Source organism: Dryobates pubescens, chromosome 19 (genome assembly GCF_014839835.1).
Source record: "Dryobates pubescens isolate bDryPub1 chromosome 19, bDryPub1.pri, whole genome shotgun sequence".
Lineage (NCBI taxonomy): Eukaryota > Metazoa > Chordata > Aves > Piciformes > Picidae > Dryobates > Dryobates pubescens.
The window spans coordinates 1,245,606-1,315,810 of record NC_071630.1 but is presented as its reverse complement, the minus strand read 5'-3'; the positions used below and the strand labels follow the sequence as shown (position 1 = coordinate 1,315,810).

At 50.4% G+C, this 70,205-nt stretch overlaps 3 protein-coding genes across 3 annotated transcripts; all 3 read left to right on the top strand.

The window, feature by feature from the left end:
* The first annotated feature begins 4,189 nt into the window (after positions 1 to 4,189).
* Positions 4,190 to 5,610, top strand: LOC128898182 (uncharacterized). Its single transcript, XM_054170275.1, has 5 exons — positions 4,190 to 4,336; positions 4,518 to 4,638; positions 4,850 to 5,037; positions 5,213 to 5,371; positions 5,485 to 5,610. The coding sequence occupies exons 1-5, from the start codon at positions 4,190 to 4,192 to the stop codon at positions 5,608 to 5,610; spliced, it is 741 nt and encodes a 246-aa protein (XP_054026250.1).
* Positions 5,611 to 15,643: 10,033 nt separating this feature from the next.
* On the top strand, positions 15,644 to 45,966 carry LOC104301215 (C-factor). The gene is made up of 6 exons (XM_054170250.1): positions 15,644 to 15,838; positions 44,451 to 44,502; positions 44,714 to 44,901; positions 45,152 to 45,310; positions 45,423 to 45,542; positions 45,778 to 45,966. Exons 1-6 carry the CDS (start codon positions 15,692 to 15,694, stop codon positions 45,889 to 45,891), a joined length of 780 nt encoding a protein of 259 aa, XP_054026225.1. The 5' UTR covers positions 15,644 to 15,691; the 3' UTR covers positions 45,892 to 45,966.
* Positions 45,967 to 59,882: 13,916 nt separating this feature from the next.
* On the top strand, positions 59,883 to 62,124 carry LOC104297149 (C-factor). Its single transcript, XM_054170097.1, has 6 exons — positions 59,883 to 60,105; positions 60,330 to 60,381; positions 60,599 to 60,786; positions 61,364 to 61,522; positions 61,631 to 61,750; positions 61,987 to 62,124. Exons 1-6 carry the CDS (start codon positions 59,959 to 59,961, stop codon positions 62,098 to 62,100), a joined length of 780 nt encoding a protein of 259 aa, XP_054026072.1. The 5' UTR covers positions 59,883 to 59,958; the 3' UTR covers positions 62,101 to 62,124.
* The last annotated feature ends 8,081 nt before the right edge of the window (positions 62,125 to 70,205 follow it).

Genomic DNA, 70,205 nt, shown 5'->3' with positions numbered 1-70,205 from the left:
CTGTTTAGGCCACACCTTGAGTCCTGTGCCCAGTTCTGGGCTCCTCAATTTAAGAAGGACATTGGGACACTTGAACATGTCCAGAGAAGGGCAATGAGGCTGGGGGGAGGCCTCAAGCGCAAGCCCTGTGAGGAAAGGCTGAAGGAGCTGGGGTTGCTTAGCCTGGAGAAGAGAAGGCTCAGGGGAGATCTTCTTGCTGTCTACAACTACCTGAATGGAGGTTGTAGCTGGGTGGGAGTTGGTCTCCTCTCAAGCAACCAGCACCAGAACAAGAGGACACAGTCTCAAACTGTGCCAGGGGCAGTTTAAGCTCCAGGGTGAGGAGAAAGTTCTTCCCAGAAAGTGCCATTGGAATGTGCTGCCCAGGGAGGTGGTGGAGTCACTGTCCCTGGAGGTGTTCAAAAAAGGATCAGATGTGGCACTTGGAGCCATGGTTTACTTGTTAGGAGGTGTTAGTTATCGGGTAATAAGTTGGACTTGATGATCTCTGAGGTCATTTTGAACCTGGATGATTCTGTGATTCTGTGAACACCCAGGGCTGCCTTTCCCCCTGCCCAGGGTTCTGCTCAGCCTGGGATGCCTGAGGGGCTGGGGGGTCATTAGGATCAGCTGCCCTTGGCCCTCATTTGGGTGATGGTTGGACACAGGCAGGACAGGTGGTCACATGGCACTAGGGCATCATGTGGAGAGTGGCTGTCAGGCTCAGCTGAGGCCTGCCTGTCCTGTCACCCTTTCCTGTCCAGCCAGTCTTTCCTGTCCTACTCTGTCCTTACACAATTGCAGCATGGAGGGGGTGGAAGGGACCTCTGGAGTGCACCCACTCCAATCCCCCCTGCTACAGCAGGGCACCCACAGCAGCTTGCCCAGGAGCACAATGCCCAGGGGTGGTTAGAAAGCTCTCCAGAGAAAGAGATTCCACAATCTCTTTGGGCAGCCTGCTCCAGGCCTCCAGCACCTGTAGAGAGGTGTAGATAAGGAAGGGGCCACAGGGGTTTCAGCCTTGGTGAAGGGCAGCTCTGACTTGAATGAGGAATGTAAACAACTCCAGGGAAGGACATCCTTAAATAACAAAGGGAGAAGGAGGGGGACTCCCAGCATGAGAAAGGGGGAGAGAGAGAGGCGCCTGGGCAACAAGCTAAGCCAATTACTTAAGGGCAAAGGGGCTCATCACAAAAAGGAAAATATATAATCCATGATGTGTGTTAATAAGGCTAATGCCTGATGGCAGTTGCAGATGCTGAACCATCCTAGTGTTGCTCTATTGGTCTCTGCTGCCGGCGTTCCACAAGCACCCTCACTCCAAACAAGTTTCTCCACCTGCTCCGGTGTCACCTCTTGGGTTCCAGTTTGTACCGGATGCCCCTTGTCCTGTCCCTGGGCACCACTGAGCAGAGTCTAGCCTTAGCCTCTTGTTCCCCACAGGTCTTTTATCTCTTGCTGAGCACTGATCAGTTCCCCTCTAGGGCTGCTCTTCTCCAGGATCTCAGACCCAGGGCTCTCAGCCTTGGCTCCTCACAGAGCTACTCCTGGCCCCTCAGCAGCTTTGCAGCCTCCCCTGGACTCCCTCCAGAAGTTCCCTGTCTCTTCTGAACTGGAGACACCAGAACTGGACCCAGGATTTCAGATATGGAGTCACCAGGACAGAGGAAAGGGATAGGAGAACCTCCCTTGGCCACTGCTTATTGCAACCATTACCACAGTTTCCATTGCAGCTTTTGGTCTCTGAGTAAAGCTCACACCAGCATGTAAGTATTATGGAATTATCATAAAGTATATTAAGTAATAGGTAATTACAATAATCTGTTATAAGTTGTAGTTAATAATAATAATTTATAATTGTGGAGTAATAGTAAAGAAATTATAGACTAATATAGTATAAGCAATAATGGATAAGTAATAAAATAACATGATAAGTAGTAGTACATAAGTAATAGAATACTGTAGGTTAGAATTTTATAATGTAAGATGATTGTAATTAATAAGAATAGGTAATAAAAATAGACAATAGTGATAGTGATTGAAGTAATATTAATATAATTAAGGATTATAGCAATTGATAATAGTAAAATAGTAGTAATCATAGCTGAAAATGAAAAAAAAGTTTTGTGTTTGGAGAATTGTAATTAGAATAGATTTGGAGTATTTTTAAATAGAATAAATTGTTTGTAAGTCATAGGTCAATAGTTCTTTTCTGCATTGAAGGATTTAAGACTTTTTCTGTGTGCCATGGCATTTCAAAAGCATGCTACATACTATAGAATCTTTTTGTTTTCTTTTTCAGAGGTGGGAGTGTGGGAAAGGGTTTTTATCACCTAGAGGTGGGAAGGTTTTTCATCACCTAGAGGTTCTCAGTGATACCAGTAAGAAAAGTCAAGCCATGTCATGAGCTGGTCTACAACCCAGTACTGCAAACATCTCAGCAGACAGCGCAGGAATCAACGCATGGGCGAAACACCACAAGGAACACCACAGCTGAATGAAGGCTAACTGCCCTGAAAGTCAGCTGACCTACGACTCATCACAATGACTGCCATGCTGAACTGAGGCTGATGGCATTGATCTGAGGCTGATCTCACATGAACCACATCAGAGAACATCTGCATTTGGCCTGAACACCACAATTGCTTAGTTATTGTGTGATTAGGGAACGTGTTCACATGGGTTTCTGTCTTATCTCACCAGAGTCAACACATAGTTAAGTAATAATCTGAAATGGTTAAATCTGAATAAATAGTTTAGTGGCTTAAATTTAAGAGGATGGCTTTTTATAGCTGTAAGGGTAGTAGGTGAGGAGAAGGTTCTTCACAGAGAGAGTTGTTAGCTGTTGGAATGTGCTGCCCAGGGAGGTGGTGGAGGTGTTAAAGGGGATTGGATGTGGCACTTGGTGCCATGGTCTAGTAGTCATGAGGTCTTGGGTGGCAGGTTGGACTTGATGATCTTTGAGGTCTTTTCCAACCTTATTGATTCTATGATTCTATAAGCCCCAGCACTGCCAGGGCACCATTAACCCATGGCCCTCAGCACCACATCTCCACTGCTCTGAAACTCCCCCAAGAACAGGAGACTCCACCTGGGCAGCCTGTTCCATTGCTTCCCAACCCTCAGGGGGAAGATATCGTTCCTCATGTCCAACCTAAACCTCAGCTGGAATAACCTGGGGCCATTTCCTCTCATCCCATCACTTGCTACTTGGGAGAAGAGACCAACCCCACCAGGCTCCAACCTCCTTCCAGGGAGCTGTAGAGAGCAACGAGGTCTCCCCTCAGCCTCCTCTTCTCCACACTAAACACCCCCAGCTGCCTCAGCTGCTCCTCACCAGCCCTGCTCTCCAGACCCTTCCCCAGCTTTGATGCCCTTCTCTGGACTGGCTCTTGCCCCTCAGTGTCCTTCTGGGAGTGAGGAGCCCAAAACTGAGCCCAGTACTGAAGCTGTGTCCTCACCAGTGACCAATACTGGGGAGACAATCCCTGCCCTGCTCCTGCTGGCCACACCGTTGCTGATCCAGGCCAAGACTTTGGTGGCCTTCTTGGCCACCTGTGCAGACCCTGGCTCATCTTCAGGTGCTCTCAACCAGCAGCCACAGGTCCTTTTTTGCTGGGAACTTTCCAGCCACTCTGCCCCCTGCCTGGAGCATTCATGGGGTTGCTGTGACACAAGTACAGGACCCAGCACCTGGCCTTGTTGAACCTCATACCACTAGACTCTGCCCATGGATCCAGCCTGGCCAGGTCCCTCTGCAGAGCCTCTCTACACTGCCACCCAATTCGGTGTCATCTCCATACTTCCCAATTGTGCCTCGATGCCCCTGCCCAGGCCAATGACAAAGATGGTAAAGAGAACTGGCCCAGGAGGGAGCCCCTGGGAAACACCACCAGTGTCCAATGGCCTTGGAGCTCTGCAGTCATGCACCTTGTCACCATGTCCTGGGCAGCCTGAAAGAGGCAGCACTATGCCAGCAGCACCAGGGACATGGATGTGGCAAAGCAAGCCAAGGGAAACTTGTCCTTTGATAAGGTTGGCTGGCACCCAGCCAGGATCTCTGTCCTGCAGTCCAAAGAGCTGGGAAGATGGTGCCAGGAGTCAAGTGAGTGCAAGCCCTGCGTGGGTGGGGTGGCCATGGCCATGCTATAAAGAAGCACCAGGGAGCTGAGCACACAGCAGCAGCTGGAGCAGCGGCAGCAGCAGCAGCATGGGAGAACTTCGCATCCACTCCGTGCTGGTGAGCGGCGCCAACCGGGGCATCGGCCTGGGGCTCGTCCAGCGCTTCCTGGGGATGCCAACCCCACCCAAGTGGGTCTTTGCGGGGTGCAGGGACCCCAAGGGGCAGCGAGCACAGGTGAGGCTGGGCAGGGATGCACTGGGCAGGGCTGGGGATGGCAGCTGGAGGACAGGGCAGCAGCTGCAGCAGGGAGGGGGCTTGCAAAGGGCAGGGGTTGAGGCTGGGCACTCACGGCACAGGGCAGCTGGGCTGGGCTGGCTGTGGGACCAACTGGGCAGTGGCTGTGTGGAGGGGACAGTGGCACACAGGAGGAGCCTCTGCACAGCCCCTGCTGCCTCTGTGTGCCCACACAGTTCCCTCTCTGCAGGAGCTACAGAAGTTGGCCTCCAAGCACCCCAACCTGGTCATTGTCCCTCTTGGTAGGTGCCGTACAGTGGGGGTCCCTTGCCCTGCTTCCCCTGGCCACTACCCAGCAGTGAGCCTTGCCTAGGGGCATGTGCCTGCAGACAGCAGGCACTGCCATCCCTCCTGCCCATAGCCAGCCCCAAGGGAACATCCCCAAGTGGACACAGAGGACCCCATGGCACCAGGGGGCTGTGGGCTCTGACCTGCCCTGTGTTGGCTCTGCAGATGTCTCCAACCCTGCCAGCATCAAGGCAGCTGCAGCCACAGTTGAGAAGCACCTGGGGGGCTCAGGGCTGACCCTGCTCATCAACAATGCTGGGATTGCCAAGTTCCATAACCTTGAGGATGAGACCCTGGAGGTCATGAGCCAGGTTTACACCACCAACACCATTGGACCAATGCTGATGGGCCAGGTGAGAGCCTCACCCCTGCTGGTCTGTCCCAGTGGGGCACAAAATAGAGGTGGGAGAGGGTCCTGCTTGGAGAGGGTCCTGCCTCTGCTCAGTGGGAAGCTTTTGGAACTGCAGCATGGAGGTCAGGAGCCTGTGGGGCTCATTTGTGCCCCCACTTCCTCTTCTCTCCCCCAAGGCATTCCTGCCCTTGCTGAAGAAGGCTGCCCAGGGGAGCCCAGGCTCAGGACTGAGCTGCAGCAAGGCAGCCATCGTCAACGTGGCTAGCAATACTGGCTCCATTGCATCTTCCATTGCATGGGACATGGTACAATTAGTGTCCTACCGTTGCAGCAAGGTACCCCCAGGCCATGCTGAGCGCAGATTTGCTTCCACTGCCCTGGCATCTGGGCATGGCCCCCTGCAGCCAGCCTTCCCCTGCCCATAGCATCCTCTCCTGTGTCCCTACAGACTGCTCTCAACATGCTGACCAAGTGCCAGTCCCTGGCGTACCGGGAGCACGGCATCCTCTGCATTGGTGTGCACCCTGGCTGGGTGCAAACTGACATGGGGAGCACTGCTGGGCAAAAGGTATGAGCCCCACCACAGCAGTGCCCTCAGTAATGCTGCCACAGGCCCCTGCCTGTGACCTCCCTGCCTCACCCTGGGTTCCTGGAGCTTCCATCCCCTGAGCTACTGCTGGGCCCCATGCCAGGGCCTGGTGCTTTCTCTTCAGTCAAAGGGGCTCCTTCCCCTGGCCATAGCTGCCCCAGGGCAGCCCTGAGCCAGGCCTGGGCACGAGCTGACCATGCCACTCCACCCCTCAGCCCCCTGTGACAGTGGAATCCAGCGTGCAAGGGATATTGAAGGTGCTCTCCTCCCTCTCTGAGAAGGATACTGGTGCCTATCTGGACTGGGAGGGGCAGGTGTTGCCCTGGTGAGATGACAGCCCAGCCTGCTGTCAACAGGGCCCTGTGCTGCTGCTCCCTGTGCCAACACCTCAATAAACCTCTGCCTGTGATCTCCCAGCTGCCTGGTGGCTGCCCCTCCCTGGCATCCCTCTCCTCATCTCTGCATGTGGCAGTCCCTGTGGCTACCCCATGACCCCCAGCTGTCACTGGGGACCCCACAAGTGACAGCCTGCAGGCCCTGTGGCACCGTGACCACCCCCTGGAGATGTTCCCTGCAGAAGGCCAGGGCAGAGTCCCCTCTGGAGGGACCTTCCAAGCACCCACAGGGCTGGTGAACAGTCTGACCTCCCAGGGATGCCCTTCCCCCTGCCCAATGTTCTGCTCAGCCTGGGGTGTTCAAGGGGCTAGGTGTCAGTGAGACCAGCTGCTCTCAGCCCTCGTTTGGGTGATGGTTTGGTGCAGGCAGGACAGGCAAACACATGGCAGTGGGGCACCATGTGGAGAGTGGCTGTCAAGCTCAGCTGGGGTCTCTGTCCTGTCAACATGACCTGTCCTGTCCACATGTCCTGTCCTGTCCTGCTCTGTCCTTACACAATGACAGCATGGTGGGGCTGGGAGGGATCTCTGGAGCTCACCAAGTCCAACCCCCTGCTCCAGCAGGGCACCCACAGCAGCTTGCCCAGGAGCACAAGGGCCAGGGGGGGACTGGAAGCTCTCCACACAAGGAGACTCCACAACCTCTCTGCACAGCCTGCTCCAGGCCTCCAGCACCCTCACACCAAACAAGTTTCTCCTCTTGCTCAGGTGGAACTTCCTGGGTACAGTTTATACTTGATGCCCATTGTCCTGTCCATGGGCACCACTGAGCAGAGTCTGGCCCCAGCCTTTTGCCCCACACCGGTCTTTAACTCTTGCTGAGCACTGATCAGATCCCCTATGGGGCTGATTTTCTCCAGGCTCAACAGCCGTAGGGCTCTCTGGCTTTGCTCCTCATAGACATGCTCCAGGCCCCTCAGTGGCTATGGAGCCCCCACTGGACTCTCTCCAGCAGTTCCTTATCTCTTGAACTGGGGAGACCAGAACTGGACCTGGGATTTCAGATATGGAATCACCAGGACAGAGGAAAGGGGCAGGAGAACCTCCCTTGGCCTGCTGACAACTCTTCTGAATGCCCCTAGGGATGCCTCTTAGCCAGAGGGGCCCATTGCTCAGCACACCTTACCCACACAAGAGTGTCAAGGCCTAGAAGAGCTCTGGCTTTGGAGGGGCTGGCCCCAGCAGACAGAGTGGGGCAGGAGAGCAGCAGCCTCTGCAGAGAGGCTCAGCACAGGCCCTGCATGGCCACACTGCTGGTGAGGAGGCAGAGAAACCATGCCCAGCCCTGGGCTGTGCAGGCTGTGGCTGTGTAGGGATCTGCTGCTGCTCTGGGTGTTCATATACCCTGTGGTGACAGCCTGGGCCTGAGGACACCTGGCTGCATGGGGACACCATCCCAGGCTGCTGTCATCTTCTCCCGCAAGGATCCTTGGATCCAGTGCTGGCAGGGCTGCCATGGCCTCTGTGCCCTTGTGCGTCTCTGGAGCCCCCACAGCCATGGGCACAGGGAAGCAGCCTTCAGAACTGTCTGTGCAGCCCCTGTCTTCCCTTAGAGGAAAAGCCACAGTGGTGGGGCCTGGTCCTGCTGATCATTCCCTGCACAGCACAGGACCTTCTCTGTCCCCATGATGGCCTTCCCCTAGGTAGGACCAAAGGCCACTCACAATTGCCCCTTGATTGGATTCACAGAATGGTTATGGGTGGAAGAGACCTTTCACATTCTCATGTCCCACAGTGAACCCAGCACTGCCAGGGCACCACTAAGCCGTGGCCCTCAGCACCACATCTCCACTGCTTTGAAATACCTCCAGGAATGGACACTCCACCTGTGCAGCCTGTTCCAGGTCTTGACAGTTGTGATCGTTTGAGGCTGTGCCTTTAAGGAAGGGGCACACTGGCTAGATGTTTACAAAAATATTTTGATATTCCAAACGAATTTCATTGGTGGATGGATGAAATGCAACTTTAAATTATCGGGCAGCTGGGACTTTCTCTCAGTTCCTCTTCCTTTGCTGTCCCTTTCAGCTGGACTGCTTCTGGGCTTCTTGCCAAGAGATAAGAACTAACTAACTTCTATACTAGGCCTCTGGGGTTTTTTCTGTTTTTTTTTTTCTCCCCTGCTAACCATCCTTGTCTCTTTTCCACCTCTTCGGGGGGAGAAGGGAGGTAGGGGGGTGAAGGGGGATCAGGGGGAAGCCCCCTCTGTGGGGGGTCTGGTTTCTGGTTGAGTTCATTTGCTGTATATTCCTATATATATTGTAAAATACCTGTATTTGTTGTGTTGCATATAATCTGTTTCCTTGTAAAATATAGTCTCCTTTCTCTGACTGGCCTAGCCGTGGTTTCTTTCTCAGTGCGGGAGGGAAAGCGGAGCCTTTCCTTTCAACCCACCACATTCCTTTTTTTTGGCGCCCAACGTGGGGCCGGGTAATTAAGTTGATTTATTGCTTGTCTCAGCCAGAGAAACGAAATGAAGGTGCTGTGGGTTTTGGAACGTTTATTCTTCTCGGTCTTTGGGGTGTTGGTCTACCGGTACTGCATCGGATTGATGTTAGACCAATTAGGTAGATATTTAATGCGTAAAATCTATTTGTGGTTTATGCATAGGATCCAGCTGCTATACGAACGCTGTTTGGGTTTTTTTGGGCTCAGTAATTACGGGAATATAACGTCTTCCACTTTGCCGATCGAGATAAGGGAGTTTAAGGTTCCAGGAGGTCAAAGAGTAACTTTAAGTGCTGGCTGGGACCCTAAGATGATTTATTTGACATGTGTAATCCTGCTGTTGGTGATAATTAATGTGTATCTGCTGTGGGCTCTATGCAGAGAGAAAAAAATTTCTAGACCATGTTTTGTCATCAAACAAAAGTCCAGGAAGTGCAGGCGTCCCTCTAGGTCCGCCCCAGACTCGTCGAGTGACAAGGAAGGAGGTGAATCTGTGTCAGTTAGAAAAAAAGCAAAATCTACTGGAAAATCTGCTCTGAATGCTACTATTGATGATTCTGGCAAGCAGCCAGGGGCGGCTCCCATTCCCAAGATGGCGACCGGTAACGAGGCAAGGTCATTTCCGTCCGCCATGACAGGACCGGAAGGGGCCCCCACAGTGGCTGGTTTAGATCAAGACCTGTCAGCTTCTATTAAGGTGGCTGTAAATTCAAACACAGCTCCAGTTAAACAAGTAGCAGTCTTAAAAACCAAAGGTGGAAAGCCAAATCTGATCCAGGAGCTAATGGAGGAGAAGAGCAGGAGACTGATCCTGGTGAAGGAACCTCTGCTAGACAGACTGATCCTGGTGAGGGAACCTCTGCTAGGAAAGGGCCTGCTGGAGATGAAGAAAAGGTTTGTCTTAGAGATATAGCTGAGTTACTGAGATCACCGCAGGACGGAGATGCAGCTAGGGCAGCAGCTAGTGCTGGTGCCTCCCAGCTTAAAGAGATCCTCAGGAGAGTGACAGCAGGATTATGGGGACAGAAACTAGAGGAGGAAGGAGCAGAGGAGGAGAAAGATGACATTTTAGAATGCTCCTCCCCTAGGGAGGAGCTTTGAAACGCCCGTAAGGATTACCTCAGAACAGATAAGGAGCCAATTCTATCTTGGCTTGCTAGGTGTTATGATACAGGTGCTCCAGCTCTAATGGTCGGAGACAAGTCAGCAGCTCAGCTAGGAACTCTCTCAAAGGGTAATGGAATAGATAGACATCTAGGCAAGGCTCTCGGTAAGGTTAACCTGTGGATACGCCTTTTAATGGTGGTTTTCCTGAGATACCCTTCCCGAGATGATCTTCCATGGAATCCTAAGCCCTGGACTAACATAGATGAGGGAATTAATCGTCTGAGAGAATTTGCTGTTAGAGAGATACTCTATGGAGAACATGATACTCTGAATCCTGACGATATTCCTGTGGCAGCTGGTCTCGCTAAAAAGCTCATCAAACTTGCTCCTTCCAATTATGCAAATATTTTGGCAAGCACAATCGTAGCAAGGAATTATGGTGGAGATCCTCCTACAGTTGGCCAATTCACTGATCAACTAAGACAATTGGATGATAGCATGACACGTGTTTCTTTGGTTTCAGCCATTGAAACTCTGTCTGGAAAAATTGAGAATTGCATGAAAGAGCTGAAAGATTCCATATCCCAATTGGCACAAAGAGATAATTACAATTCTTCCTCCAGGTGGGTGCAGGTCTCAGCTGTGAGGAATAGACATCCTCCAAGGAGGTCATTCCAAAACAGACCAAACCAAAACAGACCACCAAGGCAATCACATAGGACCATTTGGATAACTCTGCGTGATCAGTTTGGTGAGAACATGAACAAGTGGGATGGTCAACTGACTTCTAATCTTTTCAGGAGACTGAGGGAACTGCAAAGTGGCAGAACCCGGGGTAGCAATACCAGAAGGGTAGCTGTTACTTCTACAGTTTCCCAGGACAACTCTAGTAGCTCCAACAGTGGCTCCAGTTCTAACACTGCACAGTGTGCTCGTTGCACCTGTGGAAATGTTCCCCACAATTAGGGGTGCCCTGCCTCCCGCCAGGGGGAGGAGAGGGGTAATAGAGATAACAGAATCTATTGGGATGTGTACATCCAGTGGCCTGGCACTTCACACTTTCGGAAGTACAGGGCCTTGGTTGACACAGGAGCTCAGTGCACCATATTGCCATCAAATTATCAGGGATCAGAGTCCATAACTATTCTGGGAGTCACTGGTGGATCTCAAGAGTTAAGTAAGGTGGAGGTTAATATAAGTCTAACTGGTAAGCAGTGGAAGAAGCATACAGTTGTGACCGGACCTGATGCACCTTGTATTTTGGGAATTGATTTTCTGAGAGAAGGGCGTTTCAAGGACCCTAAAGGTTACAAATGGGCTTTTGGAGTAGCTTCTGTAGAAATTGATGGACAAAAGCTGAAGCTGTCTGCTAGACCTGAGCTTTCTGATGAGTCTGCAGTTGTGGGACAGCACAAGATTCAGGACATTAAATTGCCGGTTGCTTCTCGGACTGTGCATCACAGACAATACAGAACCAACCGTGACTCTTTGTTGCCCATTCAGAATCTGATTCGTCAGTTGGAGAGTCAGAAAGTCATCAGCAAAACTCATTCACCTTTCAACAGTCCAGTGTGGCCTGTGCGAAAGCTGAATGGAGACTGGCGTCTGACAGTGGACTACCGAGCCCTGAATGAAGTAACTCCACCTATGAGTGCAGCAGTACCAGACAGGATGGAACTCCAGTATGAGCTGGAATCCAAAGAGGCCAAATGGTATGCTACCATAGACATTGCTAATGCCTTCTTCTCTATTCCCATAGCAGAGGAATGCAGGCCTCAGTTTGCTTTCACCTGGAGAGGAATCCAGTACACTTTCAACCGATTGGCAATGGGTTGGATCCACAGCTCCAGCATCTGTCATGCAGTAATCCATGATGCTCTGGAGGAAGGTGGTGCTCCAGAACACATCCAGTTCATCGATGATATCATCATCTGGGGTAAAACTGCTGAGGAAGTCTTCGAGAAAGGTAACAAAATCATGGACATTCTCCTGAATGCAGGTTTTGCCATCAAGAGAGACAAAGTGAAGGGTCCTACCACAGAGATCCAGTTTCTGGGAGTGCAGTGGCAGGATGGACGCCGACACATTCCAGTGGATGTGGTAAATAGAGTCTCTACCATGGCCAATCCCACGAACAAGCAAGAAACTCTACGTTTCTTGGGAATAGTGGGATTTGGGAGACTACACATCCCTGGATGCAGTCAGATTGTGAAACCTCTGTATGATGTGACTCGAAAGAGGAACAGTTTCCACTGGGGACCTGAACAAGAAGCAGCCTTTGACCAGATAAAGCAAGAGGTAGTTCAAGCAGTGGGACTGGGACCTGTCTGAGATGGTCCAGACATTAAGAACATTTTGTACACGGCTGCAGGTGACAATGGTCCAACCTGGTGCTTGTGGCAAAGAGCTCCAGGTGAGACACGTGGATGACCTCTCGGCTTCTGGAGTCGAGGTCACAGAGGTTCAGAGGCAAATTATACTCCAACAGAAAAAGAGATTCTAGCTGCCTATGAAGGAGTAAAAGCAGCTTCTGAAGTGATTGGAACTGAACCACAACTTCTCCTAGCTCCCAGATTGCCAGTTTTGAATTGGATGTTCAAAGGCAAAGGTTCCACACCACATCATGCCACAGATTCCACCTGGTCCAAGTGGATGGCTCTGATAACACAGAGAGCTCGAATGGGAAATCTTGAAAGACCTGGTCTGGTGGAGGTGAGCTCAAGTTGGCCTGAAGATAACAACTGTGCTAAACCTCCAGAGGAGAGAGTAACTCGTGCTGAGGAAGCTCCTCCTTACAATGACCTTTCAGATGACGAGAAGCAATATGCTTTGTTCACAGACGGTTCCTGTCGTCTCGTCGGGAACAAGCGAAGGTGGAAGTCTGCAGTGTGGAGTCCGACACGCCGAGTTGCAGAGGCGAAGGATGGAGAAGGAGAACCCAGTCAGTTTGCAGAGGTAAAAGCTGTCCAGCTAGCTCTCGACGTAGCTGAACGTGAGAGATGGCCAAAGCTTTATCTCTACACCGACTCATGGATGGTAGCCAATGCTCTATGGGGTTGGCTAAAGAACTGGAAAAAGAATGGCTGGCAGAAGAAAGGAAAACCCATCTGGGCAGCTGAACTGTGGCAAGACATTGCTGATCGAATCGAGAGAATTCCAGTGAAGGTGAGACACATCGATACTCACATTCCTAAGAGCAAATCTACTGAGGAACAGCAGCACAACCACCAGGCAGATTTAGCTGCAAGAGTTTCTCAAGTAGACAAGGACTCTGAACTTGATCTCGACTGGAAGCACCGAGGTGAGATATTCTTAGCTTGGTGGGCTCATGATTCATCAGGACATCAAGGCAGAGATGCAACATACCAGTGGGCTCGTGACAGATCCATAGACATTTCCATGGATGCTATCACACAAGTCATCCATGACTGTGACATTTGTGCTGCTATTAAGCAGGCAAAGCGAATTAAGCCCTTGTGGTATGGTGACAGATGGTCCAAGTACAGGTATGGTGAAGCTTGGCAGATTGACTACATCACTCTACCACGTTCTCGTTCTGGTAAGCAATACATGCTTGCTATGGTAGAGGCAAACACTGGATGGCTGGAAACTTATGCAGTTCCACATGCAACTGCATGCAACACCATTCTGGGTCTGGAGAGACAGATCCTGTGGAGACACGGAACTCCAGAGAGGACTGAGTCAGACAACGGAACTCATTTCAAGAACAACCTTGTAAAGAGCTGGGCAAAAGAGCACGGTATTGAGTGGATTTTCCATATTCCCTACTATGCACCAGCTGCAGGGAAGATTGAACGCTACAATGGTTTGTTGAAGACCACTCTCAAAGCCATGGGAGGTGGATCTTTGAAAAACTGGGAGAAACATTTGGCACAAGCAACCTGGCTGGTGAATAGTAGAGGTTCAGTGAACCGAGCTGGACCAGCACATTCAGATAAGCTACAGAAAGTAGAAGGTGATAGAGTTCCTGTTTTTAGAGAAAAGAATCTGTTAGGGAAAACTGTTTGGGTATTTTCACCCTCAGGAGAGGCTAAACCTGTCCGAGGGGTGGTTTCAGCAGAAGGTCCGGGTCACACTTATTGGGTAATGCAAGAGAATGGTGAAATTCAGTGTATTCCACAAAGAAATTGAACTTTAGCTGAAAGAGTTTAATTTCAGACTGTTGTACAGCTACATCGTGTCCAAAGGAAGAATCCCTGAGGAATCTACGGTGCACGAACCCTGAGAACCCTGAGTCAACTGAGAGTCCCTGTGTTCCTGTTTCCCTTTTCTTCGTTTCGTCTGCAGAGAGACAAACTGATTTCCATTTTCTTATTTCCTGACTTTTTTGGACTTCTGAATCATCTACATCTGAGTATAGCCGGAATGGACTATGAACTTTACTCACGAACTGTAAATATTGTTTCCGATTGGATGGACAGTACGAACGACCAATGAAATTGTTTAGAAGGGGTGGACTGTGACCGTTTGAGGCTGTGCCTTTAAGGAAGGGGCTCTCTAGCTAAATGTTTATAAAATATTTTCATATTCTAAACGAATTTCATTGGTGGATGGACGAAATGCAACTTTAAATTATCGGGCAGCTGGGACTTTCTCTCAGTTCCTCTTCCTTCGCTGTCCCTTTCAGCTGGACTGCTTCTGGGCTTCTTGCCAAGAGATAAGAACTAACTTCTATACTAGGCCTCTGGGGTTTTTTCTGTTTTTTTTTTTTTCTCCCCTGCTAACCGTCCTTGTCTCTTTTCCACCTCTTTGGGGGGAGAAGGGAGGTAGGGGGTGAAGGGAGAGCAGGGGGAAGCCCCCTCTGTGGGGGGTCTGGTTTCTGGTTGAGTTCATTCGCTGTATATTCCTATATATATTGTAAAATACCTGTATTTGTTGTGTTGCATATAATCTGTTTCCTTGTAAAATATAGTCTCCTTTCTCCGACTGGCCTAGCCGCGGTTTCTATCTCAGTGGAAAAGCGGAGCCTTTCCTTTCAACCCACCACAGCTTGTTCCAGGTCTTGACAACCTTCAGGGAGGAGGAATTTTTCCTCATGTCCAACCTAAACCTCCCATGGTACAACCTAAGGCCCTTTCCTCTCATCCTTTTAGTGACAGGACAATAAGCAATGGATTGAAACTGGCCCAGCAGGGAGCTCTGGGGAACACCACTGGTACCCAGCTATCTTTTTTGGAGCTTTGCATCCATGCACCTTGTCAACATGTCCTGGGCCACCTGGAGGAGGCAGCACTGTGCCAGCAGCACCTGGGGCATGGATTGTTGATTTTTCTCCCCCGGTTCAGGGGCCATTGGGTGATGAATGAAGGCACAAACCCTGTTGCCATATAGCAATGAGATTCCAGAAATGCAGAGAATCTCAGAAGTCCTCCCAGAAGTCCTTTATTGCTGCATTGTAGATACCCCAGCATTACAGAGTCTCAGAGTGCCACTTACAGCAGAAGTCCCACAAGCCCTTAACAGATGAAGCAGCTAACAGAAGTCCTGAGGATATCCCTCACAGCAACCCTACACCAAAGCCCTAGCCAGCAGCAGCTAACTAACAGAAGCAGAAGTCCCTAGCAGCCCCCACCCCAATCTACCTTACAGCTCGCAGTGGCTGTTTCCATACTCTTTGTTATCAGTCCCTTAACCAGTAAAACCCAAGCACACATATGAGCTGAAATCTTTTCCCAATGCGAGGTACCAGCATGTCAAGGAGGTGGCTTCTGCAGCATGTGCCAATCCAAGGGTGCCAACGGAAGGATGGTGTTCTTGGCACACATGGAATGTTACTGGTTTGCTCTACACAGAATCTAAGAAATTGGTCATCTAAGGAATCAGGCATGCTGCATGCATCCAGCAGCTCCCCTCAGAACAGTGGCTGCAACAGTGGATGTAGCAGAGAGCCAAGGGAGGATTAACCTTTGGTATGGTGGGCAGGCACCTGGACAGGATCCCTGTCCTGCAGTCCAAAGAGCTGGGGAGGTGGTGCCAGGAGTCAAGTGAGCGCAAGCCCTGCGTGGGTGGGGTGGCCATGGCCATGCTATAAAGCAGCATCAGGGAGCTGAGCACACAGCAGCAGCTGGGGCAGAGGCAGCAGCAGCAGCAGCAGCAGCATGGGAGAACTTCGCATCCACTCCGTGCTGGTGAGCGGTGCCAACCGGGGCATCGGCCTGGGCTTCATCCAGCACCTCCTGGGGATGCCAACCCCACCCAAGTGGGTCTTTGCAGGGTGCAGGGACCCCAAGGGGCAGCGAGCACAGGTGAAGCTGGGCTGGGACACAATGGGCAGGGCTGGGGATGGCAGCTGGGGGACAGGGCAGAGGCTGCAGCAGGGAGGGTCTTGCAAAGGGCTGGGGGTGCAGCTGGGCTGGTCTGGCTGTGGGACCAACTGGGCAGTGGCTGTGTGGAGGGGACAGTGGCACACAGGAGGAGCCTCTGCACAGCCCCTGCTGCCTCTGTGTGCCCACACAGTTCCCTCTCTGCAGGAGCTACTGAAGTTGGCCTCCAAGCACCCCAACCTGGTCATTGTCCCTCTTGGTAGGTGCCATACAGTGGGGTCCCTTGACCTGGTTACCCTGGCCAGTGCCTTGGCACAGCATACAGCCTGGGAGCCCTCCTGCTCCTGGGCCATCCCTCCTGCCTGTGGCCAGCCTGAAGGGAACATCCCCAAGGGGACACAGAGGACCTCATGGCACCAGGGGGCTGTGGGCTCTGACTGTCCCTGTCTTGGCTCTGCAGATGTCTCCAACCCTGCCAGCATCAGGGCAGCTGCAGCCACAGTTGAGAAGCACCTGGGAGGCTCTGGGCTGACCCTGCTCATCAACAACGCTGCTGTTTTAAAGATCCATAACCTTGAGGATGAGACCCTGGAGAACATGAGGCAGGTTTACACCACCAACACCATCGGGCCCTTGCTGATGGGACAGGTGAGAGCCTCAGCTGCTGCATCAGAGATCAACACTCCCCATCGCCCTGGCTCCATGAGGTGTCCTGTGCCAGGAGGCATGAAGGGCTGGTGGGAGAGGGTTTTGCCTTCACTCCAGTGCTGACGGACTGTCCCTCAACAAGAAGGTTGTTGAGTTACAGGTTGGAGCTCAGAAATCACAGAATCATAGGATCACAGAATGTTAGGGCTTGGAAGGGATCTGTACTGAGTCCAGCCCCCCTGCAAAGAAGGATGACCCAGGGCAGGTCACATGGGAACACATCCAGGTGGGTTTGGAATCTCTCCAGACAAGGAGACTCCACAGCCTCTCTGGGCAGCCTGCTCCAGGGCTCCAGCACACTCACAGTAGAAATGTGTCTTCTCATGTTGAGGTGGAACCTCCACTGATTGACTTTCTGTCCATTGCCCCTCACCCTGTCACTGAGAAGAGACTGGCTCCGGGAGATGGAGCCTGCTGGGCAGCAGCAGTGAGAAGAGGACCCAGGATGCTCCACAGCTGGTGCCACTCTTGCCTGCTGGACCCCTTGTGCCACCCTGTGCAGGGCCCTAACTCCTCTCTCCTGCCAGGCATTCCTGCCCCTGCTGAAGAAGGCTGCCCAGGGGAGCCCAGGCTCAGGACTGAGCTGCAGCAAGGCAGCCATTGTCAACGTGTCCAGCATTGCTGGCTCCATTGAGGAGATGTACGCCTGGGAGTACTCACATATCATCTCCTACCGCTGCAGTAAGGTACTGCCCTGCCCCCCAAACCACCTCACACCCCTGACACCCTTCCTGCACAGGGCTTCATCTCCTTGGTCCCTCTGAAGGTACATTCCTGTGCCTGCTCTCATGCCCCACCTCTAAAGGGAGAGCCAGGATGGATCCTCACATAGCCAAGGTGTCCAGCTTGGGATAGTACAGCAGCATCACATGCCCCAGGGAGCTGCCTCCACCTTCCCTGCCCTGCCACAGCTGCTGGATCTGTACATGCCCCCTGCAGCCAGCCTTCCACTGCCCCCAGCAGCCTCTCTTTTGTCCCCACAGGCTGCTCTCAACATGCTGACCAAGTGCCAGTCCCTGGGGTACCGGGAGCACGGCATCCTCTGTGTTGCTCTGCACCCTGGCTGGGTGCAAACTGACATGGGATTTGAAGTCGGGTACCAGGTATGAGCCTCACCATGGCAGGCCCTCAGTAATGCTGCCCTGGGCCCTTGCCTGCGAACTCCCTGCCTGTCCCTGTGTTTCTGGTGTCTCCATTCCCAGGGCTCCTGCTGTGCCCTCTGCCCAGGCCTTGTGCTTTCTCCTCAGTCAAAGGTGCTCCTTCCCCTGGCCACAGCTGCCCCAGGGCAGCCCTGAGCCAGGCCTTGGCACGAGCTGCCTGTTCCTCTCTGCCCCACAGCCCCCAGTGACCGTGGACACCAGCGTACAAGGGATGCTGAAGGTGCTCTCCTCCCTCTCTGAGAAGGACACTGGCACCTTCCTGGACTGGGAAGGGAAGGTGGTGCCCTGGTGAGATGCCAGCCCAGCCTGCTGGCAGCGGGCCCTGTGCTGCTGCTCCCTGTGCCAATACCTCAATAAACCTCTGCCTGCAAGCCACAGCCTCTTTGCCCTGCCCTTCCCCTGGCGCCTCCGGAGCCCTCACTGCCATTGCCACAGGGAAGCAGGCTTCAGAGCTGACCATGGAGCCACTGACGTTCATTAGAGAAAGAGCCACAGTGGTGGGGCCTGGTCCTGCTGACCATTCCCTGCACAGCACAGGACCTTCTCTGTCCCCATCATAGATCATGGGATGTTAGGGTTTGGAAGGGACCTCTGGAGATCTTCCAGTCTAATCCCCCTGCTAGAGCAGGGCCATAGAATCTGGCACAGGTGGCACAGGAACACATCCAGACAGGGCTGAAAAGTCTTCAGAGAAGGAGACTCCACAACCTCTCTGGGCAGCCTGTTCCAGTGCTCTGTGACCCTTACAGTAAAGAAGGTCTTCCTCATGTTGAAGTGGAACCTCCTGAGCTGCAGTTTCCATCCATTGCCCCTTGTCCTATCTCAGGGCACAACTTAGCAGAGGCTGTCTCTGTCCCGCAGGCCTCAGATATTTATAGACATTGATCAGATCTGAAATCCTGGGTCCATTTCTGGTCTTCCCAGTTCAAGAGATAAGGAACTGCTGGAGAGAGTCCAGTGGAAACAAATCTGCACTCAGCATGGCCTGGGGGTACCTTGCTGCAACGGTAGGACACTAATTGTACCATGTCCCATGCAATGGAAGATGCAATGGAGCCAGTATTGCTAGCCACGTTGACGATGGCTGCCTTGCTGCAGCTCAGTCCTGAGCCTGGGCTCCCCTGGGCAGCCTTCTTCAGCAAGGGCAGGAATGCCTTGGGGGAGAGAAGAGGAAGTGGGGGCACAAATGAGCCCCACAGGCTCCTGACCTCCATGCTGCAGTTCCAAAAGCTTCCCACTGAGCAGAGGCAGGACCCTCTCCAAGCAGGACCCTCTCCCACCTCTATTTTGTGCCCCACTGGGACAGACCAGCAGGGGTGAGGCTCTCACCTGGCCCATCAGCATTGGTCCAATGGTGTTGGTGGTGTAAACCTGGCTCATGACCTCCAGGGTCTCATCCTCAAGGTTATGGAACTTGGCAATCCCAGCATTGTTGATGAGCAGGGTCAGCCCTGAGCCCCCCAGGTGCTTCTCAACTGTGGCTGCAGCTGCCTTGACGCTGGCAGGGTTGGAGACATCTGCAGAGCCAACACAGGGCAGGTCAGAGCCCACAGCCCCCTGGTGCCATGGGGTCCTCTGTGTCCACTTGGGGATGTTCCCTTGGGGCTGGCTATGGGCAGGAGGGATGGCAGTGCCTGCTGTCTGCAGGCACATGCCCCTAGGCAAGGCTCACTGCTGGGTAGTGGCCAGGGGAAGCAGGGCAAGGGACCCCCACTGTACGGCACCTACCAAGAGGGACAATGACCAGGTTGGGGTGCTTGGAGGCCAACTTCTGTAGCTCCTGCAGAGAGGGAACTGTGTGGGCACACAGAGGCAGCAGGGGCTGTGCAGAGGCTCCTCCTGTGTGCCACTGTCCCCTCCACACAGCCACTGCCCAGTTGGTCCCACAGCCAGCCCAGCCCAGCTGCCCTGTGCCGTGAGTGCCCAGCCTCAACCCCTGCCCTTTGCAAGCCCCCTCCCTGCTGCAGCTGCTGCCCTGTCCTCCAGCTGCCATCCCCAGCCCTGCCCAGTGCATCCCTGCCCAGCCTCACCTGTGCTCGCTGCCCCTTGGGGTCCCTGCACCCCGCAAAGACCCACTTGGGTGGGGTTGGCATCCCCAGGAAGCGCTGGACGAGCCCCAGGCCGATGCCCCGGTTGGCGCCGCTCACCAGCACGGAGTGGATGCGAAGTTCTCCCATGCTGCTGCTGCTGCTGCTGCTCCAGCTGCTGCTGTGTGCTCAGCTCCCTGGTGCTTCTTTATAGCATGGCCATGGCCACCCCACCCACGCAGGGCTTGCACTCACTTGACTCCTGGCACCATCTTCCCAGCTCTTTGGACTGCAGGACAGAGATCCTGGCTGGGTGCCAGCCAACCTTATCAAAGGACAAGTTTCCCTTGGCTTGCTTTGCCACATCCATGTCCCTGGTGCTGCTGGCATAGTGCTGCCTCTTTCAGGCTGCCCAGGACATGGTGACAAGGTGCATGACTGCAGAGCTCCAAGGCCATTGGACACTGGTGGTGTTTCCCAGGGGCTCCCTCCTGGGCCAGTTCTCTTTACCATCTTTGTCATTGGCCTGGGCAGGGGCATCGAGGCACAATTGGGAAGTATGGAGATGACACCGAATTGGGTGGCAGTGTAGAGAGGCTCTGCAGAGGGACCTGGCCAGGCTGGATCCATGGGCAGAGTCTAGTGGTATGAGGTTCAACAAGGCCAGGTGCTGGGTCCTGTACTTGTGTCACAGCAACCCCATGAATGCTCCAGGCAGGGGGCAGAGTGGCTGGAAAGTTCCCAGCAAAAAAGGACCTGTGGCTGCTGGTTGAGAGCACCTGAAGATGAGCCAGGGTCTGCACAGGTGGCCAAGAAGGCCACCAAAGTCTTGGCCTGGATCAGCAACGGTGTGGCCAGCAGGAGCAGGGCAGGGATTGTCTCCCCAGTATTGGTCACTGGTGAGGACACAGCTTCAGTACTGGGCTCAGTTTTGGGCTCCTCACTCCCAGAAGGACACTGAGGGGCAAGAGCCAGTCCAGAGAAGGGCATCAAAGCTGGGGAAGGGTCTGGAGAGCAGGGCTGGTGAGGAGCAGCTGAGGCAGCTGGGGGTGTTTAGTGTGGAGAAGAGGAGGCTGAGGGGAGACCTCGTTGCTCTCTACAGCTCCCTGGAAGGAGGTTGGAGCCTGGTGGGGTTGGTCTCTTCTCCCAAGTAGCAAGTGATGGGATGAGAGGAAATGGCCCCAGGTTATTCCAGCTGAGGTTTAGGTTGGACATGAGGAACGATATCTTCCCCCTGAGGGTTGGGAAGCAATGGAACAGGCTGCCCAGGTGGAGTCTCCTGTTCTTGGGGGAGTTTCAGAGCAGTGGAGATGTGGTGCTGAGGGCCATGGGTTAATGGTGCCCTGGCAGTGCTGGGGCTTATAGAATCATAGAATCAATAAGGTTGGAAAAGACCTCAAAGATCATCAAGTCCAACCTGCCACCCAAGACCTCATGACTACTAGACCATGGCACCAAGTGCCACATCCAATCCCCTTTAACACCTCCACCACCTCCCTGGGCAGCACATTCCAACAGCTAACAACTCTCTCTGTGAAGAACCTTCTCCTCACCTACTACCCTTACAGCTATAAAAAGCCATCCTCTTAAATTTAAGCCACTAAACTATTTATTCAGATTTAACCATTTCAGATTATTACTTAACTATGTGTTGACTCTGGTGAGATAAGACAGAAACCCATGTGAACACGTTCCCTAATCACACAATAACTAAGCAATTGTGGTGTTCAGTCCAAATGCAGATGTTCTCTGATGTGGTTCATGTGAGATCAGCCTCAGATCAATGCCATCAGCCTCAGTTCAGCATGGCAGTCATTGTGATGAGTCGTAGGTCAGCTGACTTTCAGGGCAGTTAGCCTTCATTCAGCTGTGGTGTTCCTTGTGGTGTTTCGCCCATGCGTTGATTCCTGCGCTGTCTGCTGAGATGTTTGCAGTACTGGGTTGTAGACCAGCTCATGACATGGCTTGACTTTTCTTACTGGTATCACTGAGAACCTCTAGGTGATGAAAAACCTTCCCACCTCTAGGTGATAAAAACCCTTTCCCACACTCCCACCTCTGAAAAAGAAAACAAAAAGATTCTATAGTATGTAGCATGCTTTTGAAATGCCATGGCACACAGAAAAAGTCTTAAATCCTTCAATGCAGAAAAGAACTATTGACCTATGACTTACAAACAATTTATTCTATTTAAAAATACTCCAAATCTATTCTAATTACAATTCTCCAAACACAAAACTTTTTTTTCATTTTCAGCTATGATTACTACTATTTTACTATTATCAATTGCTATAATCCTTAATTATATTAATATTACTTCAATCACTATCACTATTGTCTATTTTTATTACCTATTCTTATTAATTACAATCATCTTACATTATAAAATTCTAACCTACAGTATTCTATTACTTATGTACTACTACTTATCATGTTATTTTATTACTTATCCATTATTGCTTACACTATATTAGTCTATAATTTCTTTACTATTACTCCACAATTATAAATTATTATTATTAACTACAACTTATAACAGATTATTGTAATTACCTATTACTTAATATACTTTATGATAATTCCATAATACTTACATGCTGGTTTGAGCTTTACGCAGAGACCAAAAGCTGCAATGGAAACTGTGGTAAAGATTGCAATAAGCAGTGAGAGCAATCTGGCAGAGTAAGCCTAGAGCGTGACATGGTGGTAGGCTGTGTCCCGCATGGGTGCGGAAGTGGCTAGCAGTGTAGCAGAACAGTGCTGTGCCTGCACCGTGTGACTAAAGCAGGACGCTGGTAGCTATAAACACAGAGAGTTATCTTGGAATAACAGGATGCACATGTGCATCAACAACCGCGCTTGTTATTACTAGTTTAACCAATAATCAATAGTAATACAGTGTGTGGTCATTCGTGAGGAACCAATGAAGCTATGCCAGTAATGCCCTCTGAGTTTATATAAGTTGTAAAGGTTTTCTTACTACACACTTCTTCTATGCACTTCGTACTAGCCTGTCAGCTCTACTGTCCGCTCTGTACTATGCTTGCATTATAATTGAACAACACTGAAGCCATAAAGGAACAATACTAGATCATATTGATCAGCTGTATTGATTCCAATCTCCATCGTCCCATTAGGAAACAAATTTAGATTCCCTCCCCCTCTCCCTTTTCTTGGTGAGGCAAAGCAAACTAGGCAGGAGAAAGGAGATGTAAGATCATGAAAGAAAATGGTCTGGAATTGGTTTGGGAGTAAAAAGGTGATTTTTTTTTTAAACTATATATATATGTGTGTGTATATGTATATATATATAGCAGTAACAGGGAAGGTTGCAAAGGTATAAGGTAAAGGGTAAATAGAAAAATAAATAAAACCAGGCCCTGCTGGCATTGGGTTCCCTTGTTGCAAATGGAGTCAGTCCTTCAGAAAGTATGGATGCAGTCCTTTAGAAATATGGATGCAGCATGGAAGTAGGCCCTGACATGTGATTGATGCAGGAGGACAGGAGCAGCAGATGGCCTCTCTTGAGCAGGTGATGCAGGGAAAGAGCAAGAACCAAAAGATGTCCACCTTTAAATAGGCTTGCCAGACAGGAAGGGGGAGTGGGATAGACCACCTTTGACTCAGGGTGACCCCTCTTCCTGGGAGGGGGAAAACCAAGTCTTTCTTTCTGCCCACCTGGATCAGGTTTCTTTTTTCCACCTGGGGCTGGATTCTTTTCAGCCCCCATCAAGGATGGGTGTAACCTGGCACTACTTATCATAATCACTCATTATTTATTATTCCTACTGTTAAAACTCAATTACTATGGACATTGAAAAATCAAATCTCCACGATCCCTTATAATTAAAAACCAACTCCAAAGTCATTATCTGTACCAGGTCTGCACCTACAAAATGTTAAAATATCTTTTGTAGCTAGTAAACAAAACATGGTCAGCCAAAACAGCTCCTGCAAACTGCAAAAAAGCTGCAAACAAGGTGGGGAGGGAAGCGGGAGAGAGGCGGGGGAAGGAGGGAGGCAGGCTGTGGACAGTTGATACTGGACACAGCAACCTACATCCACTGTTTACAGTCTGTTGTCTTCAGAGATGTGAAGGTTTTCAAGCATTAGAACTAAGGTCCCGACTGCATGAATACTGCTTTTGGTTACAAAGCTCTGTTTTCACTAACTTCTTGGTGATAAAAAAAACCAGGACAGTATTCCTTTAACCAATATCTGTGCAAAGGAAAGCCAAAGGTGGGGGGAATGAAAGATAACTGGGTTCTAAAGTTCTTGGCAGCCAGTCATAAAAATTATAAATCTTCACCACAGAGAGAAATCTTGCCTGAAAACATAAAGAAGCTCGCAGCAGTTGTATTAACAGTGTTTTTTCCTAAGAAATTCCTATGCTGTTTTTAGAAGAGATGTGAAAAATATAGTAGGCTTAAGAACAGCAGCGTAAATAATTTTCTAAGTAAGAATAATTTCTTCAGGTATGTGATCTCGTAATTAACTACAGTCTCTTCCCCGCGTTGTCCATCGAGCATTATCAGTTGCTGAAAATTAAGTTTTTTTGCCCCCTCTAATTTAATATTTTTTGCCCCCATACTAATTGAAAAATATTTGCTGGGGCTGCTCATCTTCTTGCCTACCTGAGGTGATAAATGACACATGCATGCTATGCTCCCCACTCATTCTAATCCACAGATTCATCACCAGACAATTTGTCTTCAAATCCACCAAGCCATGTTGAGGCACCAGATGTCACCTCTTAAAATCTTCCAGTTTTCCATCCACATTTGGACTCCAGCTGTTGCTCTTCGCCCAGTTCAGGGTGGGAGAAGGCATAAACCCTGTTGCCCTATAGCAATGAGATTCCAGAAATGTAGAGAGCAGAGAATCTCAGAAGTTCTCCCAGAAGTCCTTTATTGCTGCAGTGTAGAACCCCCAGAATTACAGAGTCTTAGAGTCCCACATAAAGCAGAAGTCCCAGAAGCCCTTAAGAGACGAAACAGCTAACAGAAGTCCTGAGCATATCCCTCACAGCACCCCTACACTGAAGCCCTAGCTGAATCCCTAACCGAAGCCCTAATTGAAGACCTAACTCAAGGTAACTATTGCTCAGTGTCTGTAACTGTACTCTTTGTTATCAATCCCAACCACATATATTAGATGAAATCTCTTGCCAATGAGATCTCTTGCCAGCATGTCAAGGAGGTGGCTTCTGCAGCATCTTCCAATCCAAGGGTGCCAACGTGAGGATATTGTTCTTGGCACAGGATGGTCAAACAACCAAGGTTACAGTGTCCTCCCCTGATCCATGGAGGGTAAGGCTAGCCAAGCCCTATCCCCACAGGTAAGGAAAAGACCTGCAGGCAGATGGTGAGGTTTAGTAAACCCCTTTGCTGGTGTGCTTTTGAGTTTGATTACACCATGCACCATGGTTTCTATATTCCCTCCCTGCCAGAGTGACATCCTGAACATACAAAGTTCTGTCCAATATAAAATTAAACATAAAACAATTATCCATTTTTACTTATTGTAACAGACTAATCTCTCGAGGTTCTATTTCAGCTAAGAGAAGGTACTGAGTCTGATTGTTCCAAATCTTGGCCATATATTCTAATGTTAAGTTTGTTTTTTCAAATCCCTCCCAACTAAGGCCACCAACATTTTTAAGTCCCCCATAAGTTTTGTTAAAATGTATTAAAACACACACATAAAATGATCTCTTTAAGTTGAATGGTTCAATTTTCTCTGTGATGTCCTTCCATCCACTCAATGGGATGCCCACCAGATGGGTACTAAAAGGATCAGTAGGTGTTGATACTGAGAGGCACAGCATATCTTGTCCTGTGGTAGTAGCAAGCATGACCCACACATTTTGCTGTGTGTGGTGAAGAGGGAGGTTATTGCTTTATTACTTATGACTTATGATTTATGAAAATTAATTTTTTATTATAACTATAAAATTGTCAATAACCGATGAATCACCAACTTATATACATGTTCTAGTGCACGTTCGTGAAATATATCCCATAACTGGCTTAGTATTATGATTAGAACTTATTTGAGCTAATTACAAGCTATTTCTATATTTATATGCAAGAAGGGTGCAGTTCCGCCGCTTGGCCACTAGATGGCAACTCGACGGGACGTGTGCAACTTCTGGTCGAGCTCAGACGGAGCTTTGTCCTGTGTGCCGCCGGTTCGAGACTGGGGTCTCGCAGAGCTGGCGTGCACGAGAGGACGGGCTGGTAGGGCTGGTCCGGAGACGAGCTGGTCCTCAGAGTTGATCCGCACCACACGGCGGGACGGCGATCGCCGGCAGACTTGCCTGGGGGACGTGGCGGTACGCGGATCTGCAGGGGCGGCCCCGGGAACGAGGAATATCGGCGGGGCGGACCCGGCTCGGCAAGTTCTCTCAGGCAGCAGCTTCTCGTTTGCTGGGCTCAAAGCAACAGCAGGATACCCGGAGCGGTCCGGGGGGAGTTCAGTGCAGTGTAAGCACGAATGCTGCTGAGTAATCCCTGGAGTTAACAGGGCTCGGAGCGGCACGTGGCGCTCTTCTCTCCACTGTAGTGGGGTTAAGCAATTACGCGGGGACCTGGCACGGTCAAGTCCCTTCTCCCCGATAATTAGGCAGATCTTACCCTCGGGGGTTGATCCAGTCCACGCAGTAGCGACGGGGGGGTTCCTCTCCCGGTCGTGTGACTGGCTGTGACGCTAGCTTCTCAGCTTAGCGTGGTATCCTTCCTCTATGGAAATAATTCCTCCAGTCGCTTCTCACATGCAGATGCCTTGATGTGCGTGCATGTATGTAACAGAAGCTAAACAATAAACTCAGTTGCAGAGGCAGTGGCTTGGACTTAACTCTCGAGCTAGCACAGAGACAGAAATGGAGGAGGAAGGCAGGAAGGCAGAAAAGCACTTGTTTACTCACTGGGGTAATACTTATAGAAGATCTCGAGGCTGGGTTTGACCAATGGGCATTCTCATAAACAACTGGCTTCAGCCTATGGGAAAGCATGAAGCTAGAATTCTTCCATATTTGGAGAATGCACGAGCACAGCATGCACCAGCAGCGTGCTAGCCTGGCTTTTGTCTTCCTCCTGAGGGAGGGGGAGCTTGCCCACATGCTGGGGCAAGATTCAATGTCTCGGCACAATGTGCCTTCACCACACTGTGACTGCTTCGGGATCTGTATGGCTGATGCTGCAGTCAGCATCTTGAAGATGATGAAAGCACTGGTCAAACCCATCACACCAGGACCCATCATGGCCCAGAACCTGTTGAGACGCAAGCATATCCTTTACCCCACATTATTAAAGGATGAGGTCCTTTCCACTGACCTGAATTCAGATCTTTTATCTCTACTTGTGCTTTTTGGTTTTTTTGACGATTTCCTCCCCAAAGTGCCTATATATAGGTGGTCCTTCTTCTGTCCACTGATTCAACAAATTAAGAACATAACCTGCTTTAGCAATTCTTTCTTGTGGTGTCATACTTGTTTTTGTAACATGGACTTGAGGGTACCATGAGCTCACTCTATGATTGCCTGGCCTGTTAGAGAGTGTGGGATTCCAGTAGAAAAAAATGAAAGTGTCTTGTTTGCTACATAGCCAGGGCCATTACAGTTTTAACTGTGTGTGGCACCCCTAAGGCAGCAAAAGCAACCACAAAATGATGGCACGTATCTTTGGATTTTTCACCTGCATGAACCCAATAATCTCTTTGGGTCCCTTCCAACTCCTGACATCCTGTGAACAAATGCAAAAATGCATGTGGACTATGTGTCAATGGATACATGAACATACTTCAATTTCCCAAATTCAGGGATGCGTGTAACATTTGTTTGGCGTACCTCTAAGGCTTTTAAGCCTTGGGGATTGATACCTATCAATGGTTTTGGCAAGGTGTGTTGACAGTCTAAGCATGATTGCACTATTTGCTGTGCCTGTTCCTGCATAAGTTGAAATGAATGCTGTAAGGCTTTGGCACTCTGGTGATAAAAATAATGAAATTTTAGCCTGAACAAACTTATCAGGGAGCACCACAGCGCCACCTAATGCATCATCTTTTGCATTCCCTTCGGCACCAGGTCCTGGCAATGCAGTCCTCCTGTCCCTAACCTGAGCAGAGGCAGAGAAGCTTTGCACTATGCAGGATATCTTAGTGCAAGGCCCTTTCTCTCTGCTAAATGCAATCCTCAAAGGCACTCCTCCACTGGAGGGAATTGCCCAGAAGGCTACTGTTAGCAAACAACACGAACCAGCCCCCCCCAGTAAGAAGACCAGGGAAGCCTGTTCCACTGCCCCCCTGTGGTAGGTTGAGAGAGGGCTTAGCTCTCCCTCCTCCACAGAGTAAGAAACCACAACTAGCCCAGTCAAAGAGCAAGCTATATATTTACAAGCATATATGGAAAGCAGGTTATATATAACACAATATATACAGGTATTTACAATATATACACAGAAATATACAGCAAAGAGAAATAACACAACAAAAATCCCTCCCCGAGGGAGGGATCCCCTCCTTGGAACCCCCTCTCTCCCCCCCTACCTCCCTTTTTCCCCAAAAAGGGGTTAGAGAGAAAGAAAGGCAAGTTACTAAGGAAAAGAGTTGTTAGTAAGCTTCAAAAGCCCATGCAGGATTAGTTTTTGCTTATCTGAAGGCCAACTCCAGCAGTTCGCAGAGAGAGCAGGCAGGGAGAACAGGCTGATCACCCACACTCCCCCAACTCCCAAACGAAACTGAACTGAGGAAAAAAATAATTCCAACTTCTCCACAATCTAAAGCTGCATTTTGTCTATCCACCAATGAAATTCGTTTACAATATCAGAATGTTTTGGTTCTAGTACCGAAAACATTTAGCCAGTGTCTCAGCACTGTTTGTCCTTAAAGGCACAGTGTCAAACGGTCACACCCCCCAAAATTCCCCTGTTCCAAAAGAAAAGGAAAGGAGAGAGAAAGGAGTTGAGAGAAAGCAGTAGGTTAGACTTATCCCAAGGTCAGCCAGAAGCACGTTATCTTCTCCCCGAGGAGAGGAGAGGAGAGGAGAGGAGAGGAGAGGAGAGGAGAGGAGAGGAGAGGAGAGGAGAGGAGAGGAGAGGAGGGGAGAGGAGGGGAGAGGAGGGGAGAGGAGGGGAGAGGAGGGGAGAGGAGAGGAATGGGAAGGAAAATGAAATGTGAAGAATTGTTATGATATGGTGTCTCTTATCCTAGATATTTATCCAATGAATTTGTTTAGACTAACCTTTTGTTTTCCTTTTTACACCCAACAGTGTTTTATTTCTATTTTTCTAATTTTCTGCTCGAAATCTGCAGCTAAATTTTGAAGGCATAGCCTAAAACTATGACAGGGAGATTTTGGCACCAAATTAATAAAGAAACCAGGTGTCAATGAGTCCAGGTAAACAACCTGCCTGGGCATGTTTTCCACTTTTGTGGTAAACAAAGTTCATGCAATTTACTCGTACTTGCCTTGTTTACTGTGTATGCTTATACTATTTTTGGTAAAATGCCACATCACTGGTTAATTACTCTGTGCAAAAAGTTTCCTTATTGGTCCAGTATTCATTGTGGTAAATGTTAAATTACACTTGATTTGGTAAACAAGTGCCCATGCCCATGCTCATACTTGTGTTTATTCCACACAACACGTTGCCGAAAAGTCTGCTTTGCCCGGGATCGAACCTGCATTCTGGAGTGCTTTGCTTCGGATGGCAGCCACTTGCCTAAGCACACTATTGTACCATTGGCAGAAGCCAGATGAGCTGCTGCTAGCTGTTGACTGGCTACAGGCAACACCCTACTGGGTGCAGGCTCTGTGGACCATATCCTGCATTGCATGAAAGGACCTAACTGTTGCATGACCCATTACTGAGCAAGGGAAGCATGTTAGCTCTTTGTGCACTGTCCATCCCAGACTGCTGCAGTCCCACAAGCTGGGACACCACTTAGTGCAGCTGCCAGCCATCCCGTCCGAATACCATGAGCTGCAGAGAGAGTCACTCTCTGCCCCACCCTGCTGCACTGAGGAGCCGTTTCACCATCTCTGCAAACCCTTGGTGGCAAGGCTTTTTACCCAAGTGGGAAACCCTTTGTCAGGCAACACGCCTCATGGACTAAACTGCAAAAACCTTCAAAAGATTCCCCCAGAAGGCACGAGGAACTTTCACTCTGGCAAAAGTGGCAGCCACATGGCACACACACACATGGTTGGTGCCATTTTGGCTTTCCTTATTAGGCACACCCATGTCATAATTTCTGGATTGTAAAACCAGTACCTATGAAAGATTGCACAAAACCTCTTCATTTGTGAGTAAAACAAGTATTTTCTTATGAAGTTTATGTTAAGGTTTGTGCCAAGCCACTCTATCTTGTGGACTTGCCAGACACCAGCTGATCCTCTGTTTTCAAACAAAGTTCTGTTTTCAAATTTTCCAAATTTTCTAATTCTTCTAAATTGTTTAAATTGGTTATGTGTATACATTCTATAGAGATGGATCTTCCAACAGAATATCTTTACTTGTGAATATTAATTGTAAATAATTTGTGGCATAGTTTGTACATGTGGTGAAAATTGCCCCCAACATTAAAATTTGCCATACCATCCCAGTTGGAAGCAAATGAAGCTGTTTTTACAGGCAAAACTACAATCTACAATGAAATGCAATGAATATGTACAAAATAGACAGTATTTATAAATATTTACAGGTATTTACAATTTATAAAAAGCACAAGAACCCCCTGGCCAAAAACCAGGGAAGCTGCTAATAGCTTCCGTCTCCCTGCCCCCCTCCTTAGCCCCTGAACACAAAGGGACAAAGTGAAAGAACAGAGAATTTGTTAGAACATAGCCAAAACAATGCAGACAAGTTCAAGCAGAAGTAAGTTAGTATGTCCCAGAGCAAAGAAGTTGAAAGAGAAAGATTGTTTACCAGAGTAATTCTGATGGTAGATACCTCTCCAGTAGGATTGTTCAGAACTATATTTTGCTTTTTACAGCCAATAGAAATTTAATTTCATTTAACTACTTTCTGTTCAAGATCTATGGAAAATTTTAAAGGTACAGCCTAAAACTACCACAACCCACCCCTTCTAAACAATTCCATTGGTTGCTAATACTATCCACCTAATCTAAAACAACATCTACAATAATGAATAAAAAAAGTCAATATCTTCAGTTTATCTTCCATTCCAGCTATCTAAGATGTAGATAATTCGAAAGTTCAAAAAACAGGAAATAAGAAAACAGTTTGTCTCTTCATAGATGAGACAAAGAAAAGACAGGTGACTCAGGACTTTCAGGGTTTGTGCATCGTAGATTACTCATGGATTCTTCTTTTGGGAATGATGTTGTATCTGTACACCCTCTGAATTTAAACTCTCTCAGCTAAAGTTAGATTTCTTTATGGAATACACTGAATTTCACCATTCTCTTGCATTACCCAGTAAGTGTGACCAGGACCTCCTGCAGAAACCACTCCTCAGACAGGCTTAGCATCTCCTGAAGGAGAAAATACCCAAACATTTTTCCCTAACAGATTCTTTTCTCTAATAACAGGAACTTTATCACCTTCTACCTTTTGTAACAGAACCTCTACTATTTACCAACCAGGATGCTTGTGCTACATGTTTCTCCCAGTTTTTCAAAGTTCCACCCCCCCCGGCTTTCAGGGTGGTTTTTAACAAACCATTGTAACATTCAAACTTTCCTGCAGCTGGTGCATAGTAGGGGATGTGGCATAGCCACTCAGTGCTGTGCTCTTTGGCCCAGTATTTTATGAGATTGTTCTTGAAATGAGTTCTGTTGTCTGATTCAATTCTCTGTGCAGTTCTGTGTCTCCACAGGATTTCTTTCCAGAAAAAGAATGGTGTTATGTGCAGTTGCGTGAGGAACTGGATAAGTTTCCAACCATCCAGTTCTTGCCTCTACCATAATCAGCACATATTGTTTACTAGATCGACAACGAGGTAGAGTGATGTAGTCAATCTGCCAGGCCTCACCATACTTGTACTTGGACCATCAGTCACCATATCACTATGTCTTGATTCACTCTGTCTACTTAATACCAGCACAAATGTCAGAGTCATGTATGACTTGTGTGATAGTGTCCATGGAAATGTCTATGGATCTGTCACAAGCCCACTGGTAGGTTGAATCTCTGCTTTGATGTCAGGTTGAATCATGAGCCCATCGAGCTAAAGAGAGTTCACCTTGATGTTTCAGGCCAAGGTCAAGATCAGAGTTCATGTCTACTTGTAATATAGCGTTGTTGTCAGGGTCAGCATTTGTTGCAGTATAGGTTGTTCAACCACCCTGAGCACAGCTTCCAGAACACGATGTAAGTAGGTGAAGACGTTTATTACATTATACAGCAAAGTTATGTAGTCTACCAGAAGGTACATGTGTCACATCTTAATTGGTTATTTTCTACTGGCATGCATATAATTAAAACATACAATAGGCTAAAATAACAAAACAATATTTTAACACATCAAACCAAATTCTGCGCAATTTCTTCCCTCAGTCAGAAGATGTTTACATTCTTTTCCAAGTCAGAGACTAAATTGAAGCTAAATTGAAGCTGGCCAATGTTGTGCCAACGTTGTGCCCATCCCCAGGAAGGGCTGGTTGGATGAGCCAGGGAATTATAGGCCTGTCAGCCTGACCTCAGTGCCAGGCAAGATTATGGAACATGTCATCCTGAGTGCAATCACACATCACTTAAGAGGATGGCCAAGGGATCAGGCCCAGCCAGCATGGATTTAGGAAAGGCAGGTCCTGCCTGACCAACCTGATCTCCTTCTATGATCAGGTGACTGCCTGGTGGATGTGGGGCAGGCTGTGGATGTAGTCTACCTGGACCTCAGCAAGGCCTTTGACACCGTCCCCCATAGCAAACTCCTGGACAAGCTGTCAGCCCATGGCTTGGATGGGAGCACACTGCGATGGGTTAGGAACTGGCTGGAGGGCCAAGCCCAGAGAGTGGTGGTGAATGGTGCCACAGCCAGCTGGCAGCCAGGCACTAGTGGTGTGCCCCAGGGATCAGTGCTGGGCCCCATGCTCTGTAACATCTTTACTGATGATCTGGATGAGGGCATTGAGTCCATCATCAGTAAATTTGCAGATGACACCAAGCTGGGGGCAGGAGATGATCTGCTGGAGTGTAGAGAGGTTCTGCAGAGGGACCTCAACAGGCTGGACAGATGGGCAGAGTCCAATGGCATGAGATTTAACACATCCAAGTGCCAGGTTCTGCACATTGGCCACAACAACCCCATGCAGTGCTACAGGCTGGGGACAGAGTGGCTGGAGAGCAGCCAGGTGGAGAGGGACCTGGGGGTGCTGGTTGATGGTAGGCTGAACATGAGCCTGCAGTGTGACATGGAGGTCATTCTGCCCCTGTACACCGCACTGGTTAGGCCTCACCTCGAGTCCTGTGTCCAGTTCTGGGCTCCTCAGTTTAGGAAGGAGGTTGACTTGCTGGAGCGTGTCCAGAGAAGGGCAACAGAGTTGGTGAGGGGCTTGGAACACAGCCCTGTGAGGAGAGACTGAGGGAGCTGCGGTTGCTTAGCCTGGAGAAGAGGAGGCTCAGGGGTGACCTTATTGCTCTCTACAGCTACCTGAAGGGAGGTTGTAGCCAGGTGGGGGTTGGTCTCTTCTCCCAGGCAACCAGCACCAGAAGAAGAGGACACAGTCTCAAGCTGTTGCAGGGGAGGTTTAGGCTGGAGGTTAAGAAGTGTCCAGAGAAGGGCCACGAGGATGATCAGTGGGCTGGAGCACCTCTCCTGTGAGGACAGACTGAAGGAGTTGGGGCTGGAGAAGGCTCAGAGGTGACCTAATTGTGGCTTTCCAGTATCTGAAGGGAGCTACAAGAAGCCTGGGGAGGGACTTCTCAGGATCTCCGGTAGTGACAGGACTAGGGGGAATGGAATGAAGCTGGAGGTGGGGAGAGTCAGGCTGGATGTGAGAAGGAAGTTCTTCACCATGAGAGTGGTGAAGCCCTGGAATAGGTTGTCCAGGGAGGTGGTTGAGGCCCCATCCCTGGAGGTGCTTAAGACCAGGCTGGATGAGGCTTTGGCCAGCCTGATCCAGTGTGAGGTGTCCCTGCTCACGGCAGGGGGGTTAGAACTAGATGATCCTTGTGGTCCCTTCCAACCCTGACTGATACTATGATACTGTGCTTTAGTAGTAGGCAACAGGTTGGCAAAACAATTAGGAACACTTGCATAGGATCTGGAATAGATAAATATATAGGGAGTTCTATTGGTAAAGTTTCTCTGTGGTGATGCTTTTTATTGGCTGTGCTGAAGCAGTATCCATCCAGGGATGATTTACCCTGGAACCCACAGAAGTGGTCTACAATAGATGAGGGAATCAAGTGTGTGAGAGAGTTTGGTGTGAGAGAAATAACTTATAGAGATCATGGTAGGCTCAATCCTGATGAAATTCCTGTGGGACAGGTCTTACCCAGAAACTCATCAAACGTGCTCCTCCTAACCATGCTAGTATTTTAGCAAGCAGAATTGTGGTGAAAAACTATGGTGGAGCACCTCCTGGTGTTTGTTATTTTAGTGACCAAATGAGGCAGCTGGAGGACAGTCTCACATCTGTTTCTTTGGTCTCAGTCACTAAAATTCTGACTTGAGAGATAAAGGATTGCATGAAAGTTGTTGTGGTGGTTTGAGCCTTAACTGGGAGTTAAGAGCTCAGATGGGGGCAAGGCTGAGAATCTCTCCCCCGCTTCCCCCTCCTCCCTCCCACCAGAGAGGGAAAAAAAAGAAAAGAGAAGGAGCAAATCCACCAAGAAATAATTTGGAGTCAGGTTAGAAGTAGAGAGGTAAAGAGTTTTCTTTAAACAATATATATTGTTTAAACTATATATATATAACAATAACAGGTAAGGTTCACAAGGGCAAGGAGCAAGAATGGATGGGGGGGGGGTGGGGAAACAAGAATACAAAACCAGTCTCTGTCTCTGAAGAGGCGCGGAGGCAGCAGGGAGAAGAGTCAGGCCTGACCACATGGCAGAGGAGCAGGAAGGCAGCTGCCGTATCTCTAGTCCAGGAGAGGCAGGAACTAAAAGGAGACCTAATGGCTGCAATGTCCTCCCTTTTATACCCTAGCTGGGCAGGGAGGGTGGAGTGGAACAGACTCAGTTTCCCAGGGGGAAAATGCCCTGCAGGGAGGGCAAAGCACCCGCAAGCCCTCCCCGCTTTGTTTTCAGGATGGTTGTTAACCCATCACAGTGGTGAAGGAGGAATTTAAATCCTCCATATGCAAATTGGCCAAGAGGGATGAGACCACTTTTTCCTCTACTAAATAGATACAAGTTTCAGCTCTCAGGAACAGATGTCCTCCTTGAAGGCCAGTTCAGACTAGGCCAATCCAAAATAGGCAGCAGCAATCCTGTGGGAGTCTGGATAACCCTGCATGGACAGTTTGGTGAAAACATGACTAAGAGGGATGGTCAGCCCACTTCTGTTCTTTGCAAGAGAGTGCAAGAGATGCAGAGTGGCAGTGCCAGAGGTAGCAATACCAGAAGGGCAGTTGCCACTACCTCAGTTTCCCAGAACAACTCTTATTGCTCCAACAGTGGTTCTGACACTAACACTAAGCAGTGTGTCAACTGTACATGTAAATGCAATCCCTTTAATTAAGGGTGCCCTGCCTCATGCTAGGGAGAGGAGAGGGATAATAAAGATAACAGAGTCTGGGATGTATTCATCCAGTTGTCTGGCACTTCAAAATGTCAGAAGTACAGGGCCTTGGTTGACACAGGAGCTCAGTGCACCATAATGCCATCAAATTAGCAAGGGACAGAGTCTATCATTATTTTAGGAATTATTTAATCACTGAGTTGATTGTCAGGTTGGCATAAGTTTAACTGGAAAAGACTGGGAGACTACTGAAACAGGACCAGATGCACCTTGTATTTTGGGAATTGACTTTCTGAAAAAAAGGGGCTTTGGAAGATCCTAAAGATTCCAAATGGGCTTTTGGTATAGCAACTGTAGAAATTGATGGAGGAAAATTGAAGATGTCTATCAGGCCTGAACTCTCAGATGAACGTACAATTGTGGGATAACATCAGATAGAGGATGTGAAATTGCCAGCTGCTTCTCAAACTGTGCATCATAGGCAATATAGAACCAACTGTGACTCTTTGGTGCCCATTCATAACTTGATTTGTCAATTGGAAGGTCAGAAGGTCATCAGCAAGTCTCATTCACATTTCAACAGTGTGACACCACCTGTGCAAAAGCCAAATGGAGAATGGCATCTGAAAACTGACTTCCATGTCCTGAACAAAGTAACTCCACTCATGAGTGGCTGTACCAGACATGTTGGAACTCCAGTATGAGCTGAAAACCAAAGAAGCCAAATGGTTATGCCACCGCAGATATTGCTAATGCTTTCTTCTCTATTGCCATAGAAGTAGAATGCAGGCCTCAGTTTGCCTTCACCTGGAGAGGGGTACAGTACACATTTAATTGTTTGTCCCAGGGGTGGATTCAAGCATCTGTCATGCAGTGATCCATGATGCTTTGGAGAAAGGTGGAGCTCCAGAACACATCCAGTTCATTGATAACATCATCATGTAGGGTAAAACTGCTGGATAAACCTTAGAGAATGGTAACAAAATCATTGACATTCTCTTCAAAGCTGGTTTGGCCATTAGGTGAGACAAGGTGAAAGGACCTGCCAGGGAAATCCAGGTCCTGGGAATGTGGTGACAAGGCTCAGAGGCAAATTTATACTCCAGATGAGAAAGAGATATTAGCTGCCTATGAAGGAGTAAAAGCTGCTTCTGAAGTAATCGGAACTGAGTCACAACTTCTTTTAGCTCCCAGACTACCACTTTTGAATTGGATGTTCAAAGGTAAAGATTCTACACCACATCATGCCACAGATGCCACATGGTCTAAGTGGATGGCTCTGATAACACAGTGAGCTGGAATGGGAAAACTTGAAAGACCTGGTCTGGTGGAGCTGATCCCAAATTGGCCAAAAGCCACCAACTGCACAAAAAAACCTCCAGAGGAAAGAATGACTCGTGCTGAGGAAGCTCCTCCTTACTGATGATGAAAAGAAATATGCTTTGTTCACAGATGGTTCCTGTCACCTGGTTGGAAACAAGCGGAGATGGAAGTCTGCAGTGTGGAGTCCAACACACAGAGTTGCAGAAGCAAAAGATGGAGAAGGTGAATCCAGCCAGTTTGCAGAGGTAAAAGCTGTCCGGCGAGCTCTCAACATAGCTGAACGAGAGAAGTGGCCAAAGCTTTATCTCTACACTGACTCATTGATGGCAGCCAACTCTTTGTGATTCACCATTCATCAGGACATCAAGGCAGAGATGCAACCTACCAGTGGGCTTGTGAGAGATCCATACATGACTCTGACATTTGTGCTGCTATTAAGCAGGTTATGCAAATCAAGCCCTTGTGGTATGGTGACCGATGGTCCAAGTACAAGTATGGTGAGGTGAGGCCAATTGATTACATCACTCTACCTTGTTCTTGATCTGGTAAGCAATATGTGCTGATTATGGTAGAGGTGAGCACTGGATGGTTGGAAACCTATCCAGTTCCTCATGCAACTGCATGTAACACCATTCTTGGTCTGGAGAGACAAATCCTGTGGAGACATGGTACTGCACAGAGAATTGAATCAGATAACAGAACTCATTTCAAGAACAATCTCATAAAACACTGGGCCAAAGAGTGGCTATACCACATCCCCTGCAGGAAAAGTTGAATGTTACAACAGTTTGCTGAAACCACTCTGAAAGCCATGGGGGGTGGAACTTTGAAAAACTGGGAGAAACATCTAGCACAAGCACCCTGGTTGGTAAATAGTAGAGGTTCCGTAAATTGAGCTGGACCTGCACAGATTTGTTACAAAAAGTAGAAGCTGATAAAGTTCCTGTTATTAGAGAGAAGAATCTGTTAGGGAAAACTGGGTATTTTCTCCTTCAGAAGAGGCTAAGCCTGTCTGAGGAGTGGTTTCTGCTGAAGGTCCTGGTGACACTTACTGGGTAATGCAAGAGAACGGTGAAATTCATTGTGTTCCACAAAGAAATCTAACTTTAGCTGAGAGAGCTTAAATTAAGAGGGTATAGTACAAGCTGTTAGCAGTTTCTGTTTCAGGTACAACATAGCACCCAAAAGGAGAACCCAAGAGGAATCTACAGTACACAAGCACGAACCTGAGTCGCCTCAGTCACCTGAGAGGCCCTGTTCTTTTCCTTCGTCTCCTCCGTGAAGAGACAAACAGTTTTCTTCTTTCCTCTTTTCTGAACTCTTCAATCACCTGCATCTGAGATAGCCAGAATGGAGGATGAGCTGAAAATATAAACTCTACTATTCATTATTGTAGAGATGGTTTTAGATTAAATAGAGAGCATTAGCAAACAACAGGATTATTTAGGGGGTGGATTGTGGCACTTTTAGGCTGATGCCTAGGAAATTGTCCACAAATTGAGTAGAAAATGTTAGAACATAAATAAGTTACCATTGGATGCAAAAGAAAAATGATGATCAGGACTAAATAACCCTATTGGTCTAATAACTAATATAAAGTAAGTTGCATAAACTAACTTTTTCTCTTTTCTCAGCTCTTCCCTCTAGCAGATTCTAGCTGGTTGCTTCTGCTGTCTTGCTGACCTGGGCTCTGCTTCTTTGTTGTGGCTAAGTACTACCAAGCTACACTCTGCTTTCACTTTCCCTTGTCCAGAGGGGAGCCAGGAAGAGGAGGAAGCTATTGATAGCCCCCTGGTTTTATCCAAGAGGGTTCTTGTGTTGTTTGTAAATTGTAAATACATGCAAATATTGTGTATTTTGTACATATTCAATGCATTTCATGTTTCTAGATTGTAGTTTTGCTTGTAAGTAGAGCTTCATTTGCTTCCACCCCACTGAGATAGTCTGGCAATTTTATTTTGAGGGGTAATTCTCTCAAATTAGCTGGGGGGGTAATTTTAACCCACCCCATTTTTTGATAAAGACTGGAAGAGCTGGCTGGCATGGAGAGGCTACTATGTGGGCTGAGCAGGTCAGGGTCTGAACCAAGCCTCCTAGTTTGGCATTGCTGAGCAGAATTTGTCTGTCTGTCCCCTCATCAATGGCATTGATTATATAGATACAAAACCTGGCACAGCTGGCAATGGATTCCCTTGGGTTTAAGTACCAGCACATGAGCAGACCCAACAGAAAATAAAAAGGTAATGTTAAGAAAAAAAGCAGGTGTTTAAGTAAAAGGAAGGTTACAGAGATACAAGCGAAAGAGGTGGATACAGCTATATACAGAACCAGACGGCAGATGGAAATGGATTCTCTCGATTGCAGTGGATTCTCTGGATGCAGGCCCCAAACACATGGAGGTAGGCCACACCACATGGGTAAGCGGAAAGAGCAGATACCATGGCAGGAAAAAGACAAAGTCAGGAAGTTGACTCTCTTAAAAAGGGGTGTGGACAGGACGTGGGAGGAGAATAAACTTTGACCCAGGTCTTACTGCCTACCTGGGGTTGGGTTTCCAGCCCATCCCATTGGGAGGGGTCTGATTTCTTTGCCCAACTGGGGTTAGGTTTCAAGCCCTCCCCACCCTGGGCTGGGTTTAAACCAGCAGAGTTATGGATTCACAGAATGGTTTTGAGTGTAAGAGACCTTTGAGGTGCTCAAGTCCCACAGTGAACCCAGCACTGCCAGGGCACCACTAACTCATGGCCCTCAGCACCACATCTCCACTGCTCTGAAACCCCACACAGGGATGGACACTCCACCTGGGCAGCCTGTTCTATTGCTTGACAGCCCCCAAGGGGAAGATATTGTTCCTCATGTCCAACCTAAACCTCCCCTGGAATAACCTGAGGATATTTCTCTCATCCTGCCACTTACTACTAGGGAGAAGAGACCAACCCCACTAGACTCCAACCTCCTTTCAGGGTGCTGTAGAGCAATGAGGTCTTCCCTTAGCCTCCTCTTTTCCATACTAAACACCCCCAGCTGCTCCTCCCCAGCCCTGCACTCCAGACCCTTCCCCAGCTTTGATGCCCTTCTCTGGACTTGCTCCTGCCCCTCGGTGTCTTTCTGGGGATGAGGAGCCCAAAACTGAACCCAGTACTGAAGCTGTGTCCTCACCAGTGACCAATACTGGGGGACAATCCCTGCCTTGCTCCTGCTGCCCACACTGAGCTGATCCAGGTCAGGCTGCTGGAGGCCTTCTTGGCCACCTGCACACAACCTGCATCATCTTCAGGTGCTCTCATCCAGCACCCCCAGGTCCTTTTCTGCTGGGCACTTTCCAGCCACTCTGCCCCCACCCTGAAGCATTCATGAAGTTTCTGTGACACAAGTGCAGGACCCAGCACTTGGCCATGTTGAACCTCATCCCATTGGCCTCAGCAATTGTTCCAGCCCTACCAGGTACCTCTGCCACTCTACATTGCCAAACAATTTGGTGTCATCTGCACATTTCGTGAGTGTGCTTCAATGCACCTGCCCAGAACACTAGCAAAGATATTAAAGAAATCTGCAATTTATTCTTCCTTCCCAGATGCACTTACCCTTGTTGAACCTCATTAGATTCCTCTCTGCCCAGCTCTCCAGGTCTCACTGAATGCCCTCACAGTATTCAGGTGTCTCAGCCAAGCCTCCCAGTTTGGTATCATCAGCAAACTTGCTGAGAAGACTCTCTGTCTGTCCCCTCATCAATGTCATTGATAAAGTTGTTGAACAGGACTGGACCCAGCACTGATCCCTCAGGGACTCCACTGGTTACAGCTTTCCAGCTGGACTTGGCACCAATGGCCACCACTCTCTGAACTCTATTTTGTAACCAGCTCCTAATTCATCTCACTCTGTGCTCTTCTATCCCACACTTCCTGAGCTTAATCACAAGGATGCTATGGGAGACCATGTCAAAAGCCTTACTAAGGTCAAGGCAGACTACAACCACTACTCTCCCTGCATCTATCCATTCCGTTATGACATCATAGAAAGCTATCAGATTAGTCAAACAGGATCTCCCTTTGGTAAATCCATGCTGACTGCTCCTGAACATCTTTTATTCCAAATGCCTAGAGATGACCTCCAGAATGAGCTGCTCCATCATTTTTCCAGGGATGGAGGTGAGGCTCACTGTTCTGTAGTTTTCTGGAACCTCTTTCTTGCCCTTTCTGAAGCCTGGAGTAACACTGGCCTTCCTCCAGTTCTCAGCACCTCTCCTGTCAACCACCATCTTCCCAAAATGATGGAGAGTGGTAGAGCAACAACATCAGGCAGTTCCCTCAGCACTCTTGGGTGCATCTCACCAGGGCCCATGGACCTGTGTATATTTCATTTGGGTAACTGATCCCTAACCCGCTCTTCATTGACTAGTGGAGAGTCCTCCCTCCTCCAGGCTTCTTCTCCTTCATCCAGGGTCTGGACTTCATAGGGGAGTTCAGTCTTAGGAGTAAAGACTGAAGCAAAGAAGGCATTCAGCAATTCTGTCTTCTCTGCATCCTCAGCTCTCAGGGCTGCCTCCTCATTCAGCACTGGGCCCACACCTACTGATAGATTTGAAGAAGCTCTTGTTCTCTTTTACTTGCTTTGCCAGTTTTCGTTCCAAGAGGGCTTTGGCCTCCCTCGTTGCCTTCCTACATGCCCTAGCAACTACTCTATACTTTTCCCATGTGACAAGTCCCTTCTTCCATGAACTCTAAGTATCTTTCTTCCATGAAATTTCCTTCAGAAGCTCCTTGCTCATCCATGCAGATCTCCTGCCATGCCTGCCCCATTTTTCCCTTATACCTTTGTAACCTTCCTTTTACTCAAGTGCCTTTTATACTTTGTTAAACTTACCTTTATACTTCCAAATCGATTCAAGTCTGTTTAATTTGTAATTTTACCTCTATTTTCTCCTCCCACCTAATTTCCCTACAAGGAAAAAAGGGGAGAGGGGAGGCAACCTAAATCTCTTACATCCTGGGCATTTGGACTAGCAGGAAAGCTGAAACCACAACACTTGTTACCACGTTCCTGGCAGCCTGGGAGAGGCAGCACCATGCCAGCAGCACCTGGGGCATAGATGTGGCAGAGAAAGGCAAGGGAGGATTGCTCTTTGATAAGCTGGGTTGGCGCCCGGCCTAGAGTCCAAAGAGCTGGGGAGGTGGTGCCAGGAGTCAAGTGAGTGCAAGCCCTGCGTGGGTGGGGTGGCCATGGCCATGCTATACAGAAGCATCAGGAAGCTGAGCACACGGCAGCAGCTGGGGCAGAGGCAGCAGCAGCAGCAGCAGCATGGGAGGTCTTCACACCCACTCTTGGCACCACTCTTTGCATTCTATTGTGTCACCAGTTCCTGATCCCTCTCACTGTCTGTTCTACTGTCCCACACCTCCTGAGCTTGCTCACAAGGAAGTTATGGGAGGCAGTGTCAAAAGCCTTGCTAAGGTCAAGGTAGACCCTGCTCCTACCTATTGAGTTAGGAGATCACGGAATGCTCTCAGATTAGCCAAGCCTGGTTTTCCCTTGGTGAATAGATGCTGACTGCACCTGATAATCTTCTTCCCTTCCAAGTGCCTGGAGATGACCTCCAGAATGAGCTGCTCCATCATTTCCCAGGGATGGAGGTGAGGCTGACTGCTCTGTAGTTCCCTGGAACCTCTTTCCTGCCCTTTTTGAAGCCTGGAGTGGCACTGGCTTCCCTCCAGTCCTCAGCATCTCTCTTGTCTGCCACAATTTTACCAAAATGATGGAGAGTGGTAGAGCAACAACATCAGGCAGTTCCCTCGGCACTCTTGGGTGCATCTCACCAGGGCCCATGGACCTGTGTATATTCCTTTTGGGTAACTGATCCCGAACCCACTCTTCATTGACTAGTGGAGAGTCCTTCCTCCTCCAGGCTGCTTCAACTTCATCCAGGATCTGGAGCTGACAGGGGCTGGTCTTAGGAGTAAAGACTGAAGCAAAGAAGGTATTCAGCAACTCTGCCTTCTCTGCATCCTCATTTCTCAGGGCTTCCCCTAGGCAGGACCAAAGGCTGCTCACAAAGTCCTCTTGTCATGGATTCACAGAATGGGTTTGGGTGGAAGAGACCTTTGAGGTGCTCAAGTCCCACAGTGAACCCAGCACTGACAACCCATGGCCCTCAGCACCACATCTCTACTGCTCTGAACCACCCCCCCCACCCCCACCCCCACCCCCCCCCGGATAGAGACTCCACCTGGGCAGTGTGTTCCAGGACTTGATAACCCTTAAGGGGGAAGATATTTTTCCTCATGTCCAACCTAAACCTCCCCTGGCATAACCTTCCTCTCATCCTGCCACTTGAGAGACTAACCTGCCACTTAGGAGACCAACCCCACCTGGCTCCAACCTCCTTCCAGGGAGCTGTAGAGAGCAATGAGGTCTCCCCTCAGCCTCCTCTTCTCCACACTAAGCATCCCCATATCCCCCAGCTGCTCCTCTCCAGTCCTCTTCTCCAGACCCTTTCCCAGCTTTGATGCCCTTCTCTGGACCTGCTCCTGCCCCTTAAGTGTCCTACTGAGAGTGAGGAGCCCAAAACTGAACCCAGTACTGAAGCTGTGTCCTCACCAGTGGCCAATACTGGGGGGACAATCCCTGCCCTGCTCTTGCTGCCCACACTGAGCTGACCCAGGCCAGGCTGCCAGCGGCCTTCTTGGCCACCTGTGCAGACTCTGGCTCATCTTCAGGTGCTCTCATCCAGCACCCCTAGGTCCTTTTTTGCTGGGCACTTTCCAGCCACTCTGCCCCCTGCCTGGAGTATTCATGGGGTTGCTGGGACACAAGTGAATGACCCAGCACCTGGCCTAGTTGAACCTCATCCCTTTAGACTCAGCCCATATATCCAACATGTCCAGGTCCCTCTGCCACTCTACACTGCCACCCAATTTAGTGCCATCTGCAAACTTCCTGATTGTGCCTCAGTGCCCCTGCCCAGACCAATGACAAAGATTTTAGAAAACTAGCCCAGGAGTGGGGAGCACCACTGGTACTCATCTCTCTTGGAGCTCTGCAGAAATGCACCTTGTTGCCATTTTCCAGGCAGCCTGAAAGAGGCAGTACGGTGCCAGCAGCACCTGGGGTGTGGATGTAGCAGAGACAGCCAAGGGAGCTGTGTCCTTTGATAAGGTTGCCTGGCACCCAGCCAGGATCTCTGTCCTAGAGTCCAAAGAGCTGGGAAGATGGTGCCAGGAGTCAAGTGAGTGCAAGCCCTGCGTGGGTGGGGTGGCCATGGCCACGCTATAAAGAAGCACCAGGGAGCTGAGCACACAGCAGCAGCTGGGGCAGAGGCAGCAGCAGCAGCATGGGAGAACTTCACATCCACTCCGTGCTGGTGACCGGCGCCAACCGGGGCATCGGCCTGGGGCTCGTCCAGCACTTCCTGGGGATGCCAACCCCACCCAAGTGGGTCTTTGCGGGGTGCAGGGACCCCAAGGGGCAGCAAGCACAGGTGAGGCTGGGCTGGGATGCACTGGGCAGGGCTGGGGATGGCAGCTGGAGGACAGGGCAGCTGCTGCAGCAGGGAGGGGGCTTGCAAAAGGTTGGGGTTGCAGCTGGGCACCCTCAGCACAGGTCAGCTGAGCTGGGCTGGCTGTGGGACCATCTGGGCAGGGGCTTTGTGGAGGGCTCAGTGGCACATGGGAGGGAGCCTCTGCACAGCCCCTGCTGCCTCTGTGTGCCCACACAGTTCCCTGTCTGCAGGAGCTACAGAACCTGGCCTCCAAACACTCCAACCTGGTCATCATCCCTCTCGGTAGGTGCCCCACAGTGGGGCTTCTTCACCCTGGCTCCTCTGCCCAGTGCCCAGGAGTGAGCCATGCCTATGGGCATGTGCCTGCAGACACCAGGCACTGCCATCCCTCCTGCCCCTGGCCAGCCCCAAGGGAACATCTCCAAGGGGACACAGAGGACCCCATGGCAGCAGGGGGCTGTATGCTCTGACCTGTCCTGTGTTGGCTCTGCAGATGTCTCCAACCCTGCCAGCATCAAGGCAGCTGCAGCCACAGTTGAGAAGCACCTGGGGGGCTCAGGGCTGACCCTGCTCATCAACAATGCTGGGATTGTCAGGAACACTGAACTTGAGGAAGGAACCCTGGAGAACATGAGGCAGGTTTACACCACCAACACCATCGGGCCCTTGCTGATGGGACAGGTGAGAGCCTCACCCGTACTGCACTGTCCCAGTGGAGCATAAAGTACATGTGGGAGAGGGTCCTGCTTCTGCTGCAGGTTTTGGAGCTTTAGCCTGGAGCTCAGGTCCTGAAGCCTGTGAGGCTGGGACAGTGCGAAAAGGAGGGAGGATGCTCTGGAGCTGCTTCCAATCCTGTCTGCTGGGGAAGGATCTGGTCCTCACCCCTGTGCCACCTCCATGTGTGCCTCCATTTCCTCTTCTCTCCCCTAAGGCATTCCTGCCCTTGCTGAAGAAGGCTGCCCAGGGAAGCCCAGGCTCAGCACTGAGCTGCAGCAAGGCAGCCATTGTCAACATGTCCAGCATTGCTGGCTCCATTGCTTATCCCTTGGAATGGGATCGAATGCAGATTGTCTCCTACTGCTGCAGCAAGGTACCACCAGGTTATGCTGAGCACACATTTGCTGACCCTGCCCAGGCATCTGGACATGGCCCCCTGCAGCCAGCTTTCCCCTGCACCCAGCAACTTATCTGTGTCCCTACAGGCTGCTCTCAACATGCTGACCAAGTGCCAGTCCCTGGGGTACAGGGAGCACGGCATCCTCTGCGTTACTCTGCACCCTGGCTGGGTGCAAACTGACTTGGGGAGTGCCGGTGGGCGAAAGGTACAGACCCACCATGGCAGTGCCCTCACTGCTGGTGCCCTGGGACCCTGCTTGTGACCTCCCTGCCTGCTCCTGGGTTCCTGGTGCCCCAATCCCCTGAGCTCCTGCTTGGCCCCGTACCCAGGCCTGGCATGTTCCCCTCAGCCCAAAAGGCTCCTTCCCCTGCCCATGGCTGCCCCAGGGCACCCCTGAGCCAGGCCTGGGCACGAGCTGACCATGCCCCTCTGCCCCACAGCCTCCTGTGACAGTGGACGCCAGCGTGCAAGGGATGCTGAAGGTGCTCTCCTCCCTCTCTGAGAAGGACACTGGCACCTTCCTGGACTGGGAAGGGAAGGTGGTGCCATGGTGAGATGCCAGCCCAGCCTGCTGGCAGCAGGGCCCTGTGCTGCTGCTCCCTGTGCCAACACCTCAATAAACCTCTGCCTGAAAGCCACAGCCTCTGTGCCCTGCCCTGCCTTTGCCTGGCTCCAGAGCCCTCACAACCATGGGCACAAGGAAGTAGCCTTCACAGCTGGCCATATAGCCACTGCCTTCCCTTAGAGAAAGAGCCACAGTGTTGGGGCCTGGTCCTGCTGACCCTTCCCTGCACAGCACAGGACCTTCTCTGTCCACATCACAGCTCACAGGAAGTTAGGGGTTAGAAGGGACCTCTGGAGATTTTCCAATCCAACCCCTATGCCAGAGCAGGACCATAGAATCCAGCACAGGTGGCACAGGAACACATCCAGGCAGGGCTGGAAAGTGCCCAGAGAGGGTGTGATGGGTTGAGAGGTCGATCCTCCCTTCTTCCCACCACTGGCAAAAACCTGAGACTCAGACAAAGGGATTGCAAAAGTGGTGGAAAGTTTAAATGGAGGAGCAGGGAATATTTTACAGAGAACCATAAGCACAGTGACAAGAGATCCCAAAGCATACCCAAAAGCATCCCTTCCCCCAGCCCCCCCTCCACTGTTACACTTGGACAATTGATTGATGGGGCAGGCGCACAAGTGGTGTTCTGCTCAGTTCCCTCAGTGGCAGGGGAGTACACTGAGAGGAACGGGAGAACCCACACCATCAACAAGTGGCTCAGGGGATGGTGCCAGCAGAGGAACTTTGGTTTCTTTGATCATGGGGCTACTTTTACGGCACCCGACCTGCTGGGTCCTGATGGGGTGCATTTATCTAGAAGGGGCAAGAGAGTCCTAGCACTAGAGTTGGCAGGGCTCATTAGGAGGGCTTTAAATTAGGTCTGAAGGGGTTGGGTGAGGATATCGGTCCCTCTGCAGAGGAAAGAGTAGGGCACAAGGTAGGGGCAATTGAGAGGTCGGGAGCCCAGCTGCAGTGCATGTACACCAATGCACGCAGCCTAGGCAATAAGCAAGAGGAGCTGGAGGTCCTAATCCACCAGGGCAACTATGATATAGTTGCCATCTCAGAAACATGGTGGGACAACAGGCACGATTGGAGTGCTACACTGGGGAGCTACAGGCTCTTTAGGAGGGATAGGCGAGGGAGGAGAGGAGGAGGGGTGGCTTTGTATATTAGGGAGACACTTTCTGCCTCAGAACTTGAGGTGGAAGATGAGGGAATTGAGAGCCTGTGGGTTAAAATCAGAGGGCAGCCCAACAAATCTGACATCCTGGTTGGAGTCTGTTATAGACCACCCAACCAGGATGAGGAGGCTGATGAATTATTCTACAAACAACTGGAGGCTGTTTCAAGATCATCAGATCTTGTCCTCGTGGGGGACTTCAACCTGCCAGATATCTGCTGGGAACTTAATTCAGCAGAGAGAAGGCAGTCCAGAAGATTCCTGGAGCAAATAGAGGACTGCTTCCTGACGCAGCTGTTAAGTGAGCGTACCAGGGTACAGGCTCTGCTTGACTTGCTGCTCTCCAATAGGGAAGGGCTGGTGGGAGATGTGACGGTGGGAGGCTGCCTAGGGTGCAGTGACCACGAGATAGTGAAGTTTTCAATCTGCAGGGAGATAGGGAGGAGTACCAACAGAACCTTCACCTTGGACTGCAGGAGGGCAAACTTCAGCCTCTTTAAGAAACTCATTTGTAAAGTTCCCTGGGTACCAACCCTCATGAACCGAGGGGTCCAGGAGGGTTGGACCTACTTCAAACAGGAGCTCTTGAAGGCACAGGAACAGGCAGTTCCCATGTGCCGAAAGATGAGCTGAGGGGAAGGCTCTGGGCCTGGATGGGCAAGCAGCTCCTGAAGGATTTAAGGGAAAAAAAGAGGCTGTATCACCTTTGGAAGGAGGGGAAGGCTTCTCGAGGTATGTTTAAGGAAGTGGTTAGACTATGTAGGAATAAAATTAGAGAGGCAAAGGCCCAGTTGGAACTGAAACTGAACACCTCTGTGAAAGACAATAAAAAGCAATTTTACAAATATATCAACGCTAAAAAGAAGGGCAAGAAGAACCTCCACTCCTTACTGGACCTGGAGGGGAACACGGTGACTGAAGATGAGGAAAAGGCTGAGGTCCTGAACGCCTTCTTTGCCTCGATGTTTAACAGCAAGGTAGGAGTCCAGGATGAGTGGCCTCCTGAGCTGGGTAATAGGGTCGGGGAGCAGTGTAATGCCCCAGAAATCCATGAGGAATTAGTCCGGGACCTGCTGAGCCACTTGGACACCCATAAGTCCATGGGACCAGATGGGATCCATCCTAGGGTGCTAAGAGAGCTGGCAGATGAGCTGGCCAAGCCGCTCTCCATCCTTTTCCTCCAGTCCTGGCTCACTGGAGAGGTCCCAGATGACTGGAAACTGGCCAATGTGGTCCCCATCCACAAGAAGGGACGGATGGAGGAACCTGGAAACTACAGACCAGTCAGCCTGACCTCAGTGCCAGGGAAAGTGATGGAGCAGATTATCCTGGCGGCAATAACTGCGCACCTGAAGGATGGCCAAGGGCTCAGGTCCAGCCAATATGGATTTAGGAAGGGCAGGTCCTGCCTCTCCAACCTGATCTCCTTCTATGATCAGGTGACCCGTCTGGTGGATGTGGGGAGGCCTGTGGATGTAGTCTATCTGGACTTCAGCAAGGCCTTTGACACCGTCCCCCACAGTAAACTGCTGGCTAAGCTGTCAGCTTAACCCAGCAACACTCTGTGCTGGGTTAGGAACTGGCTGGAGGGCCGAGCCCAGAGAGTGGTGGTGAATGGTGCCACATCCGGCTGGCAGCCAGGCACCAGTGGTGTGCCCCAGGGATCAGTGCTGGGCCCTTTAACATCTTCATTGATGATATGGATGAGGGGGTTGAGTCAGTCATCAGCAAGTTTGCAGATGACACCAAGTTGGGAACAGATGTTAGTCAGTTAGAGGGTAGAAAGGCTCTGCAGAGGGACCTTGACCGACTGGACAGATGGGCAGAGTCCAATGGGATGGCATTTAATAAGTCCAAGTGCCGGGTGCTGCACTTTGGCCACGGCAACCCCATGCAGAGCTACAGGCTGGGGTCAGAGTGGCTGGAGAGCAGCCAAACAGAGAGGGACCTGGGGGTGCTGATTGACACCCGCCTAAACATGAGCCAGCAGTGTGCCCAGGTGGCCAAGAGGGCCAATGGCATCCTGGCCTGTATTAGGAATAGTGTGGCCAGCAGGAGCAGGGAGGTCATTGTGCCCCTGGACTCTGCATTGGTTAGGCCACACCTTGAGTACTGTGTCCAGTTCTGGGCCCCTCAGTTTAGGAAGGACATCGAGACACTTGAAGGTGTCCAGAGAAGGGCAACAAGGCTGGGGAGAGGCCTTGAGCACAAGCCCTATGAGGAGAGGCTGAGGGAGCTGGGATTGTTTAGCCTGGAGAAGAGAAGGATCAGGGGTGACCTCATTGCCCTCTACAACTACCTGAAAGGTGGTTGTAGACAGGAGGGCGTTGGTCTCTTCTCCCAGGCAACCAGCACCAGAACAAGGGGACACAGTCTCAAGCTGTGCCAGGGGAGGTTTAGACTCTAGGTGAGGAAAAAGTTCTTCACTGAGCGAATCATTCGTCATTGGAATGTGCTGCCCAGGGAGGTGGCGGAGTCGCCGTCCCTGGAGGTGTTCAAGGGGAGATTGGACGTGGCACTTGGTGCCATGGTCTAGTTGTGAGGTCTGTTGGAACAGGTTGGACTTGATGATCCTTGGGGTCTCTTCCAACCTTAGTTACTGTGATACTGTGATACTGTGATACTAATTTCAGCTGGCCAGATCTGAGATTGCTCTTCCCCCTGGCCTTGGGCCTGGCCGGGCCCAAGAGTCCGTGAGATGACCCCCCCTATTACCAGGTAGCGGTAAGGGAAGAAAGAGGAAGTGCAGGACCCTGCAAGTGGCTTTTGTGGGGAGCAGGACATTGTGGGATGAAATACGTAGCTTCCTGTGTCCACTCACTGGGCTGGACCCTTCGGGACACCAGAGGTGTGTCTCATGTGGCCACAGCAGGGGGGCACCCAGCCTGAACCACCACACGCCACCCCTCATTTCATACCATAATTCCTACACCCAAAACATATAATCCAATTAGAATTGTTCTGAAGACATGTCTAGCAAAGTCCATGTCTTCATCTGGACATCCTTCCAAACAGTCCCTCATTCAGGCCATGGTATTCCACAGTTAGTCTCCATTCCCCATTTGCCTTCTGCACTGGCCATATCGGGCTGTTGAAGGGCGAGTGAGCTTTGCTGATCACCTTCTGGCTCTCCAGTCATTGAATCAGTTGGTGTATGGGGTGCAGAGAGTCTCTGTTGGTCCTGTATTGCCTGCGATGTACTATGCCAGAGGCAATAGGTAACTTCAAGTCCTGCATCTTATGGCTGCTGTGCAGTGTTAGAACTGGAGCCACTGTTGGAGCTGTTGTAGTTGTCCTGGGGAACTGTGGAAGTAACAGCTACCCTTCTGGTATTGCTACCCTGGGTTCTGCCACTTTGCAGTTCCCTCAGTCTCCTGAAAAGATTAGAAGTTGGTTGACCATCCCACCTGTTCATGTTCTCACCAAACTGATCACGCAGAGTTATCTAAATGGTCCTACGTGATTGCCTTGGTGGTCTGTTTTGGTTTGGCCTGTTTTGGAATGACCTCCTTGGAGGATGTCTATTCCTCACAGCTGAAACCTGCACCCACCTGGAGGAAGAATTGGAATTATCTCTTTGTGCCAATTGGGATATGGAATCTTTTGATTTCATCCTTCAGCTCTCTCATGCTATCCTTCATCTCACTAGACAGAGCTTTAATGGCTGAAACCAAAGAAACACGTGTCATGCTATCATCCAATTGTCTTAGTTGATCAGTGAATTGGCCAACCGTAGGAGGATCTCCACCATAATTCCTTACCACAATTCTACTTGCCAAAATGTTCACATAATTGGAAGGAGCAAGTTTGATGAGCTTTTTAGCAAGACCAGCTGCCACAGGAATATCGTCAGGATTCAGAGTATCATGGTCACCATAGAGTATCTCTCTAATGGCAAACTCTCTCAGACGCTTAATTCCCTCATCTATGGTCGTCCAGGGCTTAGGATTCCATGGAAGATCATCTCGGGAAGGGTATCTCAGGGAAACCGCCATTAAAAGGCATATCCACAGATTAACCTTACCGAGAGACCTGCCTAGATGTCTATCTATTCCATTATCCTTTGAGAGAGTTCCTAGCTGAGCTGCTGACTTGTCTCCAACTATTAGAGCTGGAGCACCTGTATCATAACACCTAGCAAGCCAAGATAGGATGGGTTCCTTATCTGCTCTGAGGTAATCTTTATGGACATTGAGAATCTCCTCCCTCGGTGATGAGCATTCGGTGATGTCATCTTGCTCTCCATCTATCACATCTTCCTGAACCTTTTGTCCCCATAATCCTGCTGTCACTCTCCTAAGGACCTCTTTAAGCTGAAAAGCGCCACTGCCAGCTGCTGTCTTAGCTGCATCTCCATCCTGTGATGATCTCAATAACTCAGCTATATCTCTAAGACAAATCTTCTCTTCATCTCCAGCAGGCCCTTTCCTAGCAGAGGTTCCCTCACCAGGATCAGTCTGTCTAGTAGAGGTTCCCTCACCGGGATCAGTCTCCTGCTCTTCTCCTCCATTAGCTCCTGGATCAGCTTTGGCCTTTCCACCTCTGGTCTTTAAGACTGCTACTTGTTTAACTGGAGCTGTGTTTGAATTTACAGCCATCTTGACAGAAGCTGACAGGTCCTGATCTAAACCAGCCGCTGTGGGGGCCCCTTCCGGTCCTGTCATGGCGGACAGAAATGACCTTGCCTCATTACCGGTCGCCATCTTGGGAATGGGAGCTGCCCCTGGCTGCTTGCCAAAGTCAGGGAGTGGGGCATTCAGGGCAGCCTTTCCAATAGGTTTTGCTATTTTTTTTAACTGACACAGATTCTCCCCCTTCCTCGTCACTCGAGGACTCTGGGGCAGATTTAGAGGAACGCCTACACTTCCTGGATTTTTGTTTACTCACAAAACATGTCCGAGAAACCTTTTTCTCTCTACGTAGAGCCCACAGTAGATAGACATTAATTATCACCGACAGCAGGATTACACACATCAAATAAATCACCTTAGGATCCCAGCCAGCACTTAAAGTTACTCTTTGACCTCCTGAAGCCTTAAACTCCCTTATCTCAATTGGCAAAGTGGAAGACGTTCTATTGCCGTAATTAGTGAGCCGAAAAAAACCCAAACAACGTTCATACAGCAGCTGGATCCTATGCATAAACCACAAATAGATTTTACGCATTAAATATTTACCTATCTGGTCTAACATCAATCCGATGCAGTACCGGTAGACCAACATGCCACAGACCGAGAAGAATAAACGTTCTAAAACCCAGAGCACCTTCATTTTGTTTCTCCGGCTGAGACAAGCAATAAATCAACTTAATTACTTAATTGCCAGGCCCCACGTTGGGCACCAAAAAAAAAAAAAGGAGTGTGGTGGTTTGAAAGGAAAGGCTCTGCTTTCCCTCCCCCACTGAGAAAGAGACCACGGCTAAACCCAGTCAGAGAAATGAGTATATTTTACAAGGAAACAGATTCTATGTAACACAACAAATACAGGTATTTTACAATATATACAGAAATATACAGCAAATAAACACAGTCAGAAACCAGACCCCCAACAGAGGGGGCTTCCCCCTGTGCCCCCTTCACCCCCCTACCTCCCTTCTCCCCCAAAGAGGTAGAAGAAGAGAAAAGAGGGGTTAGCACAGCAGACAAAGGCCTATGCACAGGGAGTTAGTTTCTTATCTCTTGGCAAGAAGCCCAGAAGCAGATCCAGCCGAGAGGGACAGCGAAGAAAGGAAGACTGAGAGAAAGTTCCAGCCGCGCTGGGACTAACCTCACCTCCCACAATTCTACCAATGAAATTCGTTTAGAATACCAAAATATTTTATAAACATTTAGCCAGTGTGCCCCTTTCTTAAAGGCACAGCCTCAAACTGCCAGAGCTGCCCACTACGGAGGGGTCATCCAACAGTTTGGGCATGGTGGACAGCTGTTCTTCGCCTGCAGTCTCTACAGCTGCTACCCCGAATGCCCACTTGTGCCCCCTAGGGTCCTTGAAGCATCCCTTCCACAGAAAGTCAATGCCAAGAATGCAAGGTGCATCTAGACCGGTCACTATGTCATGCTTTCCCCATTCATTCCCAGTCAGGCTTATCTCAGCTTGCAGTACAGTCAGGTCTTGTGAGCCCCCCGTGACTCCCTGAATGCTTATGGGCTCAGCCCCTTTGTACCTCGATGGTATCAGGGTGCATTGGGCCCCTGTTTCCATCAGAGCTCAGTATTTTAGGGCTTCTGAATAGAATAGAATAGAATAGAATAGAATAGAATAGAATAGAATAGAATAGACCGGGTTGGAAGAGACCTTCCAGATCATTGCATCCAACCCATCAACCAATCCAACCCACCTAAACAACTAACCCATGGCACCAAGCACCCCATCTAGTCTCCTCCTGAACACGTCCAGTGATGGTGACTCCACCACCTCCCCAGGCAGCCCATTCCAATGGGCAATCACTCTCTCTGTATAGAACTTCTTCAACCTAAACCTCCCCTTCCGCAGCCTGAGACTGTGTCCTCTTGTTCTTGTACTGAGTGCCTGGCCATTTCACATACACATCCCAGTACACTCTGTTGTCCCTGGCCTCCACCTGGCTGGAGGTAGGGCACCTCTAATGCTGGCGGCGATGCCCACACTTGTCACAGGGTCCTGTGTTAGTAGGGGAAGGGTCTCTTGAGCAAGAGGGACTCCTCCAGGAAACTGGGGCAGCCATTCTCCTGGACGAGTTATGCCCATTGTGGCCACCTTGCAGTTCCTGCACTCTGTTCCAGAGGGCAGAGGTGGGTTGGCCATGCCAGGTGACCATGTTCTCCCCATGGTCACAGAGGATTCTCCACAGAGACCCCCTGGACATCCCCCCATTGTCTTGGGGTGATCTCCTAGGGGAAGGTTGCCTGTTCCTGATTGCTGAAACATGGACTCTTTCTGAAGGAGAAGGAGAAGGGGAAACGGAGGTATCGTTCCCTTTTTCAGTTCAGACAGGAAGGCCTTAAGCTCTTTAGCCATAGTTTCTATGGCTGAGATCAGGGGTTTCTGATTTACACTGTCCTCATATTCCCTTAAATCATTGGCAAACTCACAGGCAGTTTTAGGACTTCCATCCTATCCAGTCAGGAGTATCCGTCCTAATGTGTGAGCATATTTTTGAGGAGCACCCTGGGTAAGTTTCTTTATGAAGGGCCTTCTCATGGGCACCTCATCTGGGTCCAAAGGGAGCTGGCCGTCTCCATAAATTATTTCAAGCACAGCCATCTGTCTCAGATGCCAAATGCCCTGTTCCATAGTTGGCCATCTAACTGGGGTCCAGGGCAGGTCATCTCTTGAGTGTTACCAGCTCTTGATGGCATTAAGAATCCAGGCCCAGAGAGTGTGTGTTTGTGGTCGTTTGAGGCTGTGCCTTTAAGAACAAACACTGCTGGAACACACTGGCTAATGTTTTTGGTACTAGAACCAAAATATTCTGATATTCTAAACGAATTTCATTGGTTGATAAACAAAAATGCAGCTTTAGATTGTAGAGCAGTTGGAAATTTTTTTTTCCTCAGTTGAGTTCGGTTTGGGAGTTGGGGGAGTTTGGTGTTTCAGCCTGTTCTCCCTGCCTGCTTCTTCTGCGAACTGCTGGAGTTGGCCTTCAGATAAGCAAACACTAATCCTGCATGGGCTTTTGAAGCTTACTAACATCTCTTTTCCTTAGTAACTTGCCTTTCTCTCTCTCTAACCCCTTTTTGGGGAAAAAGGGAGGTAGGGGGGGAGAGAGGGGGTTCCAAGGAGGGGATCCCTCCCTCGGGGAGGGATTTTTGTTGTGTTATTTCTCTTTGCTGTGTATTTCTGTGTATATATTGTAAATACCTGTATATATTGTGTTATATATAACCTGCTTTCCATATATGCTTGTAAATATATAGCTTTTGCTCTTTGACTGAGTTAGCTGTGGTTTCTTACTCTGTGGAGGAGGGAGAGCTAAGCCCTCTCTCAACCTACCACAGTGTTCCATCGAGTTTGGCTAACTCTTTGTCCAGACCAGCATCACGAGTCAGGGAGCCTAAAAGCTTCACCTCCCTCTTATCCAGGTCCACCATGTCCACCCTCTGTCCAAACATCTCAGGGCCCAGCTTAGTATTGGCTCACCCTCTTTCCTTCCGTAATCCAGATGAGTTTGCCTTCATTCCTTTCTGGGCAGAGATGTAATGGTTATTATTTCCTGCTTGCTGTGGATTGTGTTCGACATGTTTCTTTGCAAAATAGAGCTGCGATAGACTTCTGCTGTTAGTTCAGGGCCATGGTTGTCAAGCATTTGAAGGCTTGTTTAAAGGATGGGGATTCTCTCTTTGGTTTCTCTCGATTGTTAAACATTGGGTTATTAATTTTGGTAATTGTGATTGTAATGTTACTGATGTTGCCCTGGCTGATTAATCTGTTGCAAAGAGCCCTGCAGCAGATATCAAAGCAACGAAAAAGAGAAAGGGGGACTTGTAGGGGACTGTGATGAATCTGTGGACCTTTGAAGAGCTCTGGTGAGGAGTTCAGTATTGAAAACATCACTGTGTTCCCATGAGAAGTTGGAAACTCCCTGGGCTGGATGTTGGAGAATGAAAAACCACAAGCTAAGATAGGAGGCCACCTGGACTACCTTAACAAGTAACTATAGCAATGCTATCACTAACCCATAAGAATCTTGAGGAAAGTCTGTTAAATAATAACATGCAGCCACACTAACAAGGTAGATACAAATATGTGTTGCTTGCTGGAATAAACAGAGTATTTTGTCTTTCTCTATAATCTGCTTGTGTTTTATCTTCCTCGCTTTGACTGTCACCTATCCCTACAGTGACACCCAGATGCACAAAGGACGTTAAGGTCCCATCACGGTGAGCTCAGTACTGAAGCACCTGAGCAGCTCTGCTTTGCTTCAGCTCCATTGTTCCTGTAGCTCCTCTTTGTCCTCCTCTGAGGAATGCAAACAAAACATCTCCCCTGAGTAAACAGAGAGCAGGAATGCTGTCAGCCTGGTGAGGAAGCATGAGGGACCTGGGGCTTCTGAGCCTGGAGAAGAGCAGGTCCAGAGGGGATCTGAGCAATGCTCAGCAAGAGCTAAAAGACCTGTGGGGAGCAAGAGGCTGGGGCCAGACTCTGCTCTGTGGTGCCCAGGGACAGGTCATGGGGCAGTGGGCACAAAATGGCACCCAGAGGGTTCCATCTGAGCAGGAGGAAAAAGTTGTTTAGTGTGAGGGCACTGGAGGCCTGGGGCAGGCTGCACAGAGAGGTTGTGGAGTCTCCTCCTCTGCAGAGCTTCAAACCTCCCCTGGCCATTGTGATCCTGGGCAAGCTGCTGTGGGTGCCCTGCTTTGGCAAGAGGGTTGCACTGGATGATCTCCAGAGGTCCCATCCAACCCCACCCTGCCGGAGCTCTGTGAATATTCAGTGACAGTTGGAGGTGCTATGTGCTAATGTCCTGTTGCACCACAGCTGAGCCTGGACACCTGGAATACTGTGTCCAGTTTTGGCCTCTCCTGTGTGACCTGCCCTGGGTGACCCTGCTTTGGCAGGAGGGTAGGACTCAATGATCTCCAGAGGTACCTTCCAACTGTGACTCTGTGATCATATCAATAAAGTCCAAGAAGCAGAAACCCTCTGTATTGATTAAAGGTCAGAGGGGTCCAAACAAACAGTCCTGCTGAAGACCACTGAGGAAGAGGGGCTTGGCCACCAGACCCTCCTCACCTGGTCAGATCACCTTAAGGAGCTCTTCCTAGCTGCTGTCTTTGAGGAGCTCTGGGCACATGGAGCCCTGTGGCCTGCTGTGTGCAAACAGGAAATGTGCAGCCACAGAGCAGTTGGCAGGAGCCTGGTCTGAATGTCAATGGCACTGGGCAAAACTCCAAGCCCTAAGCATTTTGTGTGAAACAAGTTCACTCTGCTAAAACTTTTGTTCATTTGCAGCTCTGGCTCCAGGCCTCCCCACATGTACACCTTTCCTTCCCGCACTGGGGGCTTTTATAACCACCCCAGGGGTGGAGTCTCACATTCTTCCTGCTCGCCTATCCCCTACCTAGCTAAAGCAAAATTACTTCCCATATCTGTGTTTATCACAATCTGGAACTGGAGACTCCCCAAGTTGGACACTGCTTGACCCACTTTTATGTTGCACTTCCCCATGACCATCATTTTTTTGGTGAGGTAGCAAAGAGAAATGCAACCAAAGCAAAGCTTTCCCATGTGCTTTAGTGTGCCCACCACAGGCCTTGGGAACCCCTTCCTGCCTGGTAAAGCCTGACTGACGAATTCCATAGATCCATGGAATGGGTTGGGCTGGAAGGGACCTTCAAGCTCATCCAGTGCCAAACCCCTGCTGTGAGCAGGGACATCTCCCACCAGCCCAGGTTGCTCAATCTCATCCAGATTGGCCTTGAACACCTCCAGGGAGGGGGCAGCCACAACCTCCCTGGGCAACCTCTGCCAGTGTCTCCCCACCCACACAGCCAGGAATTTCTTCCTCATTTTCATAGAATCACAGAATGGCTCAGGCTGGAAGGGTCCTCAGAGATCATCTGCTCCAAGCTCCCCACCATGGGCAGGGACACCACCAGCCAGTTCTTAACCCAGCAAAGCCTCCTCCCCTCTAAGCCATGAGCAGCCAGGTTCTCCAGGAGGATGCTGTGGGGCCTGCTGTCCGAGGCTTTAGTAAAGCCCAGGTAAGCAACACCCACAGCCTGTCCCTCACCCCTTAAGGGTCACCTCGTCAGAGAAGGAGCTCAGGTAGGTCAAGCAGGACCTGCCCTTCAGGAGCCCATGCTGACTGGGCCTGATCCCCTGGTTGCCCTGCACATGCCGCATAATGGCTCTCAAGGTGACCTTGCCATGACCTTCCCAGCCACTGAGCTCAGGCTGACAGGTCTGGAGTTCCCCAGGCCCTCCTTCCAGCCCTAGCATCCTTCCAGAGCTTGGATTGCTCTGCTGGGAAAACAGCAAAGCTATGAAGAAGGAGCATAAGGAACCTTACTTGGAACCTTCTCACCTTGCTTGGCAGCTGTATTGAAGCTCAGTCTCTGATGGTCCCTTCACAAAGGGTTGCCACTGCTCCTCTCCAGGAGGAGGGAGGGTGAAGAGGACCTGCCCAGGTTCCGATACAGGTCTGAGCAGGTCTCCCCCCACCCATTGATGAGCAGCTCAGTCATCACTGTCCATTGATTCTTCAGCAAGTCAGCACCAGGACACGGCATGGGGCTCGATAAACAGTGGCAGGTAGATGAAAGGAGCTTGAGATGACTGTGCCAAGCTGGCAAAGGAAAGTGTGTTTCTCAATACCTCCATAAGCAGCATGGGCATTGCCCTTTGAGGGAACACCCAGGGGAGCCTGAGCACACCTGAGCTGATAGTGCAGGAGGTGGGACTGCACCCTGGGCAATCAGGGCCAAGTCTTCCTGGTGTGCCAAGATGGAAAGTTTCCCTTGCCCTGATGGCTACTCTCTTCTGAATGTCCCCTGGGATGTTCCTTGGGCATCTTGGCCACAGGGGCACATTGCTCAGCACAACTTGCCCACAACAAGAGTGCCAAGGAGTGATGCCCAAGGCCTGGAAGGGCTCTGGTTTAGCCAGATTTGGCCAGATTTAGCCAGACTTGGTGGCAACGGAGGTTCTTGGAATCAATATGGCTGACCAATATGCTCGGTACAGATCCTTTATTGTTCCAGTACAGCAGGCCTGTGGCTCAGGCCTATGGTGAAAGCATGGCACAGTAAAGCATGGAAGGAAAGGAGATAGGACAGGCAGGAAAAGAAGTGCGTAGCAAGGAAACTGCTACAATTTATATAACCTTGGTGTGCCTCATTGGCATGGACTCATTGGTTCCCTATGAGTGACCACACATCACACTGTTATAGATTATTGGTCCAACTACTGCTGACACACGAGGTTTGTTGATGCAGGTGCAAGTCCTGTTGTCCCAAGATAACTTGCTGTGTTTCTAGCTACCAGCGTCTTCTTTTAGTTACAGTGCTGCAGGCACAGCAGTGTTTGGTACACTGCTAGCTGGCTCTGCACTTACGCTGAGCATGGCCTAGCACCATGTCAGGCTCTAGGCCTGCACTGCCAGATTGCTCACACTGCTTGTCGCTGACATTCCCACACTCTGGCTTTTGTGGGGGTTGGCCCCAGCACACAGACTGGGGCAGGAGAGCAGCAGCCTCTGCAGAGGGGCTCAGCACAGGCCCTGCATGGCCACACTGCTGGTGAGGAGGCAGAGGAACGGTGCCCAGCCCTGGGCTGTGCAGGCTGTGGCTGTGGGGAGATCTGCTGCTGCTCTGGGTGCTCACACAACCCGTGGTGACAGCCTGGGCCTAAGGACACCTGGCCACACAGGGACACTCATTGTCAGGAACTCATTAACATAGGTGTCCTCCCCTTCTTCAAATGTAATCAAACCTGGCCAGGAACTCACAAAGCAGAACCCCTCGTCCATGGAATGGGGGTGCTCCCTCTTATCAGTGGTTTCTGCCTGCCTAACTTTTACCATTGGTCCTTATCAGATGTTCTGCCTGCATGGCCTGCCTGAGCCTAGGGTATATCTTACCACCTAAGGACAGGATTCTTGTATGCTTAAAGCCCCACATCTACTTTTTCCCTTAAAATATACATTTACTTTTCCCTTCATCAGTGCCAACAGCACCTGGGGCATGGATGTGGCAGAGAAAGCCAAAGGAGCTTTGTCTTTTGATAAGATTGCCTGGCACCTGGCCAGGATCTCTGTCCTGGAGTACAAAGAGCCGGGGAGGTGGTGCCAGGAGTCAAGTGAGTGCAAGCCCTGCGTGGGTGGGGTGGCCATGGCCATGCTATAAAGAAGCACCAGGGAGCTGAGCACACAGCAGCAGCTGGGGCAGAGGCAGCAGCAGCAGCATGGGAGAACTTCGCATCCACTCCGTGCTGGTGACCGGCGCCAACCGGGGCATCGGCCTGGGGCTCGTCCAGCACTTCCTGGGGATGCCAACCCCACCCAAGTGGGTCTTTGCGGGGTGCAGGGACCCCCAGGGGCAGCGAGCACAGGTGAGGCTGGGCAGGGATGCGCTGCGCAGGGCAGCAGCTGCAGCAGGGAGGGGACTTGCAGAGGGCTGGGGGTGCAGGCAGGCACCCACAGCACACGGCACTGTGCTGGGCTGGCTGTGGGACCAGCCAGGAAGGAGCTGTGTGGAGGGGACAGTGGCACATGGGAGGGAGCCTCTGCACAGCCCCTGCTGTCTCTGTGTGCCCACACAGTTCCCTGTCTGCAGGAGCTACAGAACCTGGCCTCCAAGCACCCCAACCTGGTCATCATCCCTCTCGGTAGGTGCCCCATGGTGGGGCTTCCTCACCCTGCTTTTCCTGCACACAAGGCTCACTCTGGAGTGAGCCTTGACTATGGGCAAGTGCCAGCAGACACCAGGCACTGCCATCCCTCCTGCCTGTGGCCAGCCCGAAGGGAACATACCCAAGGGGTCACAGAGGACCTCATGGCAGCAGGGGGCTGTATGCTCTGACCTGTCCTGTGTTGGCTCTGCAGATGTCTCCAACCCTGCCAGCATCAAGGCAGCTGCAGCCACAGTTGAGAAGCACCTGGGAGGCTCTGGGCTGACCCTGCTCATCAACAATGCTGGAGTTGTAAAGATCAATAAACTTGAGGATGAGACCCTGGAGGACATGAGGCAGGTTTACACCACCAACACCATCGGGCCCTTGCTGATGGGACAGGTGAGAGCCTCAGCACAACACTGGAGACCCCTCCCCATGAAGCCCTGGCTCCATGAGCTGCGCTGTGCCAGGAGGGCTGGTGGGAGAGGGGTTTGCCTTCACTCCAGTGCAAACAGACTGTCCCTCAACAAGAAGGTTGTTGAGTCACAGGTTGGAGCTCAGAAATCGCAGAATCATAGGATCACAGAATGTTAGGGCTTGGAAGGGATCTGTACTGAGTCCAGCCCCCCTGCAAAGAAGGATGACCCAGGGCAGGTCACACGGGAACACATCCAGGTGGGTTTGGAATCTCTCCAGACAAGGAGACTCCACAGCCTCTCTGGGCAGCCTGCTCCAGGGCTCCAGCACCCTCACAGTAAAAATGTGTCTTCTCATGTTGAGGTGGAACCTCCACTGATTGACTTTCTATCCATTGCCCCTCGCCCTGTCACTGAGAAGAGACTGGCTCCGGGAGATGGAGCCTGCTGGGCAGCAGCAGTGAGAAGAGGACCCAGGATGCTCCACAACTGGTGCCACTGTTGCCTGCTGGACCCCTTGTGCCACCCTGTGCAGGGCCCTAACTCCTCTCTCCTGCCAGGCATTCCTGCCCCTGCTGAAGAAGGCTGCCCAGGGGAGCCCAGGCTCAGGACTGAGCTGCAGCAAGGCAGCCATTGTCAACGTGTCCAGCATTGCTGGCTCCATTGAGGAGATGTACGTCTGGGAGTATGCACATGCTGTCGCCTACCGCTGCAGCAAGGTACTGCCCTGCTAAGCACCCATTTGCTGACCCTGCCCTGGCATCTGGACATGGCCCCCTGCAGCCAGCCTTCCACTGCCCCCAGCAGCCTCTCATTTGTCCCCACAGGCTGCTCTCAACATGCTGACCAAGTGCCAGTCCCTGGGGTACAGGGAGCACGGCATCCTCTGCGTTGCTCTGCACCCTGGCTGGGTGGAAACCGACCTGGGGAGTGCCACTGGGCAAAAGGTATGAGCCCCACCATGGCAGTGCCCTCACTGCTGCTGCCCTGGGACCCTGCCTGCAACCTCCCTGCCAGCCCTTGGGTTCCTGGTGCCCCAATTCCCTGGGCTCCTGCTGGGCCCTGTGCCCAGGCTTGGTACTTTCCCCTCAGCCCAAGAGGCTCCTTCCCCTGGCCACGGTTGTGCCAGGGCAGCCCTGAGCAAGGACAGGGCACGAGCTGACCATGCCCCTCTGCCCCACAGCCTCCTGTGACGGTGGATGCATGTGTGCAAGGGATGCTGAAGGTGCTCTCCTCCCTCTCTGAGAAGGACACTGGCACCTTCCTGGACTGGGAAGGGAAGGTGGTGCCATGGTGAGATGCCAGCCCAGCCTGCTGGCAGAGGGGCCCTGTGCCAGAAGGAGTAATTGGCCTTTAGGATGTGCTGCCCAGGGAGGTGGTGGAGTCACCATCTATGGAGGCATTCAAAAAAGGATTGGATGTGGCACTTGGAGCCATGATTTAGCTGTCAAGAGGTGGTAGGTATTGGGTGATAGGTTGGACTTGATGATCTCTGAGGTCTTTTCCAACCTGGTTGATTCTGTGATTCTGATTCCCTGTGCCAACACCTCAATAAACTTTTGTTTGCAAGCCACAGCCTCTGTGCCCTGTCCTGCCCTTACATCCCCACAGCCATGGGCACAGGGAAGTAGCCTTCAGAGCTGGCCATGCAGTCACTGCTTTCCCTTAGAGGGAGAGCCACAGTGGTAGGTCCTGATACCGCTGACCCTTCCCTGCATGGCACAGGACCCTCTCTGTACCCATCACAGGCTGACAGAATGTTAGAGGTTGGAAGGGACTTCTGGAGACCTTCCAGTCCAAACCCCCTGCCAGAGCATCACCACAGAATCCAGCACAGGTGGCACAGGAACACATCCAGACAGGGATGGAATATCTGCAGAGAAGGAGACTCCACAACCTCCCTGGGCAGCCTGTTCCAGTGCTCTGTGACTGTTAAAGTAAAGAAGTTCTTCCCCATGTTGAGGTGGAATATCCTGTGATGCAGTTTCCATCCATAGCACCTTGTCCTATCACAGGGCACAAGTGAGCAGAGACTGTCTCTGTCCCTTCTTTCCTGACCAACACCCCTCAGATATTTATAGATATCGATCACATCCCCCTCGGCCTTCTCCTCTCCAGACTAACCACCCCCAGGGCTCTAATCCTTTCCACAATGGGTCATGCTTCAGACCCTTCATAATCCTTGTAGCCCTCCCTGATTCTCTCCAGCAGATCTCTGTCCCTCCTGAACTGGGGAGCCAGAACTGGATGCAATATTCCAGGTGGGGCCTTACTAGGGCAGAGCAAAGGGGGAGGAGAACCTTGATTTGCTGGCCACACACTTGTGAACCCACCCCAAGATCTCATTGGCCTCAGAGTGTCTCAAAGTAGATGGGGGGTAATTTCAATCCACCACATTCTTTAATTTGCACTCCACGTGGGGCATTACTTAGTTGATTATTTAGTACTCAGATTAAGGAAGCCAAAATGAAGCTGTGGATTTTGGTGAAAGCAGTATTTGGAAGTGTTGGTGATCATTGCTTTGGTTTTGCCTGTTATGGGGGATATGGTAACTCTTCTGTATGTAATCCTCCTGAGTTTTTCAATTTGCAGTCCTTATAACTATGAGTTATTAAAATCATTTAATTCCTACAATGATTTATCCTCTGTGCCTGAATTTCCTAGGTTTTGTGGCTATATTATGGTTGGCTATAGCTTTGTGGAGAGAGGAAAATGTAAAATGAGGCAAGATTTTACCTCTTCTGCAGGCAGGGCAGGGAGCTAAGAGTTAAAAAAAAGCAGTTTCAGATCACAACAGGGGAGGGAGAGGAAAACAGAAGCACCGAGCTAAGAAACACATAGCCACGATACCTTTAGAAAGGGAAAGACCATGACCAGATCCCCCATTTCCCACCAACCCAGAGATCAACAGGCAATATGGTTCCTCTAGTGCTTGATGTAAGACAGCAAAGCAAAACCCCGGCAGCGCCAGCAGCACAGGCAGGGACGAGCAGCACTGCTGGCGAAAAGCCAGTGGGGCTATGGCTGGTAGCTCAAAAGAATAGAATAGAATACAATAGAATAGAATAGAATAGAATACAATACAATACAATACAATACAATACAATACAATAGACCAGACCAGGTTGGAAGAGACCTTCAAGATCATCGTGTCCAATCCATCAACCAATCCAACACCACCTAAACAACTAACCCATGGCACCAAGCGTCCCATCAAGTCTCCTCCTGAACACCTCCAATGATGGTGACCCCACGACCTCCCCAGTCAGCCCATTCCAATGGGCAATCACTCTCTCTGTATAGAACTTCTTCCTGACATCATCTAGCCTAAACCTCCCCTGGTGCAGCCTGAGACTGTGTCCTCTTGTTCTGGTACTGACTGCCTGGGAGAAGAGACCAACCTCCGCCTGTCTACAACCTCCCTTCAGGTAGTTGTAGAGAGCAAGAAGGTCACCCCTGAGTCTCCTCTTCTCCAGGCTAAGCAACCCCAGCTCCCTCAGCCTCTCCTCATAGGGCTTGTGTTCCAAACCCCTCACCAACTTTCTTGCTCTTCTCTGGACTCGTTCCAGCAAGTCAACCTCCTTCCTAAACTGAGGGGCCCAGAACTGGACACAGGACTCGAGGTGCGGCCTAACCAGTGCAGTGTACAGGGGCAGAATGACCTCCCTGCTCCTGCTGGCCACACTGTTCTTGATGCAGGCCAGGATGCCATTGGCCCTCTTGGCTGCCTGGGCACACTGCAGGCTCATGTTCAGCCTACCGTCGACCAGCACCCCCAGGTCCCTCTCTGCCTGGCCGCTCTCCAGCCACTCCAACCCCAGCCTGTAGCTCTGCATGGGGTTGTTGTGGCCAATGTGCAGAACCCGGCACTTGGATGTGTTCAATCTCAGGCTGTTGGACTCTGCCCATCTGCCCAGCCTGTCAAGGTCCCTCTGCAGAGCCTCTCTACACTCCAGCAGATCAACTCCTGCCCCCAGCTTGGTGTCATCTGCAAATTTACTGATGATGGACTCAATGCCCTCGTCCAGATCATCAGTAAAGATGTTACAGAGCATGGGGCCCAGTACTGATCTCTGGGGCACACCACTGGTGACTGGCTGCCAGCTGGATGTGGCACCATTCACCACCACTCTCTGGGCTCGGCCCTCCAGCCAGTTCCTAACCCAATGCAGTGTGCTCCCATCCAGGACATGGGCTGATAGCTTGGCCAGGAGCTTGCTGTGGGGGACGGTGTCAAAGGCCTTGCTGAAGTCCAGGTAGACTGCATCCACAGGCCTCCCCACATCCACCAGGCAGTCACCTGATCATAGAAGGAGATCAGGTTGGTCAGGCAGGACCTGCCCTTCCTGAAACCATGCTGGCTGGGCCTGATCCCTTGGCCATCCTGGAAGTGCTGTGTGATTGCACTCAAGATGACCTGTTCCACAATCTTGCCTGGCACTGAGGTTAGGCTGACAGGTCTATCATTCCTTGGCTCATCCAACCAGACCTTCTTGTGGATGGGCATCACGTTGGCCAGCTTTCGGTCCTCTGGGATGTCTCCAGTGTGCCAGGACTGCTGAAAAATGATGGAGAGTGGCTTGGCCAGCTCATCTGCCAGCTCCCTCAGCACCCTAGGCTGGATCCAATCTGGTCCCATGGACCTGTGGGGATCCAAGCAGCTGAGAAGATCTCTAATTACCTCCTCCTGGAATAGAAGGAAACTATGCTGCTCCCTGGCTCCATCTGCCAGCTCTGCAGGCCAGCTGTCTGGAAGACATTCTGTCATGCTATTAAAATTTGAGGCAAAAAAGGTGTTAAATAACTCTGCCTTTTCCTCATCCTTTGTTACAACATTCCCCTCCGTGTCCACAAAGGAGTGGAAGTTGTCCTTGCCCTCCTCTTGCCATTCATGTATTTATAGAAGGATTTTTTGTTGTCCTTCACAGCAGAGGCCAGTTTAAGCTCCAAATGTGCTTTTGCCTCCCTAATTTTCTTCCTACAAGACCTAGCAACATCCTTAAACTTTTCATGGGTTGCCTCACCTTTCTTCCAAAGGTGATACACCCTCTTTTTTTCCCTTAGTTCTTTTAGAAGCTCATCACTGCCCCGGCGGCTCATCTTCCGGCGCATTGGCACAGCCTGTTCCTGCACCTTCAAGAGTTCTTCCTTGAAGCAGGCCCAGCTCTCCTGGACCCCTTTGTTTTTTAGGGCTTTTTCCCAAGGAACCTTCTGAGTTAGTTCCTTGAGTAGCCTGAAGTCCGCCCTCCGGCAGTCCAGAGTGGAGGTCTTCTTGCTGCCCCTCTTAGCTTGACTGAGTACTGAAAATTCAATTATCTCATGGTCACTGGCCCCTAAACAGCCTCCGACCACCACATCACCCACCAGCCCTTCCCTGTTGGTGAAGAGGAGGTCAAGCATAGCCTTACCCCTAGTAGGCTCACGCAGCAACTGGGATAAGAAGCTGTCCTCCATGCACTCTAAGAACCTCCTAGACTGCCTCTCTCTGCTGTGTTGAGATCCCAGCAGATGTCAGGGAGGTTGAAGTTGCCCATGAGAACAAGGTCAGGAGATCTTGAGACAGCCTTAAGCTGCCTATAGAATGCTTCATCAACATCAGCCTCCTGGTTGGGTGGTCTATAAGAGACTCCAACCAGGATGTCAGCCTCATTGGCCTTCCCTCTAATTCTCACCCACAGACACTCAACCTGATCATCCTTGATCTCTAGTTCCATGGTGTCTAGAGCCTCTCTGAGGTACAGGGCCACTCCTCCCCACCTTCTCCCTTGGCTGTCTCTCCTGAAGAGCCTGTAGCCATCAATTACAGTGCTCCAGTCATGTGAGTCATCCCACCATGTTTCTATGATGGCAACTACATAACTTTCTTGCTGTAACAAGGCTTCCAGCTCCTCTTGTTTGTTACTCATGCTGCGTGCATTAGTGTACATGCACTTCAGCTGGGCTGCTGGTTTCACCCCTGACTCCAGCTTACCACCCTCAGTCTCCTGTCTGGGGGGACTGGTTCCAGCCCCTTCCCCCTTCAAATCTAGTTTAAAGCCCTATCAATGAGACCTGCCAACTCCCTTCCTAGAATCTTTTTCCGTTTGAGGGATAGGCCATTCTCGTACACTCAGATCTTTCCCCTCCTCTGGGACAGATGTGCTCCATCTGTTGCCAGCTGACTTGTTGTAGTAGAATGTTTTTCAAATCGAAAACCTCAAAATTCTTTTGACTGCACCAGCCACTAAGCCACTTGTTGACTATGGCTGCTGACCTGTTCCTTATGGTATTCCCTCCTTCAACTAAGGGTATTGATGAAAAAATTATTTGTGCACCTGACCCCTCAACCAGGTCTCCCAGGGCCTTGAAGTCATTTTTGATAGCCCTGGGAGTTCTGGTTGCAACATCATCATTCCCTAACTGCATAACTAGTAAGGGATAGTAGTCAGAGGGCTGCACCAGACTAGGCAGCCTTCTGGTAACATCTCTTACTTGAGCTCCTGGGAGGCAACAAACTTCCCTGTGAGAAGGGTCTAGCCAACATATGGGACCTTCTGTTCCCCTCAGGAGGGAATCATCAATAACAATTACCCTCCTCCTTTTTTTGAGGGAGCAGTTCCTGATGCCGGGGGAAGGCTGTTTAACCTTAGGCTGTTTTGCCTTAGGCTGATTTGCCTCAGGGAAAACCCCAGATGGTGTGTCCTTCGGCATCAGAATCACCTTACCCTCGACCTCCAGTGCCCCATACTTGTTTTCCAAGGGCAGTGGGGAAGGTGAGGGGAGGCAAGGAGGTTTAACTTTGCATCTTTTGAGAGGAACCTGTGTCCATTCCCCTCTGCTTTTTGGATAACCAGCCTCTGCTGTGGGAGCCTGCAGAGCCTGCTTACTCAAGTTCATCTCCCTTCTACAATCCCTTATATTTCTTTGTCTAGCAACCTCGTCCTTCAGTCTGGCCACTAGGTTAAGCAGACAGTCGATCTGCTCACCCCTGATGCAGGAGTTGTCCCCACTACCCTGCATCTCAAATGCCAGGCTCCAGCACTCTCTGCAGCCAGTTGCCTGGACACCTACCTCTTATGACACCTACCTACGTGCTTATATTCCCCCTCAGTCTGAATCAAGACTGATTTTTTGACGGAGTTACTGCAACAAGTTACCACCATGCCTAGCCCTGGCTACAGGACCTATTGAACAAAGATTTCTAAAACGCGCGTGTCTGGCCACAGCAGAGCGAGAGCACACAGGCGGAAACGGAAGCGCCCACGAGGTGCCGCCGGCTTTTAAATGTGCCGCTGGTGACGCAGCGAGCCCAAGCGAGCCCGAGCCGCAAGCACGTGGAGAAACGGCAAGCACCGATTCTAGCCGAGTGCTGAGAGACCGCAGGGGTCCTGCCGTTCCCGTAGGCTGAAACGGAAAGCAGTTAGTGCTCTCCAAGGCTGCTGGTTGTGGTGTGTTCCCGAGAGGGCGCCGGCAGACCCCGCACAAGCGGCAGCAGCACCGGCGGCAACTCTGCCAGTGGTGGCCATTACTGAGGCTAAGGAGGCACAAAGACTTCCGCCTGCAGCGGCTGGAACACAAGCGAGCCCAGCAGCGGCAGTGGGGTCCCAAAGAGCACCTGGTAGCACTGTTTCTATGCCAACCACTTCTGCAGAGCCAGCTGGGAATTTCCAAGTCCCATCAGTGAATGAAAAACTGTATTTTACAAGCAGAATGAAATGCAATTAATATATACAAAATACACAGTATTTACAGTATCTACAAAAATATACAGGAAAGAACATAACACAGAAACACCCTCCTGAGGAGAATCCCCCCAGGGTTCCCTCAAAACCCCTTTCTTCCCCCTTTCTTGTCCAAGGCTAATTGGATGGAAAAAGGATTAAGAGAGAAATGGATATTAAGCGGAAAATCATTAGTTCAAAGCAGTTGTTAAGAAAGTTAGTTTTCTTATCTCGTAAGTTTCAGTCCAAGGACAGTTGCATGAAGTCTGGACAGGAACAGAAGAGAAAAGCAGAACAGACTGAACTCAGACTAAGTTCTTAAAGTCACATTCTAACTGGTTTGCCAATGAAATTCATTTATAATTATCTTTGTTTTCCTTTTTACACCAAAACATTAGGCTAGAGTGTTCTGTAGCTGTCCTTTTCTTAAAGGCACAGCTTAAAACTGTCACACCTATCCTAATCCCTAAGAGGTCTTTGATTAATTTCTGATCCTCTGTGCTATACACAGGTTCTGGCTCTTTTTGCTCAACTGAGAGTTTACCATCTGGGATCAAAACAAACTCTGTCACCTTCCTCCCCTCCCTGGCCACCCTTTTAGCTGTTATCCCCACAAGTCCATGGGACCAGATGGGATCCATCCTAGGGTTCTTAGAGAGCTGGCTGATGAGCTGGCCAAGCCGCTTTCCATCATTTTTCAACAGTCCTGGCTTACTGGAGAGATCCCAGCTCTTTGATGTTGATCTGTTAGAGGGTAGGAGAGCTCTGCAGAGAGACCTTGACAGGCTGGACAGATGGGCAGAGTCCAAGGGCACACATCTAAGTGTCGGGTTCTACACATTGGCCACAACAACCCCATGCAGTGTTACAGGCTGGGGTCAGAGTGGTTGGAGAGCAGCCACACAGCCACACAGAGAGGGACTGGGGGTATTGGTCAATAGTAGGCTAAACATGAGGCAGCAGTATGCCCAGGTGGCCAAGAGGGCCAATGGCATCATGGCCTGTATCAAGAACATGTGGCCAGCAGGAGCAGGGAGGTCATTTTGCCCCTGTACTCTGCATTGGTTAGGCCGCACCTTGAGTACTGTGTCCAGTTCTGGGCCCCTCAGTTCAAGAAGGACATTGAGACACTTGAACGTGTCCAGAGAAGGGCAACAAGGCTGGTGAGAGGCCTTGAGCACAGCCCTATGAGGAGAGGCTGAGTGAGATGGGATTGTTTAGCCTGGAGAAGAGGAGGCTCAGGGGAGACCTCATTGCTCTCTACAACTGCCTGAAGGGTGGTTGTAGCCAGGAGGGAGTTGGTCGCTTCTCTCAAGCAAGCAGCACCAGAACAAGGGGACACAGTCTCAAGCTGTGCCAAGGGAAGTTTAGGCTGGAGGTGAGGAGAAAGTTTTTCGCTGAAAGAGTCATTCATCATTGGAATGTGCTGCCCAGGGAGGGAGTGGAATCACCATCCCTGGAGGTGTTCAAGAGGGGATTGGACGTGGCACTTGGTGCCATGGTCTAGTCATGAGGTCTGTGGTGACAGGTTGGATTTGATGATCTTTCAGGTCTCTTCCAACTTTGGTGATACTGTGATACTGTGACCATCCCATCTGTTCACCTGTCCAACCTGTCACCACAGACATCATGACTAGACCATGGCACCAAGTGTCATGTCCAATCCCCTCTTGAACACCTCCAGGGATGGTGATTCCACCAC

Coding starts and splice junctions, on each gene's coding strand:
- LOC104301215 (XM_054170250.1), top strand. CDS start 15,692: ATGGGAGAACTTCGCATCCACTCCGTGCTGGTGAGCGGTGCCAACCGG. Junction 15,839..44,450: donor CCAAGGGGCAGCGAGCACAG/GTGAAGCTGGGC, acceptor CCCTGTCTGCAG/GAGCTACAGAACCTGGCCTC. Junction 45,311..45,422: donor TCTCCTACTGCTGCAGCAAG/GTACCACCAGGT, acceptor GTGTCCCTACAG/GCTGCTCTCAACATGCTGAC.
- LOC128898182 (XM_054170275.1), top strand. CDS start 4,190: ATGGGAGAACTTCGCATCCACTCCGTGCTGGTGAGCGGCGCCAACCGG. Junction 4,337..4,517: donor CCAAGGGGCAGCGAGCACAG/GTGAGGCTGGGC, acceptor TGGAGGGGACAG/TGGCACACAGGAGGAGCCTC. Junction 5,038..5,212: donor GACCAATGCTGATGGGCCAG/GTGAGAGCCTCA, acceptor CTCTCCCCCAAG/GCATTCCTGCCCTTGCTGAA.
- LOC104297149 (XM_054170097.1), top strand. CDS start 59,959: ATGGGAGAACTTCGCATCCACTCCGTGCTGGTGACCGGCGCCAACCGG. Junction 60,787..61,363: donor GGCCCTTGCTGATGGGACAG/GTGAGAGCCTCA, acceptor CTCTCCTGCCAG/GCATTCCTGCCCCTGCTGAA. Junction 61,751..61,986: donor GGAGTGCCACTGGGCAAAAG/GTATGAGCCCCA, acceptor TCTGCCCCACAG/CCTCCTGTGACGGTGGATGC.